Here is a 72,089-nt window from a genome sequence, read left to right as displayed (position 1 = left end):
ACTATCATTCTTGCTGTCCAAGTTAGGAGTTTCCACTGATGTTCCTTCTCCTAACTTGAGGGGGGATGTTAGTCAAGATAAGAATGGTTGACTGTATGCCATGTGTATGCTGATGTGGCATAATAGTCTTTCCCACCAAAAAAAGTGTGTTAGTAGGCTCTCAAATAGTTCAGTAGTTTTGTGAGAGAGAATAGCTCTCATTTTTCCTGTATCTTCAAACACTGTAAATTGAGACTTCATTTTCTCTCTGTAGGATAAAAACAAGAACTTCATCTTTGAGCTTAATGAATGTGCAATGTTCTTCTTCTTCAATATATTTATGTGTTGATGTTGCTGCAGTTGTATGATTTCTAACAAAGCTTAGCCCAAGGATTGCAAAGAGAGAGAGAGAGAGAAAAAAAGAGAGAGAGAGATAGAGAGAGAGAGATGGGGGGAGAGAGATGGGGGGAGAGTGAGAGAAAGTTGGGTTCATCGGAGAGGGGTTGGGAAGAGAAAGTCGGGATGAGAATGAGAGATGTTGTGTTTATTTTTGGATTTTGATTTTAGTTTTTAGCTTTATGCTTTTAATTTTAGTGGGGGAGTGTTGATTTGGGCTAAAATTTGTGTAAGGGGGAAATATTTTGTGAATGGGGAAAACATATTTGACTTAAAATTGATGGGGGAATGAAAGAGTTGGGCGCATGTTTTTTTAGAGCATATATTAGACATCAGTTGTATTAGAAAGTGATGTCTGAATAGCCATACACATTGGTTTTATTTGGAGCGATGTTGAAAGTACGGTTTTACATCAGTGGCACAAGAAACTGATGTCTAATGGGCGATGTCTATTAACAAATGTCTAGTAGTGAGAGTTGGAGTAGAAACAGGTACCTCATGCATTGTGTCAGCAGTTATTCTACAACCAAGATGAGTGTATCCAGGTGGCAGCTTCATGTAAATGACATCAGAAAGCTCACCGTAAAGAAATGCATTGCTTACATCCATTTGACATGTATACCACTTCTGCATTGGTGCTACTACTAATAATGTTCTCACAATAGTGAGTTTTACTACTGGTGTAAAAGTCTCAGCATAGTCCACCCCATATTGTTGTTTGTTACCAAGGATCACAAGTCTTGATTTGTATTTATCTACCTTCCCATCTGGCAGAAACTTGGTTTTGAAGAGCCACTTGCATCCAATGGCATGTTTGTTTGGAGGTAAGGCAGTCAACTCCCAAGTATCATTTAATTCAAGGGCATCAAGCTCTGCATTCATTGCAGCTCTCCAGTGAGCATATATTGAATAGCTACTTTGAAGTTAGTTGGATCATGAGTACTAGTAATGGATGCCATAAAGCAGTGGAATTGAGGTTCAACCATAGTAGTGGCTAGGTTGGGTATGGAGTTGATCTGATTAGGAAGAACAAAGTCTTGCATCCAAGCAGGTGGCCTGATAGGTCGGGTAGATTTTCTGATGACAGGTGGTGTGGGAGAAAGGGAAGCAGTTGTTTGTGTATTAGGATCAGGTGTACCAGGTGTGTCTGAATCATCATCAGAGTCACTAGAGAAGCTGGTAGTATAAGTGATGTGGTTTCAGTTGGAATCCAGTCATCATCTATTACAACTAGATTAGGTGGAGTGAAAGATGGTGGAATTGTACTCATATAAGTAGCAGCAGCATCCTTATGAAAGGGTGTGTAGTTGTTTAGGATAGGTGTTGGAAGTCTGTTTATGATGTGAACTGAAGTCATCACACAAGCTCCCCATAAGTTAAGAGGAAGACCAGCATGAAACCTCAGTGATCTGGCTATTTCAAAGATGTGTCTGTGTTTCCTCTCAGCCCTAGCATTTTGTTGGGGCCTGTATAAACAAGAACTTTGGTGCAAAATACCATTATCCGAAAAAAATTGTTTGGAAACACTATCATCAAATTCTAAAGCATTTTCAGATCTCAAGAATTTGATGATTTTATTGAAGTGATTCTTAGCATAGTATAAGAAAGATTTCAGATTAACAAGGGTGTCAAATTTATGTTGCAAGAGATAGATCCATGTGTATCTAGTGCAGTCATCTATAATAGTGAGAAAAAACCTATACTTGCCATTATATGGGACTTTGTATGGTCACCAAAAATCAATGTGGATCAATTCAAAAGACATAGAGGCATGAGAATGACTTTCAGAGAAAGAAAACTTGGCAAATTTAGACATAGGGCAAGTTATGCAGATTTGAGATTTTTCAAGAGTGAATGGCTTAACATAAGGTATATGTTTAAGTTTACCTAGTGATGCATGACCAACTCTACGATGCCAAAGAGCCAATTGATGAGATACAGGAGAAGAGTTGGAAGATGTACCAGTAGTGATGTTCATGACTGCAGAGTTGGCATATGCAGGGAGAGAAGCAAACTTTGTTGTGTCCAAGTAATACAACCCATTCTTAGCCATGCCAATTTCCTTTATCTGTTTAGTAGTGTTATCAACAATATGGCAGTGAGTGGAGAAGAATTGAACTTCACAATTGACATCCTTGCTTAGCCTTTGCACAGAGAGAAGGTTGTACTTGAAGTGTGGCACACACAACACCTTCTTGAGCACAAGATCAGGAGTAAGACACACAGTTCCAGAATGGGTGAGGACAGTAGTATCACCAGTAGGCAAATTGATCTTCTATACTTCAGAAAGGCACTTGGGATTTATAAGATTCGAAAGATGAGGGGTCATATGATCTGATGCCCCTGAATCAATTATCCATTATGTAGAAATTCATATAGTTGCAGTGTTTGTGATCATCCCAAAAAAATGATGATCAATTTCTTCATCTGCTTCAGTATCTCTCATAGCTCCAGTTTGAAGTTGGAGCATGAGCCTTACTAATTGGTCAAGCTGCTGAGGTGTAAAAAGAATTCAGGAGTTGGTGAACTAGATACATAATCAGTTGTGAAGTGAGCATTGGAAGCCATTTTTGGTGTAGGGTATGACTTATTTGAAGGTGTCCACCTGGTGTTAGAGAAAGGTTTAGCTCTAGAGGGTGTAAATTTAGGGTTTCGAGGGTGACACAGAGGGAAGCCTATAACTTGCCAGCATTTATCTTTGGTGTGACATTTACCACCACAAACAACACATTGCAGAGACCTATCAGATTGAGACTGAACTTTGCTGTACATAGCCAGCAGGTCTGCACAAGGTTGGTGTGTGCTGAGCAGTGCTCTTTGAGCTTCCTCTTGCTCAAGAGTAGCACAAGCAGTTTCAAAAGTAGGTAGTGGGTTACACATAAATAAATTGCTCCTCTGAGTATTAAACACCTCATTTAGACCGTTAAGAAACTGAAATAGTCTTGATTCCTCTTTTTGTGTGTTTATATTTTCTAAAAGCTTAATAACATCAGTTTGTGGGTTTGCAACATGGGGAAGCATGTTCATAGAGTCTAATTCCTCCAATATAGTTTTCATAGAGGTATAACATTCAGTGATGGACTGGGTGTTCTATCTTAAAGCATAAAGATCTTTACACGGCTTGTATTTTCTGGACCCATTGGACAAAGCAAATCTTTTTTCTAAATTAATCCAAATATCTTGTGCAGAAGTCATATACATAATAGATTTCCTGATGGTTGAAAAGACATTACCAGTGAGCCATGCCATGCCCATGTTATTGCAAGTATCCCATAACTCTGCCTTAGAAGGATCATCGGTGGGAAAGGGTATTGTGCCATTAACAAACCCAAGTTTTCATTTAGAGGACAGGTTGATCTCCATGGATCGTTTCCACGCCCTATAGTTTGGGCTCCCTTGCAGCTTATCCACTTGAATTGAGCTTGCATTGTCTGATAGATGTATAAACAAAGGGTTCACCATGTCTTGGTAGGTGATACGATTTGCAACCATATTAAGGAAGATAAAAAAATGAGAGATGAGAATGAAGGAGGGTAGAGAGGAGAAAAGAGGCTCAGACAACAAACAACAAACAGATTGAGAGTAAGAAAAGAGATTTGGAGGAGGGTGTTAAAAAAGATAGATTTAGAGGGACCTAAGAAGAATTAAAGGACTTTGTTATTCAAGGCTCTGAAACCATGTAGACAATGTCAAACTGAGTTATAAATGATATTAACACATCAAGATTCAAGAACCAGGACAAAATATAAGAGACAAGAAATGGGGAAGGAGAAAATATTATTTCACTTGTCCTGACCATGATATGATCAATCTTATCCTTATAACACCTAGCATATAGGTATCAGATAAAAGGTATTAAACAATTATCTAATAATCTCAAAATAAGACCAATCTAGAAATGCATATGGTCTCGTACACAGCTGAATAGATAGCAAACTACAGTTGGAAATGAAAAGAAATAATCAGAGCCAATTTCTTTAATATCCTGTTTTCGAACTCGTGTAAACAAGAACAATAAACGAATCCTATTGGAATGAAATCTAATCCTGACTAGCAATTGCTTGCTAAAACTAAATATAACTACTTTGTATAACAAAGTTGAGCAGGAACACATGTATTGTTTGAATTCGTGTTAAAGATATCAATTTATATTCTAGAATTGAATTTGGTACAGTGACTTGAGAATTTAAAATATTTTTTATGGAATTTATTCGAATACATGAGGCATTGTAGCTAATCCCTATGTCATTTGACATAGTACATGTAAAATTATTGGTGAATCAAACATTTACTTTGTAAAAATGAAATTAAATGCTCTTATATCTCGTAATATTTAAGTAATTATAAAAAATTAATGAAAAATATTTATAGAATTAATCGCTAGAAAGTATTTATTTACAAATTCTTTATAAATTAAAAGAATTGATTAATTCTTGATAATATAAATGTCCGGTCAATATAATATTTATACAAAACTTAATTTTATTTTTACGGGGGAGTGGTCTTTTCATAAAATTGCTAGAATTTTTATTATATAAGTGATATTTTATTATAGCCGCTTAAATTTTTGAATGACATTATTAAAAAAATATTTTTATGATGAACTTTGGAAAATCCAGGACCAAAATTGGTGTCCGGAAATGTTTAAAGTTTGTCTTATTTATTGAAATTGTTTTATAAATTAAAGTCAATTATACTACCTAAATTTGTTTTTATCAATATTAATAACATGAATATGTATTTGAAAATCAATTCTGTCTTGGTATATGTTTACATTGCATTAAGTTTTTCAATAATTTTTATTAGACGAAAAATGATTTAATAATATAAGATAAAATTAGAGTATTCTTATTATATTTCTAGGTATTTTACTAATTCTATAATGATAAAAATAATAAAAAACTAAATGTAAATGTAAATTTGTATTAATTCAAATTAAATTAATATATTTATTCAGCAATAATTTATATGTTATATGATGTCAAATTCACACAAGTATTTTATATCAATTCAAAGAAAGCTATTTTAATTTATGTAAAAAACATGTCAGTTACACATTATAACCGTTGCATGCTAAATTGTGAAGAAGACACGTAGTTTTCTGCATGAAATTTTAACAAGACACGTAGGTTTTTTAAGTTTTACACTGTATTACATGTTAAATTATGAACAAGACACGTAAGTTTTTAAATTTTACACGTATATTACGTGTTATTTCATGTAGGGTCCATATTTTTTATTTAAGAAACACATACCTTCCTTGTTCTTTCAAAAAATATATACAGCTTTCATGGTCTAGTTTCAGATGATACGTAACTTTTAATGGTCTAGTTTCTTTATGCACAAATTGTCAGGTATGTTTATAGATCGAGAAACACTTACATGGTCATGTAGTAATACTGATATTTGCTAAATTTCTATGTTATTTAGAAGATCATACTTTGATATGTAGTAAAACCTTCAAATTTTTTTTTGGTGGTTGTGCTTAATGTGTGATGAGTTAATTATTCCTACTCTGCCTGAATGCTAACAAGTTTCCCAGTGAAGCTCTTTTCAATTTCAAAGCCCGATTTGTAACAAGTTTCAAATTTTATGCAACACTTCTTACAATTTAACAAATAAACGTCTGATATATTTATAATTGAAAGAAAAAAGAGATTGTGTACTGAAGTTTCATATAATTTATGATGTGACAGGAGATACAAGTGAGAACTTAGGAACTTGATTAATCATGGATGAATCTGAGGAGATCCCGCAACAAGAAAACATAAGTTCTGGAAGTGCAGATCAAATGGCCAATGTTCCACCCCCCTTTACTGATACACCTGATGCTGTAGCTACCAACGTTAGTGTTCCAGTGATTTCGACAATGCAACCTCCACCTGTCTCCTCGTCTGATCAGCATCAGCTGGCAAATCAAGAAGCTCAAGCTCAGCATCTGCAATATGTACGAGAACGGCTTAGGCAATATTGGGCTAACCAAATGCAAGAAATGAAACCAGAAGATTTTAAGACGCATAGCCTCCCAATCTCTCCGATAAAAAGGATAATGAAAGCCGATAAAGATGTTAAAATGATAGCAAAGGAGACTGCAGCTGTGTTTGCTAAAGCTTGCGAGATGTTTATACTTGATTTGACTTCACAGGCTTGGATCAACACTGAAGCAGATGGAAGAAGGATAGTTCAAAACAAAGATCTTGCTGCAGCAATTAGTAAGACAGATCTGTATGATTTTCTCGAAGACGTGATTCCAAGAGATCAGTTAAAGGAACAAATCTCCAAGGCCACAAACTCAAGGCAACAAGTTGCTCAACAGCATGGAGTTGGATCATCAAACGCTGGAGGTCAGCAACCTCCAGCTTTTATGCCTTTGTATCAGTCAGGACCACAGAACCAGCAATCCTTTGTGCTCGGGCCTCACGCTCAGTATCAGCAGAACCAGCAGCCATCTACACCTTGGCCTCAGGCTCAGTACCAGCAGATTCAACAGCAGCAGCCATCCACACCTTGGCCTCAGGCTCAGTACCAGCAGATTCAACAGCAGCCATCTATGCCTTGGCCTCAGACTCCGTCTCAGCAGAACCATCAGCCATCCACACCTTGGCATCAGGCTCAGTACCAGCAGATTCAGCAACAGCTATCTATGCCTTGGCCTCAGACTCCGTCTCAGCAGAACCATCAGCAACCATTTATGCCTTGGCTTCAGGATGAGGATGAGATAATCCCGGACCAGGAGGATACACTGCAAGCGTTTCTGTCTTCGCCTCAGGATGAGGATGTGTTAATCCCGGACCAGGAGAATCCAGGGCAAGCGTTTCCTTCTTCCCCTCAGGATGAGCTGCTCCCGGACCAGCATCTAAACAATAATTAATAAACGATAATTAATAATGTCAGGACTTAATATGGAATAATAAATCTACTTTGCGTGGGAAAGTAGAGTTAGACAGAAACTGTGTTCCTAATATGGTTGGAGTTGTTTAAGTTCATATGTTATTCCCTGCAATTTCCTTTGTTGTCATCTGTACTGTTACCATTGTGTAACTTGTATTTGTACCGTTACATCAGTAAAACGTCAAATTCTGTCGTTCATCTTCTTTTATGGGATAATATTTTACAAAACTGAAATTATTTTTAAAAAATTAATGTCAGTTTTTCTTTAGAAACTGCAAAAGTGATGCAACAATACAGCCCTTTGTGTTCCACGTAGTTCACAAGAGCGCTCCACGTATGTGTATACGTGGAGGCGTAAAACAAGTTTGAGTGACACGTGCTACTCATGCAGCTACTATTTATTTCTTGCTCTCTTCTCCTCCATCTTCAGAACTTGAACTCACTTCCCTTCATTTATCTTCCAGTGTTTCTTTGTTACTGGTATACTTTTCTATTTCTTCTCTTTTCTTTAAACAATATCTTTAAATTGACTTTGAATTTGTTAACTATAGTAGTTTGAATTGTATCTAGGGTCTATTTATGATGTATGTGTACTTTACTTGATTCCATTTTATGTGCATATGCTCAAAAATTGACGAGAGATCCATATCAGACCAGACAGGATCTCCCGTAAACTCGACTCGACTCGACTCGTTGCGGCTGTGTTAATGTTAATATGGTTGCGTTAACGTTTAACGTGTGTTGATTAATGTTTTTATACTTGTGACAATACTCATTATTATCTCAATCTTGACAACAGTTTTAAGGCTTCACTATGGACCAATCGGAACAAAGTCAGGAACAGCAGCATCAGCATGTCAGTAACGGTGCTGGTCAAATCTCCGATGGTACCCTCGCATATGCTCAGGCACCCTTTGTACCTACCAGCTCTCTTAATAATATTCCGGTCTCAATGCCCACTTGTCCTCGAGGAGCATTTCCATCTCAACACCAGCTCGCGGATGCTCAGCGTTTACAACAACAGCAGCAGCGGATCAAATCATTCTGGGACGAGCAAATGAAAGAAGCTGAGCAAGCAACTGACTTCAAGAACCATGTGCTCCCTCTTGCACGTATCAAGAAAATAATGAAAGCTGACGAAGATGTGAGAATGATATCCTCTGAGGCTCCTGTGGTATTCGCAAAGGCATGTGAAATGTTCATCTCGGAGCTAACTATGCGTGCTTGGATGCACACTGAGGAGAGCAAAAGGAAAACACTGCAGAAGAATGATGTTGCTGCTGCAATATCTGGAAACGAGACATTTGATTTTCTTGTTGATATTTTGCCAAGAGATGAGGTGAGAGATGAATCTCATGGTTCAGCTAGTGAGCCCGTTCCGTATTACTATCAGCAACAAAATCAGATGCAGCAGCTTCCACAGCCTGTGGATTTCGTGCCTTGGCCTCAGCAGCAGCAGCAGAACCAGCAGCAGCAGCAGCAGCAGCAGCAGCAGCAGCAGCAGCAACAGAACCAGCAGCAGAATCAGGGTAACAATATTGACAGGTTTTGAGGGGAATTTGCTGCAGCAGCATCACACATGAAGAGTTATCTTTAGAATTGAGTAATGTGTGCTAGAGGAAGGCCGTTTACAGTGTTAGAGAAAGGCCATTTACCAGCTGGTCCAGTGCTTTCTCATCTAGAACATCTAGTATACCCTTTTACTTTTTAATTCTTATAATATCAAATATTAATTAAATCATTTCGACTTTTAATAGGACTTGTTTTCAATAACATTGAAGAATCCATGTGGTAGGTGTGCCAGATGTTGTTCAATAACATTGAAGATCTAAGGAGCTTATATTACCAATTACACATTGCCAAAAACTGAGTCATTACAATTAGATGCAGAACTCATTTGTTTGTTGTATGCATTTGTATTTTGAAGTAATAGTGAAAGAGTTTGGAATGAAATGAATCCTTCTTTTGATAAATTTGAACACTATATGTGTACTTTCATATTCTAGAGCATAAATCAGTTGTTTGTGTACCAAAAAGAAGTTTAAAATAATTTTGATCGCCTGTTCAAGTTGGAAACCTTAAACCTAGTGAACTTACTGGGGCTGATATCAAGCATAATTCATGTAATCTGATATCATTAATAGATATTGGAAGGTATACTTGCATGTCATTGGAAATATACATTCGGAGAGCACGGTTGGACATCTCAAGTGGTTATGAGTTTATCCTCTGTGTCGTCCTAGATCCTGGGTTAGATCCTCGTTCACCCCGAAATTTTTTGAGAACAGATACTCATTTATAAGGTTATAAGCCGTGATTGTCAAAAAAAAATATATACATTCTAAAAGCACAATGGAAGGGACATCATCACTGAGCAAAACTTTTCAGAATTTCCGATCCAATAACTTAATGGTGAAAAGGCATGCCATTACAAGGATACCCAGTGCATTTAGCGTCCTCATCATTAGGTCCAGCAAGGGACCCGATGAACGCAGCATTACCCTTATTTCATATGAAAGGACTGTTTCTGAGGTAGTAGATAGCAAGTAGACACTTGATGACAACTGCATCTAATTACAAAATCATATGTTAGTACCTCCAAGACGATCACAGGCATGGAATAACTCAATGTTAGTTATTCTATCCATTTTGGGTTAAATATCAAAGTAGTCACTGAAGTCAATGTCATATATCACTTCCTTCACTAATCTTAACGGGGTATCATTTTGATCACTAAAGTCACATAAATATCAAATAGATAACTTTAAAAATGCGATTATAAAGTAAATATTATCATCTGTTATGTTCTACACATTTTTCTTCAACGCTACTATAACCAAATGAAAAGTTGTGAACTCTAGTATTTTAGATAATATATTTAGATTTTAAAAAAATTATTTACTATTTATTTTAAATTTTTATAGTTATTTTATCTTACTTAATTAAAAATAAATAGTAAATAAAAGTTTTAAAATCTAGATATATTATCTAAAATACTAGAGTTATCTATTTATATAATATTTATTTTTTCGTCACATTTTTGGAGTTATCTATTTGATAATTATACGACTTTAGTGATCAAAATGATACCCCGTTAAGATCAGTGAAGGAATTGATATATCACTTTCACTTCAGTGACTAATTTGAAATTTAACCCTATCGATTTTTTAGGTTTAGTCATCTGACTGCTCTTTTTCCGGAAAAAAATGACTTCGTCTATCAGCAGAATCTGTTTATCTTAGTCAGGACAAATCTTTGCAATGACTTGGCCAAATCTCTCCAAGACTGTATTCAGATGAGTAAAGCTTTTTGATCTGATGTAAGAAGGTAAGGACAATCACTTCGACAACAACAACCAGACCACATTTTACAGATTCCTCAAGAAAGTTGGAAAATGACTATGTATAACATTGAAAAATTAACCATAAAATTCGGTATCTATTGCAAAAACCATTTACGGGAAGCAAGAACAGATGGATCCTGCTCTTCTATAGAAAATAGGTGCATCTGCTGAATGGTGAGCTCGCATGTTCTCTATCTGTACAAGTGCTTCTTTATATTTCTTATTGACAAATAAGACTGCCACGGATGATTGTGTTGTAAGTCACATTGTCTAGCAAACAACTGCTAACTTCCATTTTCAAAATAATTCATTTGCTTCCTCATAAAACCCTTCCTCACAAAGTCCTCTGATCAGTACATTGTGTATTACAACATCGGGCTGCACACCTTTTTGTTCATCAAAAATATTTCTGGCCTCGTCAAGCTTTTTATTCTTGCAGAGACCATCAATGAGGATAGTATAAATTTGAATATCATGAATTATACCGAAATATACCATGTATAAGGGTGTTGTAGTATGTACTTCAGGTTTCAGACCTGCTGCAGGCATTTTTTGAAAGAGCTCGATAGCTTTGTCTACTTTCTGACTCTTACAATAGCCATTCATTAAAAAGATGAAGGTATAACAATTTGGCGCTATCCAGTAAATTGAACAAAATCCATCCATCAGTAAATTGTAGGTCACAACATCAGGAAATACACCTATCCGAATCATTGTTTTTATTTCAACCACCTGCTCTGCATCATTTGGCATCCGCACTTTGCAGTATGTATCAACCAATATACTGTAGGTATAAATATCAGCGAGATTTTCCTAATTACTATCTCACTTAATAATCGCTCAGTATCATCCTCCCATCGACTCAAGTTACAAACATCTTGTATTAACAGGTTATAGGTTCTAACATTTGGTATATGAGGCCTAAAGCTTGATCGACTAAAGCATGATCAACTAGGCCGTCTTTGCACAAAGAATCAATAACCATGTTATAAGTTACCGTATCAGGTTTACAACCTTTCTTCTCCATATTTCTACATAACTTAACAGCCCTAATACTATTTAAAGTTTTGCAGAGACCGTCGATAATAATTTTCCCGCCAGTCTGAGCTCTCATACCATCTCAAGAAATCGATCACTCTAAACCCTAAAAGGTCTAGGATTACATTTAGCGGACAAGCGAGAATGTGAATGAAATGTAGGACAATAAACACTATATTACCTAGTGCAGCTGAAGAATGTGGTAAAAATAGAAGAGAGAATGTAGTAAAAATAGTTAAAACTCTTCTCATTGTATTTTTCAAGCCTCGTGTGTAGACAATGTCAAACTGAGTTATAGATGATATTAACACATCAAGATTCAAGAACCAGGAGAAAATATGAGAGACAAGGAATAGGGAAGGAGAAAATATTATTTCACTTGTCCTGACCATGATATGATCAATCTTATCCTTATAACACCTCGCACATAGGTATCAGACAAAAGGTATTAAATAGTTATCTAACAACTTCAAAATAAGACAAATCTAGAAATGCATATGGTCCCCTACACTGCTGAATAAATAGCAAACTACAGTTGCATATGAAAAGAAATAATAAGAGCCAATTTCTTCAATGCTCCCCCTCAAGCTGAGGACGCATTCTGCAGAGTGTATCACAGCTTGCCACCATGGTGAAGGTGAGCTTTTACGGGAAGAATTTTAGTGAGGATATCTGCTACTTGATCACCAGATGGTGTGTATGCAGTTGTGATCATTCCTTCCTTCGATTACTCCCTGACATAGTGGCAATCAATGTCCACATGTTTTGTTTTTTCATGATTTATTGTATTAGCTGCTATTGCAAGAGCATCTTTATTGTCACATTTGAGCACAATTGGTGGAAGATGTGTAATCCAAGGTCTTTTAAAAGAGAAGAGAGCCACTTGGCTTCACAGGTGGTCAATGCCATAGACCTGTATTCAGCTTCCATGAGACTGGTGACTAACCTAAAAAAATGCAATATCCAGAAGTAGATCTCCTAGTGACAGGACAACTTGCCCAATCACTGTCACAATATGCAGTTAATTGAGCAGAAGAGCTAGAGGCTAGCAGAATCCCTTGAGATGGTGTACCAATTAGATATCTAAGGAGTCTCTTTGCAGCTTGAAGATGAGTAGTAGTAGGCTGGTGCATGTACTGAGATAGGAGTTGAACTAAGAAGGTAATGTCTGGCCTGGTAATGGTCAGATAGAGAAGCTTGCCTAGAAGCCTTTGATAAACAGTAGGATCAGTAAGCATGTCCCCCTTTGCAGGTGTCAATTTCATATTAATATCCATCGGGAGTTGCAAAGGTTTTTTTCCAGTCATACCAAACTCGGCAATGATATCATTAGTATACTTTTTTTGACACAAGAATATACCATCTGCAGTCCTTGAGATCTCAATGCCAAGAAAATACCTGAGATCCCCCAAGTCTTTCATATGAAAGTTCTGAGCTAACATGGTTTTGAGCTTAGAGATAGTGTCCATACTGTTGCCACAAATGAGGAGATCATCCACATATACAAGAATCACAGTGATAGTGCTTGCAGAATGAATAAAAAACAGACTATGATCATGGTTGGACTGATTATATCCCTTATTGAGCAGTGTAGAGGATAATTTTCCAAACCACAATCTTGGTGCTTGCTTAAGGCCATATAAGGATTTTTTTAACTTGCAGACAAGACACTACTAGAAAACCTTCAATAGACATCGGCTAAAAACCGATGTTAAAGGTTTTCCTGACCAATGTCTATGCGGGTGTAGAGAAAGGTACCCCATATCACATCGGTTGTGGACTGATGTCTGAAAACTACATTAAAACATTTTCTATATAGCTTTCATATGATCTAATTATAAACTGTGACATTTAATTTACAAGATAAAAATTAGCATTAACATCATTTTTAAACATTAAACTGATGTCAAAGTTACATTTTTACATCGCCTGTAAATGAAAACCGATGTTAGAGGTTTGATTAGACATCGGTTCCTTAACTAGATCTGATATATTTGGGACCAGTAACATCAGTTTTCGGAAAATTTATATCTCAGCTGATGTCTATTGACTATACATTATCCTCTCCTAATTGTATTAAATGCACCAAAAAATACCAAATGCTAAATTTAAAACATATTCCAAAATAAAAATCTACCAAAAAAATAAAGACAAGACTAAATCGAAATCGTAATTTTTTTTTATTATTATCAAACCTCCAGCAATCCAACAAACTCCTTAAGTTGTCAAATATAGAGACTATCTACGTACATTATCTAATCCATCCAATTGGCCAACTATACTCATCATATCTAAACTAGATAGTAAAACTATAAAACAAAGTCAAAACTAAACATTTTACGGAACACTACAAAAAGACCAACACCTCCTAGAAAAAGACCAACACCTCCTAAGCAGATGTGACAAGAATATTTTTATGTGAAGTACTTCCATAGAGCTTTATTACAGCATATGTAGTCATGTATAGTCAGAGTCTGGTAAGCTGCAAAATATGCAACAGGTCTGCCAGAAGCTTCGATGTATATAGCCAAGAGTCTCCGTACAAACATCAAGATCCTTGCTATCGTAGGATTTTCGAATCTTGCGGGACCCCTGTGAACATTTAACGGAAATAGAAAACATTAGTTACAAAATTATGCTACTAATACTAAAAAGGTACTTAATAACGATACAAAAAATAGAGGAAAAACAAATCAAACTCCAGTACATAAAATACATAATTTATTTAGTACAGATATCACAAATAATTACACAAGAAAAAAAGGTATCCTGATGCCAATATCTAGCCGGTTCTTTTGGAAAGCCTATATTCCTATGGTCCTTAGGCTTGAGGTACTCAGATGGGGACTACAAGACAACAAAAGGCAAACTAAAGATACAGCTTAAGCTTTATCTGACAACCAGTGATATCCAATCACTAAACAGAATTGTATGAGCAACAAGAGAACTGCAAGATATCTAGGAAGATATCTAGGAAATACTGAAACCAAAACCCAAGAGTGACCGGGAAGATATCTAGGAAATACTGAGTCCAGGATATGGAAGATATTCGTGCATTACATCTCAGAATGTATCATTCTTGACAAGTTGCTAGAAAATTAAGGTAAATTATACCTCTCTCAATGAAAATATCTGTCAAAGTTCCATCTGCGTATTCTCGGAGTTCCTGTTTGCTTAATGTACTATTTATATCTTTATCAAGGGTGAAGAACAAATCTGTAAAACTAATATAAAGAATATAAGAAAAAGAAGTACTAAGATAAAAGTATTTATTAGAACATAATTTAGTCAAACGATGGAGCAATTCACGAAGAGAAATATGATGTCCAACATCACCCAGCTTTGTGATTTTAAAACAACAATATAATGTAAAGTTGCACAAATAATTTCTTCTCGTGCACTCCCTGTAAGACTTAAGATGCCTGAAGAAGTTGAATATTTCCTCTCTCCCTGCAGATAGTAGTTAAATCTAAGATTGTTGTTTCAGTTTGTAGACATATTAAGGTTATGTAAATAAACTTGCCCTACATGTAAAGGAACACGGAAAAGAATCAGACCTTTAGAGCTGTCTGCTTTCGTAGAATATCATTCGACTTGAACATAAAGGTCGCAACCCAGATTGTAAGAAGGAAGCCTACGACACATTTGAATAATATCGAAACCAATAGATTATTGAAACAATTATGTATATACGCAACAAATAAATTTTTGGTTGTGAAGACTTATTGGTGTAAGAAACATGTGAAACTCAATGGTGTCATTCTGAGAATATATATGTCAATAAAATGGCATACGAGAGTACAAGACCAATCATAATTGACATTATGAATTGGTTTAAACAGGAACTACGAATTCAAATCACAAGACTAGCTATAGCAAATCAAGGAACCACCGTCTTAAAGAAAGAAATGATTCAATCTCAACATTAGGCATTGAGGTAATCACTTAATGACACTAGTAATTGTCCGAGAACAATATATAACTTATCATAATACAGAAAAAAAATAATTCAAGGGGTACATTTGATGAACCGATCTTAGATAGAAATATTATGAGAAACATCAAAATCACTGAAGTATATAACTAGTTGGTTCACCACGAACAAAATCACATGTATATATGAAGACACTCATTACTAAATTAAACAGGTGCGTTATGGGAATCGAACTCACGATATTTCATTCACCTATACAACCTCATACCACTACACCATAATGTCACATGTGTTTTTTATCATACAGGCAATATGTAAGTCTACTAAATGAATATTATATTTAACTTTAAAGATAGTTACTTGAATTCCGTAAAAGAAAAGATAGTTACTTGAATTTTTGTACAGTTAATTTTAAAAAATAAAATTCTGGATAAAAAATTGGACATAGTACATAAATGAATTATTATCTTATTTATTAATCTTTTGTTAGTTTGAAAATGTATCTCATATATTTTTAACATATTTATTTATATAAAAAAATTAAAATGTACATATATAAGTTTTAAAGATAATATTGAAAATAGAATCACTTATATATAAATAATCTATAATGGTATTACATATTTAGATGAGTTCGAATTATAATGAGTCAAAGCATTTTATTTTATTCCAATTTGAAATTAGAACTTGGCCCATTCTTCAAAAAATACTCGAAATTTGACTACATGACCCGGCCGAAAAACATCGTCACATTCTACTTTTAGTAATTTTATATTACAAGTTCGGCGAGAATATCTTACCAATAATATGAATTTTTTTAATATCTCATATTAATATAAATTAATGTGTTTGAGGTGTTTATTAGATCAAGTCAATTGATTATTTATAATAAAATTACTAACTTCACTGGTAGCGCATTATTATTTTTGGGACTTGTCCCGATTTTAAAAATATTCAAAATTTGATATGCGATCTCAGGATATTTTTTAAAACTACGATGATATATTAAATCGATTTATTTTTCATTTTTCACTTTTAAAAAACTAGCTTTTTAAAAAGAATTCTTCTAGATAAATAATATTCATTGATCAAGATAATATTGTACAAATATTTTGAATTATTCAAATAAAAGTTATATCTATACTATATTATAACATTTGATTCAATACATTTTATACTATTTAAAGAAAAATATATATTGTTCAATAATAAGAATGAATTAACCTGTTCAACTGATATTTATAAAATTTTATCAAATTGAAAAATATTTAATTTTAGGAGAATAGTATACAATGTTATCAAATTATTATATGAAGAAATATTAGAATAGTAATGAAAGGAACTTAAAAATGGTTTAAATAACGATATAATTATAATTTTTCCTTCGAATCCTTGAAAAAAAATCATGAATATCAATAATAAGTCTTTATAATATATAATTTATTTTTATGTTACAACCATGATTGATACTTAGTTGCGTAAAAACTAGATATAGATTGTTTGTCAGTGATAATATGAATACCATGTATAAATTATTGCAATTTATTTATTACATAATTTTAATTTTTGAATAATTATAAATGCATATTATTTAAGTAGTCATTTGTTTCACTAGATGTTAATAGTGATTATACATGTACATAAATCAGATATTTAGCATATAAATAATTGAAGTCATCGTAATTTACTAAGAAATGTAACATACTACAATTTACATGCTGACACACAAACACATAACTTAATGTTACTTTGGTAACCGTAGTGTAAATAAAAAACTAACATTTTTCTATGCAGACATACGTTGAATTTCAAAAACTAACCATTTTCATTAAAATCAACTTTTATATTAACAATAATGTAAATTTTACATTATTATATATTATGATTGCAAGTCATCCTCACTTCAATTATGCATTTTTTTATCATAGGTAACCCGCAGCCGCTACCCTTAACCAAGGTAAACCGCATTTAAGAGACAGGCTCTGACTCATGAGGCATAATAATAAATTCTCCTCCCGTGGGATTCGAACCTGTGACCAAGAGAATAGTTATCCCTCTTTAACCAACTGAGCCAATCCTTTGGGCACATTTTTTATTTTTTTAAATTGAGTAAGTTAATTGTAAGTTAGTAGTGAACTCAGTAATAATATCGACCAGTAGACATAGTTTATTTAAATAAAATTCAAAATTTTTGGTAACTCTGTATTCAACATAAATGTTATTTTTTAACTTTTTATTTGTAAACATACTAACGACATTCTACAGATTAAGTATAATCGTTTCGTTTTAAACGTACACTGACTACCCTATTTATATTCATTCATTAAATACAAATTATACAACACAAACAAGAATATATATATATACTGTTTAATGAGTTATATTTGAAATGTTGTGTAATTTGGTATTGTCTTTTATGGAAATAATACGCATTGATAAACAATCAACTTGTATTTGATATACATTAGACATTGTACAACATTTACAAATAATAAAATAATTAAGAACATTATAATTAGATGATGCATAAAAAAAATTTAGAAAATGACCCGTGTCTCGCACGGGTTATTATACTAGTTATAGTAATACCGCAACTGAATCTTATATTATTCAACAACTAATAACTATTCAGTTAAACCTAGACATGGGTAAAAATAAGAAAGGTTTGAAGATCATATACTCTTTTTTGATGTTGTAAAGTCCATTTGCTGCCTATAGGGACTAGTATCACACTGCCTATAGGGTAGTTTAAATACTAGTATCACACTGCCTACTCAACAATAATAAGAAGTTGAGTTCTGGATTCTAACATTACCTATACATATAATACCTAATTTATACAATCAAGCAGATTCATATAAATTTTAAACATAAATAACACTTTAATAAACAAAATCTACACAAATAAATTAAAATTAACAATAAAATAATTACCAGTTGGAGCTTTCGAGCAAACGAATCTTTATTCGTCTACTACCTGTATCAAAAGTAAGAAAAAAATAAGTCAAAAAATCCTCAATCGGGATTCAAAGATAATTAGGGTTTACATTCTTACTCAATTCACTTTAAACAAAGCATTACCCACTTCAAGTCAAACAAAGCGTCGGAGTTGAGAGCTCCGAGATTCAATTGAGTTTCGAAATTCAATTGAGTTTCAAATAACTTCAGTTGAATTTAAAGCTTGTTAGTCAAGATAAGAATGGTTGACTGTATGCCATGTGTATGCTGATGTGGCATAACAGTATTTCCCGCCAAAAAAGTTTGTTAGTAGGCTCTCATATAGTTCAGTAGTTTTTTGAGAGAGAATAGCTTCTTCAAACACTGTAAATTGAGACTTCATTTTCTCTCTATAGGATAAAAACAACAACTTCATCTTTGAGCTTAATGAATGTGCAGTGTTCTTCTTCTTCAATATATTTATGTGTTGATGTTGTTGCAGTTGTATGATTTCTAACATGGTATCAGAGCTAGTTCTCATGTTTTTCTCTTTTTCCGCAAAGATTTGAGTCTTCAAAATGATCATTACTGGATCTGAAGGTGTGTGCATCAGGTCTGCGTCTGAAGACTGAAAGGTGTTTGATGAAAGGTGTCTGAGAGTTGTAATTGATCTCTACAATCTGTAGGTCTCATTATTACTATATGATTTGATGGATTGATGCTCTCTAGTAGTTATTGCTCAAGAACAGTGATCGAATATTGATGATTGAGCAGTTTTCTATTGATTAATTGCAAACTGTGTGCTAAATATGTCGATGAATGCTTCGTACTCGTCTGCTATAATAGGATCTACATCTATGCCTGCTGTATTTGACTGTAATCATCCATTTTACTTGCATCCATCTGATAATCCTGGAATGCAACTTGTTACAGTTGTGTTATCTGAAAGTAATTACAATCACTGGAAAAGGTCTATGAGTATTGCACTTTCATCTAAACTGAAACTTGGATTTGTAGACGGTTCATATGCTAAACCTGCTTCTAGTTCACCATTAACAGTCCATTGGTTAAGATGTAACAATATGATTAATGCATGTCATGCTGATGTCAACTCAACTTCTGCAGTTTCTGTTGCAGTTCCTTCAAATTTTAGTGCTCAGATATCACATATTGATATATGGCATGCCAGACTTGGCCATCCTTCTTTACAAGTTATGCAAATTATACCAGTGTCTCTCTCAAGTAAAGTTCTTGATGTTTGTGACAACTGTCAATTTGCATAACAGTCTCGAACTAGCTTCCCTGACAGCAATCATGTTAGTGAGAACCTGTTTGATCTGATTCATGGTGACTTGTGGGGGCCCTATAGGATTCCAACACATGGAACTTGTAAATGGTTTCTTACTCTGGTTGAAGATAAATCAAGAAGTACTTGGGTTTATTTGTTACCAGACAAGACCTCTGTATTTGCTGTTCTGAAAGAATTTGTTGCTCTTGTTCAGAATCAGTTTGAGACAACAATAAAAACGTTTCGAACAGATAATGGTACAGAGTTCTTTAACACCTCTGTTAACAATTTTCTTCAGAATTTGGGGATTATTCATCAAGCCAGTTGTGCATATACACCACAACAAAATGGCTTGGTGGAAAGAAAGCACCGACATCTGTTAGATTGTGCAAGAGCATTAAGGTTTCATGCTAATCTACCAATCACATTATGGGGTGATTGTGTGCTGACCAGCATATCTTATCAACAAATTTCCAACAAAGGTACTTCAAGGAAAAAGTCCTTTTCAGGTGCTTTTTAATACTCTTCCAGATTACACTACTCTAAAGGTGTTTGGATCTCTGTGTTATGCAACTATTGTGCCACATCCTGCTGATAAATTTGCAACCAGGTCCATCAAGGGCATATTCCTTGGCTATCCTTTTGCAAAGAAAGGTTAGATTCTGAATCTAGAAAACAAGCGTATGTTTTTTTCCAGAGATGTCAAGTTTATAGAGACTGTGTTTCCATTTAGAAACATATCAGTTCAGACACCTCATTCTATGTTTCCAGCACATACTATGTACATTGATGATGATCCTCTTTCTGCTTCTGTTCTTAATCAGTCAGATGTGTATTCTGAGATTGTCACTTCTGAAGATTCCCAGTTAGAATTTGACTCTACTGATACTCCAATTTCAAGTTCTGAGTCTACTACTTCTCAAGCTTCTTCAGGTGATGCAAGTGATCCACCTTGTCCTGTTAACAGGCCTGTCAGACACAGGAAATTACCAACCAAGTTTGAGGATTTTGTTGACATTCCAAGACATTTGGTGTCTACTGTTAGTACTGAGCAGTATCTGCAAATTGTTGAACCTCAGTTTTACAAACAGGCAGTTCGGATACCTGAGTGGTGTGAGGCCATGAATGTGGAGTTAGCTGCTCTTGAAGCTAATCACATATGGGAGGTTGTTCCACTTCCTGCTACTAAGAAAGTTGTGGGCTGTAAGTGGCTCTACAAAGTTAAATACCTGGCCAATGGCAAGATTGACATATTTAAAGCTAGGTTAGTAGCCAAAGGTTTCACTCAAACAGCAAATATGGATTATTTTGAAACCTTTGCACCTGTAGCCAAGATGACTTCATTCAGAGTGTTATTGGCTTTGGCTGCTATGTATTCTTCGAAGATCACACAACTTGATGTCACTAATGCCTTTCTTCATGGCATCTTGGATGAGGAGGTATACATGACATGTCCAGATGGCTATACCATTCCTACTCATATCTTACAACAATTTCCAAATCAAAAATTGGTATGTAAACTGCTTTAGTCTTTGTATGGACTTAAACAAGCTCCAAAACATTGGTTTATTGCTATTTCTGCAGCATTACTTTCTTTTGGATTTATGCAAACTTCTGGAGATCCAGGTCTGTTTGTGTACAAACAAGGAAACTCACTTCTGTATCTGCTCATCTATGTGGATGATATGCTTATGACTGGAAATGACTCTGTGTTAATATCTCAAGTAACTGAATTTCTCAATTCTCATTTCAAGATCAAAGATTTAGGTGACTTACATTTCTTTCTTGGTATTCAAGTTACTAGAACCTCAGCTGGTATCTTCATGAATCAATCCAAGTATGTGTTGGATATTTTGACAAGCTTTTCTGAGCTCAAGTCAAAAACTTCTCTTGTTCCAATAGAACAACATCATGAGCTGCTTCATGAATCTGACAGTCCTCTGTTGTCTGATGTTACAGCCTATAGAAGGCTGGTGGGTAAACTAATATATCTTACCATATCCAGACCCGACTTGTCCTATGGGGTACATGTTCTAGCTCAATTTATACATAAACCTCAGTCCATTCACTGGCATGCTACACTAAAGCTGGTTATGTATCTTAATCACACAACTTCACAGGGCTTATTTTACAAATCTCACACTAATCCCGTACTCAAAGCTTTCTGTGATGCTGATTGGGGAGGGTGTCAAGTTATACGTTAGTCCTTAACTGGATACTGTCTCACATTGGGGGATACACTGGTTTCCTGGAAATGTAAGAAGCAACATGTTGTTTCTCGGTCTTCTGCTGAGGCAGAATATAGAAGCATGGCTGATGTCACTTGTGAAATTACTTGGTTGGTGTTCTTGCTCACTGAACTTCATGTGTCTAATATTACTCAAGTGCCTTTGTTTTGTGACAATCAATCTGCTTTGTACATTGCTTCAAATCCTGTTTTTCATGAGCGCACAAAGCATATTGAGATTGATTGTCATCTTGTTTGGCAAAAGCTCAAGCATGGTCTTATCTCTCCTCAGCATGTGTCTACTTTGAATCAGCCTGCAGACTTGTTTACTAAGGCTGTATCTTCAGCTCAACTATCGTTCTTGTTGTCCAAGTTAGGAGTTTCCACTGATGTTCCTTCTCCTAACTTGAGGGGGGATGTTAGTCAAGATAAGAATGGTTGACTGTATGCCATGTGTATGCTGATGTGGCATAACAGTCTTTCCCACCAAAAAAAGTTTGTTAGTAGGCTCTCATATAGTTCAGTAGTTTTGTGAGAGAGAATAGCTCTCAGTTTTCCTGTATCTTCAAACACTGTAAATTGAGACTTCATTTTCTCTCTGTAGGATAAAAACAAGAACTTCATCTTTGAGCTTAATGAATGTCCAATGTTCTTCTTCTTCAATATATTTATGTGTTGATGTTGCTGCAGTTGTATGATTTCTAACAAAGCTTAGCCCAAGGATTGCAGAGAGAGAGAGAGAGAGAGAGAGAAAGAGAGAGATGGGGGGAGAGAGATGGGGGGAGAGTGAGAGAAAGTTAGGTTCATCGGAGAGGGGCTGGGAAGAGAAAGTCGGGATGAGAATGAGAGATGTTGTGTTTATTTTTGGATTTTGATTTTAGTTTTTAGCTTTATGCTTTTAATTTTAGTGGGGGAGTGTTGATTTGGGCTAAAATTTGTGTAAGGGGGAAATATTTAGTGAATGGGGAAAACATATTTGACTTAAAATAGATGGGGGAATGAAAGAGTTGGGCGCATGTTTTTTTAGAGCATATACATCAGTTGTATTAGAAAGTGATGTCTGAATAGCCATACACATTGGTTTTATTTGGAGCGATGTTGAAAGTACGGTTTTACATCAGTGGCACAAGAAACTGATGTCTAATGGGCGATGTCTATTAACAAATGTCTAGTAGTGAGAGTTGGAGTAGAAACAGGTACCTGATGCATTGTGTCAGCAGTTATTCTACAACCAAGATGAGTGTATCCAGGTGGCAGCTTCATGTAAATGACATCAGAAAGCTCACCGTAAAGAAATGCATTGCTTACATCCATTTGACATGTATACCACTTCTGCATTGCTGCTACTACTAATAATGTTCTCACAACAGTGAGTTTTACTACTGGTGTAAAAGTCTCAGCATAGTCCACCCCATATTGTTGTTTGTTACCAAGGATCACAAGTCTTGATTTGTATTTATCTACCTTCCCATCTGGCAGAAAGTTGGTTTTGAAGAGCCACTTGCATCTAATGGCATGTTTGTTTGGAGGTAAGGCAGTCAACTCCCAAGTATCATTTAATTCAAGGGCATCAAGCTCTGCATTCATTGCAGCTCTCCAGTGAGCATATATTGAATAGCTACTTTGAAGTTAGTTGGATCATGAGTACTAGTAATGGATGCCATAAAGCAATGGAATTGAGGTTCAACCATAGTAGTGGCTAGGTTGGGTATGGAGTTGATCTGATTAGGAAGAACAAAGTCTTGCATCCAAGCAGGTGGCCTGGTAGGTCGGGTAGATTTTCTGATGAAAGGTGGTGTGGGAGAAAGGGAAGCAGTTGTTTGTGTATTAGGATCAGGTGTACCAGGTGTGTCTGAATCATCATCAGAGTCACTAGAGAAGCTGGTAGTATAAGTGATGTGGTTTCAGTTGGAATCCAGTCATCATCTATTACAACTAGATTAGGTGGAGTGAAAGATGGTGGAATTGTACTCATATAAGTAGCAACAGCATCTTTATGAAAGGGTGTGTAGTTGTTTAGGATAGGTGTTGGAAGTCTGTTTATGATGTGAACTGAAGTCATCACACAAGCTCCCCATAAGTTAAGAGGAAGACCAGCATGAAACCTCAGTGATCTGGCTATTTCAAAGATGTGTCTGTGTTTCCTCTCAGCCCTAGCATTTTGTTGGGGCCTGTATAAACAAGAACTTTGGTGCAAAATGCCATTATCCGAAAAAAATTGTTTGGAAACACTATCATCAAATTCTAAAGCATTTTCAGATCTCAAGAATTTGATGATTTTATTGAAGTGATTCTTAGCATAGTATAAGAAAGATTTCAGATTAACAAGGGTGTCAAATTTATGTTGCAAGAGATAGATCCATGTGTATCTAGTGCAGTCATCTATAATAGTGAGAAAAAACCTATACTTGCCATTATATGGGACTTTGTATGGTCACCAAAAATCAATGTGGATCAATTCAAAAGACATAGAGGCATGAGAATGACTTTCAGAGAAAGAAAACTTGGCAAATTTAGACATAGGGCAAGTTATGCAGATTTGAGATTTTTCAACAGTGAATGGCTTAACACAAGGTATATGTTTAAGTTTACCTAGTGATGCATGACCAACTCTATGATGCCAAAGAGCCAATTGATGAGATACAGGAGAAGAGTTGGAAGATGTACCAGTAGTGATGTTCATGACTGCAGAGTTGGCATATGCAGGGAGAGAAGCAGACTTTGTTGTGTCCAAGTAATACAACCCATTCTTAGCCATGCCAATTTCCATTATCTGTTTAGTAGTGTTGTCAACAATATGGCAGTGAGTGGAGAAGAATTGAACTTCACAATTGACATCCTTGCTTAGCCTTTGCACAGAGAGAAGGTTGTACTTGAAGTGTGGCACACACAACACCTTCTTGAGCACAAGATCAGGAGTAAGACACACAGTTCCAGAATGGGTGAGGACAGTAGTATCACCAGTAGGCAAATTGATCTTCTATACTTCAGAAAGGCACTTGGGATTTATAAGATTCGAAAGATGAGGGGTCATATGAGCTGATGCCCCTGAATCAATTATCCATTATGTAGAAATTCCTATAGTTGCAGTGTTTGTGATCATCCCAAAAAAATGATGATCAATTTCTTCATCTGCTTCAGTATCTCTCATAGCTCCAGTTTGAAGTTGGAGCATGAGCCTTACTAATTGGTCAAGCTGCTGAGGTGTAAAAAGAAGTCCAGGAGTTGGTGAACTAGATACATAATCAGTTGTGAAGTGAGCATTGGAAGCCATTTTTGGTGTGGGGTATGACTTATTTGAAGGTGTCCACCTGGTGTTAGAGAAAGGTTTAGCTCTAGAGGGTGTAAATTTAGGGTTTCGAGGGTGACACAGAGGGAAGCCTATAACTTGCCAGCATTTATCTTTGGTGTGACATTTACCACCACAAACAACACATTGCAGAGACCTATCAGATTGAGACTGAACTTTGTTGTACATAGCCAGCAGGTCTGCACAAGGTTGGTGTGTGCTGAGCAGTGCTCTTGGAGCTTCCTCTTGCTCAAGAGTAGCACAAGCAGTTTCAAAAGTAGGTAGTGGGTTACACATAAATAAATTGCTCCTCTGAGTATTAAACACCTCATTTAGACCGTTAAGAAACTGAAATAGTCTTGATTCCTCTTTTTGTGTGTTTATATTTTCTAAAAGCTTAATAACATCAGTTTGTGGGTTTGCAACATGGGGAAGCATGTTCATAGAGTCTAATTCCTCCCATATAGTTTTCATAGAGGTATAACATTCAGTGATGGACTGGGTGTTCTATCTTAAAGCATAAAGATCTTTACACGGCTTGTATTTTCTGGACCCATTGGACAAAGCAAATCTTTTTTCTAAATTAATCCAAATATCTTGTGCAGAAGTCATATACATAATAGATTGCCTGATGGTTGAAAAGACATTACCAGTGAGCCATGCCATGCCCATGTTATTGCAAGTATCCCATAACTCTGCTTTAGAAGGATCGTCGGTGGGAAAGGGTACTGTGCCATTAACAAACCCAAGTTTTCATTTAGAGGACAGGTTGATCTCCATGGATCGTTTCCACACCCTCTAGTTTGGGCTCCCTTGCAACTTATCCACTTGGATTGAGCTTGCATTGTCTGATAGATGTATAAACAAAGGGTTCACCATGTCTTGGTAGGTGATACGATTTGCAACCATATTAAGGGAGATAAAAAAATGAGAGATGAGAATGAAGGAGGGTAGAGAGGAGAAAAGAGGCTCAGACAACAAACAACAAACAGATTGAGAGTAAGAAAAGAGATTTGGAGGAGGGTGTTAAAAAAGATAGATTTAGAGGGACCTAAGAAGAATTAAAGGACTTTGTTATTCAAGGCTCTGAAACCATGTAGACAATGTCAAACTAAGTTATAAATGATATTAACACATCAAGATTCAAGAACCAGGACAAAATATAAGAGACAAGAAATGGGGAAGGAGAAAATATTATTTCACTTGTCCTGACCATGATATGATCAATCTTATTCTTATAACACCTAGCACATAGGTATCAGATAAAAGGTATTAAACAGTTATCTAATAATCTCAAAATAAGACCAATCTGGAAATGTATATGGTCCCGTACACAGCTGAATAGATAGCAAACTACAGTTGGAAATGAAAAGAAATAATCAGAGCCAATTTCTTTAATATCCTGCTTTCGAACTCGTGTAAACAAGAACAATAAACGAATCCTAGTGGGATAAAATCTAATCCTGACTAGCAATTGCTTGCTAAAACTAAATATAACTACTTTGTATAACAAAGTTGAGCAGGAACACATGTATTGTTTGAATTCGTGTTAAGATATCAATTTATATACTAGAATTGAATTTGGTACAGTGACTTGAGAATTTAAAATATTTTTTATGGAATTTATTCGAATACATGAGGCATTGTAGCTAATCCCTATGTCATTTGACATAGTACATGTAAAATTATTGGTGAATCAAACATTTACTTTGTAAAAATGAAATTAAATGCTCTTATATCTCGTAATATTTAAGTAATTATAAAAAATTAATGAAAAATATTTATAGAATTAATCGCTAGAAAGTATTTATTTACAAATTCTTTATAAATTAAAAGAATTGATTAATTCTTGATAATATAAATGTCCGGTCAATATAATATTTATACAAAACTTAATTTTATTTTTACGGGGGAGTGGTCTTTTCATAAAATTGCTAGAATTTTTATTATATAAGTGATATTTTATTATAGCCGCTTAAATTTTTGAATGACATTATTAAAAAAATATTTTTATGATGAACTTTGGAAAATCCAGGACCAAAATTGGTGTCCGGAAATGTTTAAAGTTTGTCTTATTTATTGAAATTGTTTTATAAATTAAAGTCAATTATACTACCTAAATTTGTTTTTATCAATATTAATAACATGAATATGTATTTGAAAATCAATTCTGTCTTGGTATATGTTTACATTGCATTAAGTTTTTCAATAATTTTTATTAGACGAAAAATGATTTAATAATATAAGATAAAATTAGAGTATTCTTATTATATTTCTAGGTATTTTACTAATTCTATAATGATAAAAATAATAAAAAACTAAATGTAAATGTAAATTTGTATTAATTCAAATTAAATTAATATATTTATTAAGCAATAATTTATATGTTATATGATGTCAAATTCACACAAGTATTTTATATCAATTCAAAGAAAGCTATTTTAATTTATGTAAAAAACATGTCAGTTACACATTATAACCATTGCATGCTAAATTGTGAAGAAGACACGTAGTTTTCTGCATGAAATTTTAACAAGACACGTAGGTTTTTTAAGTTTTACACTGTATTACATGTTAAATTATGAACAAGACACGTAAGTTTTTAAATTTTACACGTATATTACGTGTTATTTCATGTAGGGTCCATATTTTTTATTTAAAAAACACATACCTTCCTTGTTCTTTCAAAAAATATATACAGCTTTCATGGTCTAGTTTCAGATGATACGTAACTTTTAATGGTCTAGTTTCTTTATGCACAAATTGTCAGGTATGTTTATAGATCGAGAAACACTTACATGGTCATGTAGTAATACTGATATTTGCTAAATTTCTATGTTATTTAGAAGATCATACTTTGATATGTAGTAAAACCTTCAAATTTTTTTTTGGTGGTTGTGCTTAATGTGTGATGAGTTAATTATTACTACTCTGCCTGAATGCTAACAAGTTTCCCAGTGAAGCTCTTTTCAATTTCAAAGCCCGATTTGTAACAAGTTTCAAATTTTATGCAACACTTCTTACAATTTAACAAATAAACGTCTGATATATTTATAATTGAAAGAAAAAAGAGATTGTGTACTGAAGTTTCGTATAATTTATGATGTGACAGGAGATACAAGTGAGAACTTAGGAACTTGATTAATCATGGATGAATCTGAGGAGATCCCGCAACAAGAAAACATAAGTTCTGGAAGTGCAGATCAAATGGCCAATGTTCCACCCCCCTTTACTGATACACCTGATGCTGTAGCTACCAACGTTAGTGTTCCAGTGATTTCGACAATGCAACCTCCACCTGTCTCCTCGTCTGATCAGCATCAGCTGGCAAATCAAGAAGCTCAAGCTCAGCATCTGCAATATGTACGAGAACGGCTTAGGCAATATTGGGCTAACCAAATGCAAGAAATGAAACCAGAAGATTTTAAGACGCATAGCCTCCCAATCTCTCCGATAAAAAGGATAATGAAAGCCGATAAAGATGTTAAAATGATAGCGAAGGAGACTGCAGCTGTGTTTGCTAAAGCTTGCGAGATGTTTATACTTGATTTGACTTCACAGGCTTGGATCAACACTGAAGCAGATGGAAGAAGGTTAGTTCAAAACAAAGATCTTGCTGCAGCAATTAGTAAGACAGATCTGTATGATTTTCTCGAAGACGTGATTCCAAGAGATCAGTTAAAGGAACAAATTTCCAAGGCCACAAACTCAAGGCAACAAGTTGCTCAACAGCATGGAGTTGGATCATCAAACGCTGGAGGTCAGCAACCTCCAGCTTTTATGCCTTTGTATCAGTCAGGACCACAGAACCAGCAATCCTTTGTGCTCGGGCCTCACGCTCAGTATCAGCAGAACCAGCAGCCATCTACACCTTGGCCTCAGGCTCAGTACCAGCAGATTCAACAGCAGCAGCCATCCACACCTTGGCCTCAGGCTCAGTACCAGCAGATTCAACAGCAGCCATCTATGCCTTGGCCTCAGACTCCGTCTCAGCAGAACCATCAGCCATCCACACCTTGGCATCAGGCTCAGTACCAGCAGATTCAGCAACAGCTATCTATGCCTTGGCCTCAGACTCCGTCTCAGCAGAACCATCAACAACCATTTATGCCTTGGCTTCAGGATGAGGATGAGATAATCCCGGACCAGGAGGATACACTGCAAGCGTTTCTGTCTTCGCCTCAGGATGAGGATGTGTTAATCCCGGACCAGGAGAATCCAGGGCAAGCGTTTCCTTCTTCCCCTCAGGATGAGCTGCTCCCGGACCAGCATCTAAACAATAATTAATAAACGATAATTAATAATGTCAGGACTTAATATGGAATAATAAATCTACTTTGCGTGGGAAAGTAGAGTTAGACAGAAACTGTGTTCCTAATATGGTTGGAGTTGTTTAAGTTCATATGTTATTCCCTGCAATTTCCTTTGTTGTCATCTGTACTGTTACCATTGTGTAACTTGTATTTGTACCGTTACATCAGTAAAACGTCAAATTCTGTCGTTCATCTTCTTTTATGGGATAATATTTTACAAAACTGAAATTATTTTTAAAAAATTAATGTCAGTTTTTCTTTAGAAACTGCAAAAGTGATGCAACAATACAGCCCTTTGTGTTCCACGTAGTTCACAAGAGCGCTCCACGTATGTGTATACGTGGAGGCGTAAAACAAGTTTGAGTGACACGTGCTACTCATGCAGCTACTATTTATTTCTTGCTCTCTTCTCCTCCATCTTCAGAACTTGAACTCACTTCCCTTCATTTATCTTCCAGTGTTTCTTTGTTACTGGTATACTTTTCTATTTCTTCTCTTTTCTTTGAACAATATCTTTAAATTGACTTTGAATTTGTTAACTATAGTAGTTTGAATTGTATCTAGGGTCTATTTATGATGTATGTGTACTTTACTTGATTCCATTTTATGTGCATATGCTCAAAAATTGACGAGAGATCCATATCAGACCAGACAGGATCTCCCGTAAACTCGACTCGACTCGACTCGTTGCGGCTGTGTTAATGTTAATATGGTTGAGTTAACGTTTAACGTGTGTTGATTAATGTTTTTATACTTGTGACAATACTCATTATTATCTCAATCTTGACAACAGTTTTAAGGCTTCACTATGGACCAATCGGAACAAAGTCAGGAACAGCAGCATCAGCATGTCAGTAACGGTGCTGGTCAAATCTCCGATGGTACCCTCGCATATGCTCAGGCACCCTTTGTACCTACCAGCTCTCTTAATAATATTCCGGTCTCAATGCCCACTTGTCCTCGAGGAGCATTTCCATCTCAACACCAGCTCGCGGATGCTCAGCGTTTACAACAACAGCAGCAGCGGATCAAATCATTCTGGGACGAGCAAATGAAAGAAGCTGAGCAAGCAACTGACTTCAAGAACCATGTGCTCCCTCTTGCACGTATCAAGAAAATAATGAAAGCTGACGAAGATGTGAGAATGATATCCTCTGAGGCTCCTGTGGTATTCGCAAAGGCATGTGAAATGTTCATCTCGGAGCTAACTATGCGTGCTTGGATGCACACTGAGGAGAGCAAAAGGAAAACACTGCAGAAGAATGATGTTGCTGCTGCAATATCTGGAAACGAGACATTTGATTTTCTTGTTGATATTTTGCCAAGAGATGAGGTGAGAGATGAATCTCATGGTTCAGCTAGTGAGCCCGTTCCGTATTACTATCAGCAACAAAATCAGATGCAGCAGCTTCCACAGCCTGCGGATTTCGTGCCTTGGCCTCAGCAGCAGCAGCAGAACCAGCAGCAGCAGCAGCAGCAGAACCAGCAGCAGCAGCAACAGAACCAGCAGCAGAATCAGGGTAACAATATTGACAGGTTTTGAGGGGAATTTGCTGCAGCAGCATCACACATGAAGAGTTATCTTTAGAATTGAGTAATGTGTGCTAGAGGAAGGCCGTTTACAGTGTTAGAGAAAGGCCATTTACCAGCTGGTCCAGTGCTTTCTCATCTAGAACATCTAGTATACCCTTTTACTTTTTAATTCTTATAATATCAAATATTAATTAAATCATTTCGACTTTTAATAGGACATGTTTTCAATAACATTGAAGAATCCATGTGGTAGGTGTGCCAGATGTTGTTCAATAACATTGAAGATCTAAGGAGCTTATATTACCAATTACACATTGCCAAAAACTGAGTCATTACAATTAGATGCAGAACTCATTTGTTTGTTGTATGCATTTGTATTTTGAAGTAATAGTGAAAGAGTTTGGAATGAAATGAATCCTTCTTTTGATAAATTTGAACACTATATGTGTACTTTCATATTCTAGAGCATAAATCAGTTGTTTGTGTACCAAAAAGAAGTTTAAAATAATTTTGATCGCCTGTTCAAGTTGGAAACCTTAAACCTAGTGAACTTACTGGGGCTGATATCAAGCATAATTCATGTAATCTGATATCATTAATAGATATTGGAAGGTATACTTGCATGTCATCGGAAATATACATTCGGAGAGCACGGTTGGACATCTCAAGTGGTTATGAGTTTATCCTCTGTCGTCCTAGATCCTGGGTTAGATCCTCGTTCACCCCGAAATTTTTTGAGAACAGATACTCATTTATAAGGTTATAAGCCGTGATTGTCAAAAAAAAATATATACATTCTAAAAGCACAATGGAAGGGACATCATCACTGAGCAAAACTTTTCAGATTTTCCGATCCAATAACTTAATGGTGAAAAGGCATGCCATTACAAGGATACCCAGTGCATTTAGCGTCCTCATCATTAGGTCCAGCAAGGGACCCGATGAACGCAGCATTACCCTTATTTCATATGAAAGGACTGTTTCTGAGGTAGTAGATAGCAAGTAGACACGTGATGACAACTGCATTAAATATCAAGTAGGTCACTTACTGCGTCCAAATGTTTCAAGTGAGTCACTGGTTACAAAACTGACTCAAATGAGTCACTTATTTAAAAATTTATATCAAAAATATCACTCTATCGTTAGTCGAAATTCTTAAAAATATTATATATTGAGTTTCCCACATTTTTTGTGAATGATCTAACATCCAAATAAAAGGTTACGAGTTCTACTAATTTAGATAATATTTTTAAATTTTTAAAATTTTATCAACTATTTATTTTTAATTTTTTGATTATTTTATTTGATTTAAATAAAAATAAATAGTAAATAAATTTTAAAAAAATTAAAAATATTATCTAAAATACTAGAACTCAGAATCTTTCATTTGTATGTAATATCATTCATAAAAAATGTGTCAAAATCAATATATAATATTTTTAAGGATTTCGACTAACAATAGAGTGATATTTTTGATACAAATTTTCAAATGAGTGATTTATTTGAGTCAGTTTTGTAACCAGTGACTCACTTGATACATTTGGACGCAGTAAGTGATTTACTTGATATTTAACCCAATTACAAAATCATATGTTAGTACCTCCAAGACGATCACAGGCATGGAATAACTCAATGTTAGTTATTCTATCCATTTTGGGTTAAATATCAAAGTAGTCACTGAAGTGAAGGCCATATATCACTTCCTTCACTAATTTTAACGGGGTATCATTTTGATCACTAAAGTCACATAAATATCAAATAGATAACTCTAAAAATGCGATTATAAAGTAAATATTATCATCTGTTATGTTCTACACATTTTTCTTCAACGCTACTATAACCAAATGAAAAGTTGTGAACTCTAATATTTTAGATAATATATCTAGATTTAAAAAAAATTATTTACTATTTATTTTAAATTTTTATAGTTATTTTATCTTACTTAATTAAAATACTAGATATATTATCTAAAATACTAGAGTTCATAACTTTTCATTTGATTATAGTAGCGTTAAAGAAAAATGTGTAGAACTTAACAAAAGATAATATTTATTTTTTCGTCACATTTTTGGAGTTATCTATTTGATAATTATACGACTTTAGTGATCAAAATGATACCCCGTTAAGATCAGTGAAGGAATTGATATATCACTTTCACTTCAATGACCAATTTGATATTTAACTCTATCGATTTTTTAGGTTTAGTCATCTGACTGCTCTTTTTCCGGAAAAAATGACTTCGTCTATCAGCAGAATCTGTTTATCTTAGTCAGGACAAATCTTTGCAATGACTTGGCCAAATCTCTCCAAGACTGTATTCAGATGAGTAAAGCTTTTTGATCTAATGTAAGAAGGTAAGGACAATCACTTCGACAACAACCAGACCACATTTTACAGATTCCTCAAGAAAGTTGGAAAATGACTATGTATAACATAGAAAAATTAACCATAAAATTCGGTATCTATTGCAAAAACCATTTACAGGAAGCAAGAACAGATGGATCCTGCTCTTCTATAGAAAATAGATGCATCTGCTGAATGGTGAGCTCGCATGTTCTCTATCTGTACAAGTGCTTCTTTATATTTCTTATTGACAAATAAGACTGCCACGGATGATTGTGTTGTAAGTCACATCGTCTAGCAAACAACTGCTAACTTCCATTTTCAAAATAATTCATTTGCTTCCTCATAAAACCCTTCCTCACAAAGTCCTCTGATCAGTACATTGTGTATTACAACATCGGGCTGCACACCTTTTTGTTCATCAAAAATATTTCTGGCCTCGTCAAGCTTTTTATTCTTGCAGAGACCATCAATGAGGATAGTATAAATTTGAATATCATGAATTATACCGAAATATACCATGTATAAGGGTGTTGTAGTATGTACTTCAGGTTTCAGACCTGCTGCAGGCATTTTTTGAAAGAGCTCGATAGCTTTGTCTACTTTCTGACTCTTACAATAGCCATTCATTAAAAAGATGAAGGTATAACAATTTGGCGCTATCCAGTAAATTGAACAAAATCCATCCACCAGTAAATTGTAGGTCACAACATCAGGAAATACACCTATCCGAATCATTGTTTTTATTTCAACCACCTGCTCTGCATCATTTGGCATCCGCACTTTGCAGTATGTATCAACCAATATACTGTAGGTATAAATATCAGCGAGATTTTCCTAATTACTATCTCACTTAATAATCGCTCAGTATCATCCTCCCATCGACTCAAGTTACAAACATCTTGTATTAACAGGTTATAGGTTATAGGTTCTAACAATTGGTATATGAGGCCTAAAGCTTGATCGACTAAAGCATGATCAACTAGGCCGTCTTTGCACAAAGAATCAATAACCATGTTATAAGTTACCGTATCAGGTTTACAACCTTTCTTCTCCATATTTCTACATAACTTAACAGCCCTAATACTATTTAAAGTTTTACAGAGACCGTCGATAATATTTTTCCCGCCAGTCTGAGCTCTCATACCATCTCAAGAAATCGATCACTCTAAACCCTAAAAGGTCTAGGATTACGTTTAGTGGACAAGCGAGAATGTGAATGAAATGTAGGGCAATAAACACTATATTACCTAGTGCAGCTGAAGAATGTGGTAAAAATAGAAGAGAGAATGTAGTAAAAATAGTTAAAACTCTTCTCATTGTATTTTTCAAGCCTCGTGTGTAGACAATGTCAAACTGAGTTATAGATGATATTAACACATCAAGATTCAAGAACCAGGAGAAAATATGAGAGACAAGGAATAGGGAAGGAGAAAATATTATTTCACTTGTCCTGACCATGATATGATCAATCTTATCCTTATAACACCTCGCACATAGGTATCAGACAAAAGGTATTAAATAGTTATCTAACAACTTCAAAATAAGACAAATCTAGAAATGCATATGGTCCCCTACACAGCTGAATAAATAGCAAACTACAGTTGCATATGAAAAGAAATAATAAGAACCAATTTCTTCAATACTCCCCCTCAAGCTGAGGATGCATTCTGCAGAGTGTATCACAGCTTGCCACCGTGGTGAAGGTGAGCTTTTACGGGAAGAATTTTAGTGAGGATATCTGCTACTTGATCACCAGATGGTGTGTATGCAGTTGTGATCATTCCTTCCTTCGATTACTCCCTGACATAGTGGCAATCAATGTCCACATGTTTTGTTTTTTCATGCTTTATTGTATTAGCTGCTATTGCAAGAGCATCTTTATTGTCACATTTGAGCACAATTGGTGGAAGATGTGTAATCCAAGGTCTTTTAAAAGAGAAGAGAGCCACTTGACTTCACAGGTGGTCAATGCCATAGACCTGTATTCAGCTTCCATGAGACTGGTGACTAACCTAAAAAAATGCAATATCCAGAAGTAGATCTCCTAGTGACAGGACAACTTGCCCAATCACTGTCACAATATGCAGTTAATTGAGCAGAAGAGCTAGAGGCTAGCAGAATCCCTTGAGATGGTGTACCAATTAGATATCTAAGGAGTCTTTTTGCAGCTTGAAGATGAGTAGTAGTAGGCTGGTGCATGTACTGGGATAGGAGTTGAACTGAGAAGGTAATGTCTGGCCTGGTAATGGTCAGATAGATAAGCTTGCCTAGAAGCCTTTGATAAACAGTAAGATCAGTAAGCATGTCCCCCTTTGCAGGTGTCAATTTCATATGAATATCCATTGGGAGTTGCAAAGGTTTTTTTCCAGTCATACCAAACTCAGCAATGATATCATTAGTATACTTTTTTTGACACAAGAATATACCATCTGCAGTCCTTGAGATCTCAATGCCAAGAAAATATCTGAGATCCCCCAAGTCTTTCATATGAAAGTTCTGAGCTAACATGGTTTTGAGCTCAGAGATAGTGTCCATACTGTTGCCACAAATGAGGAGATCATCCACATATACAAGAATCACAGTGATAGTGCTTGCAGAATGAATAAAAAACAGACTATGATCATGGTTGGACTGATTATATCCCTTATTGAGCAGTGTAGAGGATAATTTTCCAAACCACAATCTTGGTGCTTGCTTAAGGCCATATAAGGATTTTTTTAACTTGCAGACAAGACACTACTAGAAAACCTTCAATAGACATCGGCTAAAAACCGATGTTGTCAATGCGGGTGTAGAGAATGGTTCCCCCATATGACATCGGTTGTGGACTGATGTCTGGTAACAGCTTTAACATCGGTTCCAAATAGAAACCCGATGTCTATTCTCTATTTGTTAACAAAAACTACATTAAAACATTTTCTATATAGCTTTAATATGATCTAATTATAAACTGTGACATTTAATTTAAAAGATAAAAATTAGCATTAACATCATTTTTAAACATTAAACTGATGTCAAAGTTACATTTTTACATCGCCTGTAATTGAAAATCGATGTTAGAGGTTTGATTAGACATCGGTTCCTTAACTAGATCTGATATATTTGGGACCAGTAACATCAGTTTTCAAAAAATTTATATCTCAACTGATGTCTATTGACTATACATTATCCTCTCCTAATTGTATTAAATGCACCAAAAATTACCAAATGCTAAATTTAAAACATATTCCAAAACAAAAATCTACCAAAAAAATAAAGACAAGACTAAATCGAAATCGTAATTTTTTTTTCATTATCAAACCTCCAGCAATCCAACAAACTCCTTAAGTTGTCAAATATAGAGACTATCTACGTACATTATCTAATCCATCCAATTGGCCAACTATACTCATCATATCTAAACTAGATAGTAAAATTATAAAACAAAGTCAAAACTAAACATTTTACGGAACACTACAAAAAGACCAACACCTCCTAGAAAAAGACCAACACCTCCTAAGCAGATGTGACAAGAATATTTTTATGTGAAGTACTTCCATAGAGCTTTATTACAGCATATGTAGTCATGTATAGTCAGAGTCTGGTAAGCTGCAAAATATGCAACAGGTCTGCCGGAAGCTTCGATGTATATAGCCAAGAGTCTCCGTACAAATATCAAGATCCTTGCTATCGTAGGATTTTCGAATCTTGCTGGACCACTGTGAACATTTAACGGAAATAGAAAACATTAGTTAAAAAATTATGCTACTAAAACTAAAAAGGTACTTAATAACGATACAAAAAATAGAGGAAAAAAAGGTATCCTGATGCCAATATCTAGCCGGTTCTTTTGAAAAGCCTATATTCCTATGGTCCTTAGGCCTGAGGTACTCAGATGGGGACTACAAGACAACAAAAGGCAAACTAAGAACAAATCTGTAAAACTAATATAAAGAATATAAGAAAAAGAAGTACTAAGATAAAAGTATTTATTAGAACATAATTTAGTCAAACGATGGAGCAATTCACGAAGAGAAATATGATGTCCAACATCACCCAGCTTTGTGATTTTAAAACAACAATATAATGTAAAGTTACACAAATAATTTCTCCTCGTGCATTCCCTGTAAGACTTAAGATGCCTGAAGAAGTTGAATATTTCCTCTCTCCCTGCAGATAGTAGTTAAATCTAAGATTGTTGTTTCAGTTTGTAGACATATTAAGGTTATGTAAATAAACTTGCCCTACATGTAAAGGAACACGGAAAAGAATCAGACCTTTGGAGCTGTCTGCTTTCGTAGAATATCATTCGACTTGAACATAAAGGCCGCAACCCAGATTGTAAGAAGGAAGCCTACGACACATTTGAATAATATCGAAACCAATAGATTATTGAAACAATTATGTATATACGCAACAAATAAATTTTTGGTTGTGAAGACTTATTGGTGTAAGAAACATGTGAAACTCAATGGTGTCATTCTGAGAATATATATGTCAATAAAATGGCATACGAGAGTACAAGACCAATCATAATTGACATTATGAATTGGTTTAAACAGGAACTACGAATTCAAATCACAAGACTAGCTATAGCAAGTCAAGGAACCACCATCTTAAAGAAAGAAATGATTCACTCTCAACATTAGGCATTGAGGTAATCACTTAATGACACTAGTAATTGTCCGAGAACAATATATAACTTATCATAATATAGAAAAAAAGAATTCAAGGGGTACATTTGATGAACCGATCTTAGATAGAAATATTAAGAATATATATTCTAAGAACCAGAACTTATCATAATGGGTAACTTCGTTTTTCATGAGAAACATCAAAATCACTGAAATATATAACTAGTTGGTTCACCACGAACAAAATCACATCTATACATTACCTTTTTACCTTTTGATATGTTTCCTCCTACCAATCTCCACCATCTGCATTTTCGGTCTGAGCTGTGGAGTCCAGAGAAGCTACAAGTTGGTAATAAAAATATATCAACATTTTTAATCATTCTGGGCTCTAGAATGACATCATTTGTAAAACAATTTTATGCATATAAGTGATTCTTTCTAGTATGATAAAGGAAACAATATGAAGACACTCATTGAACTTGTTAACACATCAACTATTACAGTTAAGTTATCAACTCATCTAAAATCTTAAGTTATTATAGTAATACCGCAACTGAATCTTATATTATTCAACAACTAATAACTATTCAGTTAAACCTAGACATGGATAAAAATAAGAAAGGTTTGAAGGTCATATACTCTTTTTTGATGTTGTAAAGTCCATTTGCTGCCTATAGGGACTAGTATCACACTGCCTATAGGGTACTTTAAATACTAGTATCACACTGCCTACTCAGCAATAATAGGAAGTTTAGTTCTGGATTCTAACACTACCTATACATATAATACCTAATTTATACAATCAAGCAGATTCATATAAATTTTAAACATAAATAAAACTTTAATAAACAAAATCTACACAAATAAATTAAAATTAACAATAAAATAATTACCAGTTGGAGCTTTCGAGCAAACGAGTCTTTATTCGTCTACTACCTGTATCAAAAGTAAGAAAAAAATAAGTCAAAAAATCCTCAATCGGGATTCAAAGATAATTAGGGTTTACTTTCTTACTCAATTCACTTTAAACAAAGCATTACCCACTTCAAGTCAAACAAAGCGTCGGAGTTGAGAGCCCCGAGATTCAATTGAGTTTCAAAATTCAATTGAGTTTCAAATAACTTCAGTTGAATTTTAAGCTTGTTAGTCAAGATAAGAATGGTTGACTGTATGCCATGTGTATGCTGATGTGGCATAACAGTCTTTCCCACCAAAAAAGTTTGTTAGTAGGCTTTCATATAGTTCAGTAGTTTTGTGAGAGAGAATAGCTCTTATTTTTCTTGTATCTTCAAACACTGTAAATTGAGACTTCATTTTCTCTCTATAGGATAAAAACAACAACTTCATCTTTGAGCTTAATGAATGTGCAGTGTTCTTCTTCTTCAATATATTTCTGTGTTGATGTTGCTGCAGTTGTATGATTTCTAACATGGTATCAGAGCCAGTTCTCATGTTTTTCTCTTTTTCCGCAAAGATTTGAGTCTTCAAAATGATCATTACTGGATCTGAAGGTGTGTGCATCAGGTCTGCGTCTGAAGACTGAAAGGTGTTTGATGAAAGGTGTCTGAGATTTGTAATTGGTCTCTACAATCTGTAAGTCTCATTAATACTATAGGATTTGATGTATTGATGATCTCTAGTAGTTATTGCTCAAGAACAGTGATAGAATATTGATAATTGAGCAGTTTTCTATTGATTAATTGCAAACTGTGTGCTAAATATGTCGACGAATGCTTCGTACTCGTCTGCTATAATAGGATCTACATCTAAGCCTGCTGTAGTTGACTGTAATCGTCCGTTTTACTTGCATCCATCTGATAATCCTGGAATGCAACTTGTTACAGTTGTGTTATCTGAAAGTAATTACAATCACTGGAAAAGGTCTATGAGTATTGCACTTTCATCTAAACTGAAACTTGGATTTGTAGACGGTTCATATGCTAAACCTGCTTCTAATTCACCATTAACAGTCCATTGGTTAAGATGTAACAATATGATTAATGCATGTCATGCTGATGTCAACTCAACTTCTGCAGTTTCTGTTGTAGTTCCTTCAAATTTTAGTGCTCAGATATCACATATTGATATGTGGCATGCCAGACTTGGCCATCCTTCTTTACAAGTTATGCAAATGTTACCAGTGTCTCTCTCAAGTAAAGTTCTTGATGTTCGTGACAGCTGTCAATTTGCAAAACAGTCTCGAACTAGCTTCCCTGACAGCAATCATGTTAATGAGAACCTGTTTGATCTGGTTCATGGTGACTTGTGGGGGCCCTATAGGATTCCAACACATGGAACTTGTAAATGGTTTCTTACTCTGGTTGAAGATAAATCAAGAAGTACTTGGGTTTATTTGTTACTAGATAAGACCTCTGTATTTGTTATTCTAAAAGAATTTGTTACTCTCGTTCAGAATCAGTTTGAGACAACAATAAAAACGTTTCGAACAGATAATGGTACAGAGTTCTTTAACACCTCTGTTAACAATTTTCTTCAGAATTTGGGGATTATTCATCAAGCCAGTTGTGCATATACACCACAACAAAATGGCTTGGTGGAAAGAAAGCACCGGCATATGTTAGATTGTGCAAGAGCATTAAGGTTTCATGCTAATCTACCAATCACATTCTGGGGTGATTGTGTGCTGACAGCAGCATATCTTATCAACAGAACTCCAACAAAGGTACTTTAAGGAAAAAGTCCTTTTCAGGTGCTTTTTAATACTCTTCCAGATTACACTACTCTAAAGGTGTTTGGATCTCTGTGTTATGCAACTATTGTGCCACATCCTGCTGATAAATTTGCAACCAGGTCCATCAAGGGCGTATATCTTGGCTATCCTTTTGCAAAGAAAGGTTATAAGATTCTGAATCTAGAAACCAAGCGTGTGTTTATTTCCAGAGATGTCAAGTTTATAGAAACTGTGTTTCCATTTAGAAACATATCAGTTCAGACACCTCATTCTATGTTTCCAGAACATACTATGTACATTGATGATGATCCTCTTTCTGCTTCTGTTCTTAATCAGTCAGATGTGTATTCTAAGATTGTCACTTCTGAAGATTCCCAGTTAGAATTTGACTCTACTGATACTCCAATTTCAAGTTCTGAGTCTACTACTTCTCAAGCTTCTTCAGGTGATGCAAGTGATCCACCTTGTCCTGTTAACAGACCTGTTAGACACAGGAAATTACCAACCAAGTTTGAGGATTTTGTTGACATTCCAAGACATTTGGTGTCTACTGTTAATACTGAGCAGTATCTGCAAATTGTTGAACCTCAGTTTTACAAACAGGTAGTTCGGATACCTGAGTGGTGTGAGGCCATGAATGTGGAGTTAGCTGCTCTTGAAGCTAATCACACATGGGAGGTTGTTCCACTTCCTGCTACTAAGAAAGTTGTGGGCTGTAAGTGGCTCTACAAAGTTAAATACTTGGCCAATGTCAAGATTGACAGATTTAAAGCTAGGTTAGTAGCCATAGGTTTCACTCAAACAACAAATATGGATTATTTTGAAACCTTTGCACCTGTAGCCAAGATGACTTCATTCAGAGTGTTATTGGCTTTGACTGCTACGTATTCTTGGAAGATCACACAACTTGATGTCACTAATGCCTTTCTTCATGGCATCCTGGATGAGGAGGTATACATGACATGTCCAGATGGCTATACCATTCCTACTCATATATTACAACAATTTCCAAATCAAAAATTGGTATGTAAACTGCTTAAGTCTTTGTATGGACTTAAACAAGCTCCAAGACAGTAGTTTATTGCTCTTTCTGCAGCATTACTTTCTTTTGGATTTATGCAAACTTCTGGAGATCCAAGTCTGTTTGTGTACAAACAAGGAAACTCACTTCTGTATCTGCTCATCTATGTGGATGATATGCTTATGACTGGAAATGACTCTGTGTTAATGTCTCAAGTAACTGAATTTCTCAATTCTCATTTCAAGATCAAAGATTTAGGTGACTTACATTTCTTTCTAGGTATTCAAGTTACTAGAACCTCAGCTGGTATCTTCATGAATCAATCCAAGTATGTGTTGGATATTTTGACAAGCTTTTCTGAGGTCAAGTCAAAAACTTCCCTTGTTCCAATAGAACAACATCATGAGCTGCTTCATGAATCTGACAGTCCTCTGTTGTCTGATGTTACAGCCTATAGAAGGCTGGTGGGTAAACTAATATATCTTACCATATCCAGACCCGACTTGTCCTATGGGGTACATGTTCTAGCTCAATTTATGCATAAAACTCAGTCCATTCACTGGCATGCTGCACTAAAGCTGGTTAGGTATCTTAATCACACTACTTCACAGGGCTTATTTTAAAAATCTCACACTAATCCTGTACTCAAAGCTTTCTGTGATGCTAATTGGGGAGGGTGTCAAGTTACACGTCAGTCCTTAACTGGATACTGTCTCACATTGGGGGATACACTGGTTTCCTGGAAATGTAAGAAGCAACATGTTGTTTCTCGGTCTTCTGCTGAGGCAGAATATAGAAGCATGGCTGATGTCACTTGTGAAATTACTTGGTTGGTGTCCTTGCTCACTGAACTTCATGTGTCTAATATTACTCCAGTGCCTTTGTTTTATGACAATCAATCTGCTTTGTACATTGCTTCAAATCCTGTTTTTCATGAGCGCACAAAGCATATTGAGATTGATTGTCATCTTGTTCGGTAAAAGCTCAAGCATGGTCTTATCTCTCCTCAGCATGTGTCTACTTTGAATCAGCCTGCAGACTTGTTTACTAAGGCTGTATCTTCAGCTCAACTATCATTCTTGTTGTCCAAGTTAGGAGTTTCCACTGGTGTTCCTTCTCCTAAATTGAGGGGGGATGTTAGTCAAGATAAGAATGGTTGACTGTATGCCATGTGTATGCTGATGTGGCATAACAGTCTTTCCCGCCAAAAAAAGTTTGTTAGTAGGCTCTCATATAGTTCAGTAGTTTTGTGAGAGAGAATAGCTCTCATTTTTCCTGTATCTTCAAACACTGTAAATTGAGACTTCATTTTCTCTCTGTAGGATAATAATAACAACTTCATCTTTGAGCTTAATGAATGTGCAGTGTTCTTCTTCTTCAATATATTTCTGTGTTGATGTTGCTGCAGTTGTATGATTTCTAACAAAGCTTAGCCCAAGGATTGCAAAAAGAGAGAGAGAGAGAAAGAGAGAGAGAGATAGAGAGAGAGAGAGAGATGGGGGGAGAGAGATGAGGGGAGAGAGATGGGGGGAGAGTGAGAGAAAGTTGGGTTCATCGGAGAGGGGCTGGGAAGAGAAAGTCGGGATGAGAATGAGAGATGTTATGTTTATTTTTGGATTTTGATTTTAGTTTTAAGCTTTATGCTTTTAATTTTAGTGGGGGAGTGTCGATTTGGGCTAAAATTTGTGTAAGCGGGGAAATATTTAGTGAATGGGGAAAACATATTTGACTTAAAATAGATGGGGGAATGAAAGAGTTGGGCGCATGTTTTTTAGAGCATATATTAGACATCAGTTGTATTAGAAAGTGATGTCTGAATAGCCATACACATTGGTTTTATTTGGAGCGATGTTGAAAGTACGGTTTTACATCAGTGGCACAAGAAACTGATGTCTAATGGGCGATGTCTATTAACAAATGTCTAGTAGTGAGAGTTGGAGTAGAAACAGGTACCTGATGCATTGTGTCATGTGGCGCCCTCCAAACCCGGGTCAGAAGTTTGGGGTCCACACACACACCTTATTTATAACCTGCTTATAACAATAATAAAGATAATAATAATATATGCAGTGACCCTACTTACCAACCACCACGGACCGCAACAGGTTAAAGTATGCACACAAGCCAAACACACTAATATATTACAAACCGTTCAAATCCCAATCATTCAAACTCAAACTGAGTATTAAACTTTATTACAACTTTTACAAACTTAAATTATCCCAAAAGAAGCCTACTAGCTCAGCTTCCTCAACCTGAACCCCTAGCTCTCGCAATGGACTGGGGGTCCTCATTACCAACTGGTTCCTTTTTAACTGAAAAGAATATACACAACATTGCACAAATGAGCTAACTAGATCAGCAAGTCACAATGACAAAACTGAGAATAATGATCATCAGGTGAATATGATTATGATATCAAGTGAACAATGGATTATGATTTAGAATTGGATATTATACTTTTAATTTAAAAACCAAGGTTAGGCTGCTGATCAGTCACGCACTAACCCCGAGCAAGGCACACATCATTGCTCTAGTTACTAGATCCAAGGCGCACATTGGCCTAACTTGACCATTAATATGGTCGGACCACAAATCTGGTCCACAATTTTATAAAAACAATCCAATTCTAACATAATAACAGAATATGCAATAATAAACAATAACCAGAATCAATAACAACAATAAGTGTTTAACAATGAAAGGGTTTCAATCCTCGTAAGGATCAATAAGGCAATTTAAAAGCTTGGATGCTGGGTAATGAAAGAATTGGATAACAAGGGAATCAATATTTCAGGGTTTCAAAGATTTGGGCTTTCAAAGCATAGGATGCCATGATTGAGTATACAAGTAATTCAGTTCAGTGTTTGGGATTTTGTTTGCATGTATTTGTAGAGTAGTATCGTATGCTTGAGATTCGTGTTTGGGTACACAACAATCAATGGTCTAGAAAGAATAAGGTACATGGCTCAAGAACAATAACTGGAATCAGGGTTTGGGTTTCAGTGCTTCAAAGCACTTGCAATATCAACAAGACTATCAAGTACAACAATATCTCGAGAAAGATCAGAACACTTGCCTGGTATTAGCTTACTACACTACACTCGCTTCCAATCACAACCGTCTTACTTCTCAACTATCTGTTTCCCTTTCCTACGTCTTGCCTCTTCTGCTTACATATCATAAGCATCTATCAATAATCGACTCATATAATTCTATTCAACACATACCTCTATCTACCCTTCGTTTTACCCAAATCCGATTAACGGATTGAAAGTTACGCAATAATCAGTGAACATCGAATATATAAACCGACAATCAACCAACATATCACATATAACACATAATACGTCACATAATCAATGACATATCATTTATAAAGACATTTCGGGTCATAAATAGGCTTTCTGGTATTTAAAATGATTTTTAAAACATTTTTCGGAATTAAAACGGGTCGTTGGATCAATTTCGGGTTAATAAACAGGGTTCGGTTGGCCAATTCTGGCTCCGAAATAATTTTAGAATAATTATCGAGCCTTGGAAATGATTTAAAATAATATTTTAAAGCTCGAAACTATATTTTCGGAATTTTTAAATCATTTTTAAATAATTAAATCTAATTAAATAATTAACTAAAATCAATTAATAATTAATTAAATCATTTAATCAATTAATTTTCGAATTAATTGATCAATAAATCAATTAAAAATTAACTAAAATTAATTAACTAATTAATTCAGATTTATTTGTGAATTAAAAATAATTTTTGGAATTAAAATAATAATTTTTAGAATTTTCAGAAATTAAAAATGAATTTTTATAATAAAAATAAATAGGAAATATGATTTTTAAACATTTTTAAAACATGAATCCAATTTTTGCAAAGTCTGGAAACTTCAGGGACCTAACTGTATCGTCCCCAAAAGTTCAGGGACCAAACTGCAAATTTTATAGTCCAGTCGCCGGAAAATGTCGGGGGTGGCCGGAGAACTCGACTCCGGCATCCTCCCACCACCACAAGCTCCAGATCAATACTACACAACACCAGGAATCTATATCTGAAATCAAAATTCATCAATAACCCCAGACTTGGCCGGAAATTGGCTAAGAACATCGCCGGTTTCCGGCGAACATCGGAAAACTTCAAAATACAACTCCCTTCGATTCACTAATCCTCCGTTAACGAGCTATATACCAATCGATTGCAAATTTCATAAGGAACACAACCCACTATAAATCAACAGCTAATAACCCCTGAATCAAAAAACCCCCAAATTTCAATTGAAAACATTCATACGGGTTATAAACCCTAATTTTAAAATCGAAAATCAAACTCAAATTTGAACATGTTATTGAACTCCAAATCAGACGTATAATATACCAAAATCATCAGGAAAACAAGCTCTACAACATGCAATCATCAAATCATACAAACAATCATCCGAACAAAAATTCATATTTTTCATAAAAATAATTCGAAAATAAATGAATTTTTAGAAATTAAACCTTTGATTCTGCAGGTGTATGGGTTACAGATTCTGATAGAGCTTCTCAAGACCTTCAAATCCAGTACTCGAGCTTTTCAAACAAAGATCAATAACACCTTCAAAAGTTGGTTTGATTCTTGAAACAGGTTATGAATATAGGATTTTTCTCTGTAAAATTATATATTTATCTGTCTGCAAATGATTTTGATACGAAATAAAATACGGTAAAAGGCTATTTATATTTACGGAAAATTAGTATCCCGTTGGATCATTCCGGATATAAAATGGTACGTTTATTTATAAAAACTGATCCAAACGGTATCGGTTTTCGGGATAATTATCTAAATCAGTACAATTTGTACTGCGGTCTTGGTCTCAGCACCTAGTTACACGTACTACGAAGTGATAATTGGGATAGTTTAATAAAAAGCTCCTGCTTATCGAAAATACGGGATTTATTGATTTACCGAAACGAATATTGTATCGAAAACGTTGCGCCGGGACCCGCGCAGGACAAACCGTACACCGGATCGAAAAAGTCGAAACATGGAATATGCTCGGAATATTACAATTAGGTTAGAAAGGAGTTCTCGGAAGAGTTTCGGGTTCCAAAAACGTAACAACGGGTGACATCGGTTGGTTCCCGTTTTTATAAAATAGATTTTAATTACACGGAAAAAGATTTTAGAAATTTCATATGATTCTTATAAATCCATAAATTAACATAAAAATAATTAGGAAGATATGACAATTATTTATATTTTATTTTGGACATATAAAAATTAAAATACTCAATTAACATTATTTTTGAATATCCAAGTACAGATAACACTTAACAATTAACTCACAAAATAGATACTGAACACACATAATAATTATTTAATAGCAAAAATAATTACACGATATATCCCGGATATTACATCCTTCCCCCCTTAAAAGGATTCTGTCCTCAGAATCTCCTAAGAAAACAAATGAGGGTACTTTTCTTTCATATCACTTTCTAACTCCCAGGTTGACTCTTCAACCTTTGGGTTTCTCCACAATACTCTTACTAACTTTACCACTTTATTTCTCAATACTTTCTCTCTTTCCTCTAGAATCTCTATCGGACTCTCTACATATGATAAATCTGCCTGAAGCTCTATTGGCTCATATTCTATTACATGCCTGGAGTCTGGATTATATTTCTTGAGCATCGATACGTGAAAAACATTGTGAATGTGCTCCATGTGCGGAGGTAACGCCAATTCGTAAGCTACTTTGCCAACGCGCTTTAGGATTTCAAAAGGTCCGACATATCTTGGGCTTAGCTTCCCTTTCTTCCCAAACCTCGTTAGTCCTTTCCACGGTGATACTTTCAATAATACCAAGCTTCCTTCTTCAAATTCCATGTCTTTCCTTGACTGGTCTGCATATTTCCTCTGACGATCTTGTGCGGCTATTAATCTTTTCTGGATAAGTTCAACAACTTTCTTTGTTTGCTGCACCAATTCAGGTCCAAGTATTTTGCGTTCTCCTACTTCATCCCAATGCACTGGAGATCTGCATTTGCGTCCATAAAGGGCTTCATAGGGTGGCATCCCAATACTGGCATGATAACTGTTGTTATAAGCAAACTCTACCGGAGGTAAATGCTCATCCCAACTTCCTTTAAAATCAATAGCACAAACACGCAACATGTCCTCGATTGTCTGGATCGTTCTTTCACTTTGGCCATCTGTCTGGGGGTGATATGCCGTACTCATATTCAGTCTTGTTGCCAAAAATTCTTGAAAACTCTTCCAGAATCTTGAATTAAACCTTGGATCTCGATCAGATACAATAGACACAGGAACTCCATGACAAACTACGATCTCTTTCAAGTACATATGGACTAACTTGTCGAGCGAAAATCTCTCATTTATAGGCAGAAAATGAGCCGACTTGGTAAGTCTATCCACTATAACCCAAATGGCATCATGATTAGCCCTTTTCCTTGGTAATCCAACTATGAAATCCATGGTAATATGTTCCCACTTCCACTCTGGAATCTCCAATGGCTGTAGCAATCCGCTTGGTCTCTGATGTTCTGCTTTAACCCTCTGACAGGTATAATATTTGCTAACCCATTCCGCAATTTCCCTCTTCATATCTGGCCACCAATAATTCTCCTTTAAATCCCTGTACATTTTGGTACTTCCTGGATGGATGGAATATCTTGAACTATGCGCTTCTTGTAAAATTTCATTCTTTAACTCCGTCACCAGTGGAATCCAGATTCTAGATGAAAATCTCAAAATGCCTTGATCATCCTTCTGCGTGCATAATTCTTCACCTACCAAACTATTTATATCTTGATCCATTACATCTTCCTGACATTTCTTTATTTTCTCCAACAACTCCGGCTGGAAAGTCATGTTGTACACTTTCGCTTCCTCAGGTTTGCAAACTCTAATTTCCAATTCCAATTTCTGAAATTCCTTATATATATCTTCAGGTACTGATAACATATTCAACCTTTCCTTCCGACTTAATGCGTCTGTCACAACGTTCGCTTTACCAGGATGATAATTAATCGAGCAATCATAGTCTTTGATCAACTCTAACCATCTCCTTTGCCTCATATTAAGTTCCTTTTGTGTGAATATGTACTTTAAGCTTTTGTGATCCGTGAAAATCTCGCACTTTTCTCCATACAAATAATGTCTCCAAATCTTCAAAGCAAATACTATGGCTGCTAATTCCAAATCATGAGTAGGGTACTTCTGTTCATGTGGTTTCAATTACCTTGACGCATACGCAATCACCTTGTCGTTTTGCATAAGAACACATCCTAATCCTTTGTAAGAAGCATCGCTATAAATTACGAAATTCCCTTGATCGTCTGGAAGTGACAAAACAGGTGCCGTGATTAATCTCCGCTTCAATTCCTGAAAACTTTCTTCGCACTTGTCGTTCCATATAAACTTTTCATTCTTTCGTGTAAGCTTTGTCAATGGTGTTGCAATCCTTGAGAAATTCTGAACGAATCATCGATAATATCCTGCCAATCCCAAGAAACTTCTTACCTCAGTGGGTGTTCTCGGTCTCTCCCAATTCGTAATTGCCTCGATCTTTGCCGGGTCCACTTTGATCCCTTCGTTACTGATTATGTGTCCTAAGAACTGAACTTCCTGTAGCCAAAACTCACACTTCGAGAATTTAGCATATAACTTCTTTTTCCTTAAAATCTCCAAAATCATTCTCACATGTTCTGCATGATCTTCTTCCATCTTTGAATAGATTAAAATATCGTCTATAAACACAATAACAAACTTATCCAAATACTCCTTGAAAATTCTGTTCATCAGGTCCATAAACGCTGCCGGGGCATTGGTCAATCCAAAAGACATCACTAAAAACTCGTAATGTCCATACCTTGTTCTGAAAGCTGTCTTTGGTATATCTTCTGGCTTGATCTTCAGTTGATGATATCCCGATCTTAAATCAATTTTGGAGAAGTACTTGGCTCCCTTTAACTGGTCAAACAGATCATCGATTCTGGGTAACGGATACTTGTTCTTGATTGTCAGCTTGTTGAGCTCCCTATAGTCGATGCACAGTCTCATGCTTCCATCTTTCTTCTTGACAAATAATACCGGGGCTCCCCACGGGGATACGCTGGGTCTGATTACTCCTTTCTCTAACAATTCCTGCAATTGCTTTGCTAGCTCTTTCATCTCAACAGGCGCCATTCTGTACGGGGCCTTGGATACTGGTTTTGTTCCAGGTGCTAAGTCAATCGCAAATTCAATTTCTCTATCTGGAGGAAGTCCTGGCAATTCGTCGGGAAATACGTCTAGAAATTCATTCACTACTGGAATATCCTCAAGTTTTGCTGACTCCTGACTTCTGTCGATCACATATGCTACGAAATGCTCACATCCTTGTCGTTGTAACTTCTTGGCTTGAATCATCGTTAAGAACTTCTTTACTTGTTTCTGACCTTTGAACGTTACTATTCTTTCGTCTGGCGTTTTCACCATTACTTTCTTATTTTGACAATCTATCTGAGCATCATGCTTAGATAACCAATCCATCCCTAATATAACGTCAAATTCTCCTAACTTAAATGGTATCAAATCTACACAAAATTTACTACCAGAGATCTCAATCTCACAATTCCCACAAACTTGGTTAACAGTTACACGTTCTTGATTTGCTAATTCCACAGTCATTATTTCATTTTAATACCCAACTGGACAATTTAACTTACTAACAAAATCTTGTGAAACAAACGATCGAGTTGCTCCCGAATCTATTAACACTTTGGCACATAAAGAATTCACATTAAGCGTACCTGCCACGACATCTGTATCCTGGATAGCATCCTTCACTGACATGTCGAAAACTCTAGCCCTTGGAGTCTCATTTACTGCTGGGGTAGATCCCATAATCCTTAATGCATTACTGACTGGGACTGGTGTCTTGCAATCCCTGGCCATATGTCCTGGCTTCCTACATTTAAAGCATGTAAATCCAATGACTGGAACCTTCACTGCTGGATTACGGATAGGCTGATCCTTATTTGCTGGCTCTCTTGCTGGCTGATTTCGGCACTCCCTCGAATAGTGTCCTTTCTGGTTGCATTTAAAACATACCACATTCAACTTGTTACAAACTCCTCCATGCTTCTTTCCACATACTTGACAATCTGGAAAAGTTAATCTCAACTGATTCGGCTGATTCACATTAGCTGGACGGTTGCCCTGGCCTCCGTCTCCTGCATTTTGTCTTTTGAAATTAAAATTTCTCCCTGACTGAAACTTGCCCTTCTTAAAATTTGGAAACTTCCCTGTTTGTGACTGACCCTCACTTCTCTCAACTTTCCTTTTCTTGCTTTCCTTTTCCTTCTGGAACATCTCACTTTCTGTCTCTGCGATCATAGCCTTCTGTACTACTCCTGCATAGGTATCCAATTCAAAAATGGCTACCTTCCCTCTGATCCATGGTTTCAAACCTTGCTGGAATCTTTTAGCTTTCTTCCTATCAGTATCCACATACGACGGTACATACCTTGACAATTCCTCAAACTTACCCTCATAATCTGTTACCGACATGTTTCCTTGCTTTAATTCTAAAAACTTCAGCTCCATTTGATCCTGAACAAACTGAGGAAAATACTTTTCTAAAAACAATTCCTTAAACCTTTCCCAAGTAATAACATCTGTGCCTTCCAATGTCTTCACCATTTCCCACCAATAGGTGGCCTCATTCTTCAGATAGTAACTTGCAAACTCAACCTTCTGTAATATCCGGGATATAACGTGTAATTATTTTTACTATTAAATAATTAATATGTGTATTCAGTATCTATTCTGTGAGTTAATTGTTAAGTGATATATGTACTTGAATATTCAAAAATAATATTAATTGAGTATTTTAATTTTTATATGTTCAAAATAAAATATAGATAATTGTTATATCTTCCTAATTATTTTTATGTTGATTTATAGATTTATAAGAATCAAATGAAATTTTTAAAATCTTTTTCCGGGTAATTAAAATCTATTTTATAAAAACGGGAACCAACCGACGTCAACCGTTGTTACGTTTTTGGAACCCGAAACTCTACCGAGAACTCCTTCCTAACCTAATTGTAATACTCCGAGCATTTTCCATGTTTCGACTTTTTCGATCCGGCGTGCGGTTTGTCCTGCGCGGGTCCCGGCACAACATTTTCGATACAATATTCGTTTCGGTAAATTAATAAAACCCGTATTTTCGATAAACGGGAGCTTTTTATTAAACTATCCCAATTATCACTTCGTAGTACGTGTAACTGGGTGCTGAGACCAAGACCGCAATACAAATTGTACTGATTTGGATAACTATCCCGAAAACCGATACCGTTTGGATCAGTTTTTATAAATAACTGTACCATTTTATATCCGGAATGATCCAACGGGATACTAATTTTCCGTAATTATAAATAGCCTTTTACCGTATTTTATTTCGTATCAAAATCATTTGCAGACAGATAAATATATAATTTTACAGAGAAAAATCATATATTCATAAACCTTTCTGAGAATCAAACCACAAATTGAAGGCGTTAGTGAAATCCGTTTGAAAAGTTGGAGTAACCGATTTGAAGGTCTCAAGGAGTACTATCAGATTCTAGGCTTGGTTTCACTGCAGAATCAAAGGTTGAATTTCTAAAAATTTAATTATTTTCGAATTTATTTTATTAAAAATATGAATTTTTGTTCGGATGATTGTTTGTATGATTTGATGATTGCATGTTGTAGAGCTTGTTTTCCTGATGATTTTCATATGTCATACGTCTGATTTGGAGTTCAATAACATGTTCAAATTTGAGTTTGATTTTCGAATTTTAAAATTAGGGTTTATAACCCGTATGAATGTTCTTAATTGAAATTTGGGGGTTTCTTGTTCTGTGATAGATTGATGTTGTGATATAGTGGATTGTGTTCTCTGTGAAATTAGCAATCCAGTCGTATAAGTTTCATGAACCAACGAGGTCTGTAGAGAAGGGAGTTGTGTTTTGAAGTTTTCCGATGTTCGCCGGAAACTGGAAAATTTCACGGCCAAATTCCGGCCAACTCAGGGATTGTTAGGTTGTTTTGATTGCATGGTTGTGTTCCTGGTGTTGTGTAGATGTGATCTGGAGCTTGTGGCAAGGTGAGGAGGCCGGAATCGTGTTCTCCGGCCACCCCTGTATTTTCCGGCGACTGACTGTAAAAATTGCAGTTTGGTCCCTGAAGTTTTGGGGACGATGCAGTTTGGTCCCTGTAGTTTCCAGACTTTGCAAAAATAGGATTCCTGTTTTAAAAATGTTTAAAAATCATATTTCCCATTTATTTTTATTATAAAAATTCGTTTTTAATTTCTAAAAATTCTAAAAATTATTATTTTAATTCCGAAAATTATTTTTAATTCACAAATAAATCTGAATTAATTATTTAATTAATTTCAGTTAATTTTTAATTGATTAATTAGTCAATTAGTTCGAAAATTAATTGATTTAATTAATTATTAATTGATTTTTAATTAATTATTTAATTAGATTTAATTATTAAAAATGATTTAAAAATTCTGAAAAATAGTTTCGAGCTTTAAAATATTATTCTAAATTATTTTCAAGGCTCGATAATTATTCTAAAATTGTTTCGGAGCCAGAATTGGCCAACCGAACCCTGTTTATTAACCCGAAATTGATCCAACGACCCGTTTTAATTCCGAAAAATGTTTTAAAAATTATTTTAAAATACCAGAAAGCCTATTTATGACCGAGACCTCTTTATAAATGATATGTCTTTGATTACGTGATGTATTATATGTTATACGTGACTGGGTGTTTGACTATCAGTCTATATACTCGACATTTACTTGGTTATTGCATAGATTTCAATCCGTTAATCGGATTTGGGTAAAACAAAGGGTAGATAGAAGTGTGCGTTGAATAGAATCTTGTGAGTCGATAATTGATAGATGCTTATGATATGTGAGCAGAAGAGGCAAGGCGTAGGAAAGGGAAACAGATAGTTGAGGAGTAAGACGATTGTGATTGGAAGCGAGTGCAGTGTAGTAAGCTAATACCAGGCAAGTGTTCTGAACTTTCTCGAGATATTGTAATTCTTGATAGTCTTGTTGACATTGCAAGTGCTTGAAGCACGGAAACCGAAACCCTGATTTCAGTTATTGTCCTTGAGCCATGAACCATATTCTTTCTAAACCATTGATTATTGTAAACCCAAACTCGAACCTTAAATATACGATACTATTACATAAATACATGCAAACAAAATCCCAAACACTGAACTGAATTACTTGTACATTCAACCACTGTATCCTATGCTTTGAGAGCCCAAATCTTTGCAACCCTGAAATATTGATTCTTTTGTTATCCAATTCTTTCATTACCCAGCATTCAAGCTCTTAAACTACTTTATTGATCCTTACAAAGATTGAAACCCTTTCATTATTAAACACTCATTGTTGTTAATGATTCTGGTTATTGTTTATTATTGCATATTCTGTTATTATGTTAGAATTGGATTGTTTTTATAAAATTGTGGACCAGATTCGTGGTCAGACCATATAATGGTCAAGTTAGGCCAATGTGTGCCTTGGATCCAGTAGTTAGAGCAATGATGTGTGCCTTGCTCGGGGTTAGTGCGTGACTGATCAGCAGCCTAACCTTGGTTTTTAAATTAAAAGTATATTATCCAATTCTAAATCATAATCCAATATTCACTTGATATCATAATCATAGTCACCTGATGATCATTATTCTCAGTTTTGTTATTGTGACTTGCTGAGCTAGTTAGCTCATTTGTGCGATGTTGTTTATATTCTTTCCAGTTAAAAAGGAACCAGTTGGTAGCGAGGATCCCCAGTCCAGCGCGAGAGCTAGGGGTTCAGGTTGAGGAAGTTGAGCTAGTAGACTTCTTTTGGAATAATTTAAGTTTGTAAAAGTTTGTAATAATGTTTGATACTCAGTGTGAGTTTGAAATAGTTGGGATTTGAACGGTTTGTAATATATTAGTGTGTTGGCTTGTGTGCATACTTTAACCTGTTGCGGTCCGTGGTGGTTGATAAGTAGGGTCACTGCATATATTATTATTATCTTTATCTTGGTTATAAGCAGGATATAATTAAGGTGTGTGTGTGTGGACCCCAAACTTCTGACCCGGGTTTGGAGGGCGCCACACCTTCTGTTCTTCCTTTACTTTCACTAAGGCAAATGCCTTCTCTATTTCCTTTAACCAAACATTTGCTTCAATTGGCTCTAAGGAACCCTTAAATTCTGGTGGGTTTACTGCCTGAAAAGTTTTAAAAGTTACATGGGGGTTGGTCTGTCTTTGTTGTTGTTGTGCCAGGTGAATTGTTTGTTGGGCCAAGATTTGAAGAATCTGGGCTATTGCTGGGTCCATGGGTCCTGGGTTCACATTCGGGTTTGTATCATCTTGGTTGTTATTGTTGTTGGTTTCTTCATTCTGGGTGTTGGTGCGGGTATTTCTTCGGGGAGGCATTTTCTGTAAAGAATCAATCAACTTATTTAGCTTTTGAATCAATCTTTTACATAAAAGAATAGTTTTGCAACACAGAAATATTTCTTTTTGAAAACAGTTGTAACTAAATAAATTGCATGCTTCTTTACAGAATATAAACAGTTATGGAAAATAGGGCACATGGTATCACAGGGTATAACTGGTGCAATAAATAAGGTAAGGTAAAACAGGTGCAATAAAGTAAATGACAGTGTTGGAAAGGAAAAAAAAGTACTGATATATATAGATCAAAAGTTTTAGGTAGTATAAGCGTAAAGACGCTTCGGAAGTAAAAGCAAAAAGGGCACAACAACCTACTCACGAGTCAGCATAGCTAGTCTATAAATACAACTCAAAAGTCTACTGATACACACTACACACTACTGTACATACTACATAACCATAACAACACTGCTCAGAATCTCCATATCTGAATCTCTAACTCAGCTCCAAGGAAACTCTGGTCCTGCCAGCCTCTCAAAGTCCTCCATCACCTCAGTAGCCCAGCCCATCAGTGCATCAGGGCCTCTGCCAGGTAGTATAGCTCCATGTAGCCTAGCCTCAAGAACCCTCCGTGTCACATGAATCTCCTCTCGAAGCTCCCTCACACCACTCCCCATCTCTCTGGTACGCATAATATGTAGTAACTCCTGAATCTGACCCTGAAGGAAACGCTGCTCCATAAGGCAAGCCTCAAACAGATGATATGGGACAGGATAGGAAGAGAACTGGAAAGGTACTCCTGTAACTGAATGACTAGTAAAGCCTGAATCAACAGGTGGGGGTCCTCTGACAGGTGGCCTCATGCCTGGATGTGGAATAGCCTGCAGTGGTACGGGCTGCAACACAGGTGGAGGTAGTATAGCCAATGCTGGTGGAATAACAGGACGTGGATCCGAAGACGGCACTCCAACTGAAGGCTCTGAGTGATCAGCTGATACGGGAATAGAAGAGTCGGCCATCACTGCTATCTGAAATCATATCGCAATATAAGAATCTCGTACCATAACGCGAACTATACTAATACCTGATATACCGAAGCACTCAACCTCTCGATGTTCTATTTTTGTATTCTTACTTCTAATCCTAACCCTCTACCCATTCCCGTCAACCTAGGCTTGTGTCAGTGACTTATAACCTGTAGCTCTGATACCAAACCTGTGGCGCCCTCCAAACCCGGGTCAGAAGTTTGGGGTCCACACACACACCTTATTTATAACCTGCTTATAACAATAATAAAGATAATAATAATATATGCGGTGACCCTACTTACCAACCACCACGGACCGCAACAGGTTAAAGTATGCACACAAGCCAAACACACTAATATATTACAAACCGTTCAAATCCCAATCATTCAAACTCAAACTGAGTATTAAACTTTATTACAACTTTTACAAACTTAAATTATGCCAAAAGAAGCCTACTAGCTCAGCTTCCTCAACCTGAACCCCTAGCTCTCGCGCTGGACTGGGGATCCTCATTACCAATTGGTTCCTTTTTAACTGAAAAGAATATACACAACATTGTACAAATGAGCTAACTAGCTCAGCAAGTCACAATGACAAAACTGAGAATACTGATCATCAGGTGAATATGATTATGATATCAAGTGAACAATGGATTATGATTTAGAATTGGATATTATACTTTAAATTTAAAAACCAAGGTTAGGCTGCTGATCAGTCACGCACTAACCCCGAGCAAGGCACACAGCATTGCTCTAACTACTGGATCCAAGGCACACATTGGCCTAACTTGACCATTAATATGGTCGGACCACGAATCTGGTCCACAATTTTATAAAAACAATCCAATTCTAACATAATAACAGAATATGCAATAATAAACAATAACCAGAATCAATAACAACAATAAGTGTTTAATAATGAAAGGGTTTCAATCCTTGTAAGGATCAATAAGGCAATTTAAAAGCTTGGATGCTGGGTAATGAAAGAATTGGATAACAAGGGAATCAATATTTCAGGGTTTCAAAGATTTGGGCTTTCAAAGCATAGGATGCCATGATTGAGTATACAAGTAATTCAGTTCAGTGTTTGGGATTTTGTTTGTATGTATTTGTAGAGTAGTATCGTATGCTTGAGATTCGTGTTTGGGTACACAACAATCAATGGTCTAGAAAGAATAAGGTTCATGGCTCAAGAACAATAACTGGAATCAGGGTTTGGGTTTCAGTGCTTCAAAGCACTTGCAATATCAACAAGACTATCAAGTACTACAATATCTCGAGAAAGATCAGAATACTTGCCTGGTATTAGCTTACTACACTGCACTCGCTTCCAATCACAACCGTCTTACTTCTCAACTATCTGTTTCCCTTTCCTACGTCTTGCCTCTTCTGCTCACATATCATAAGCATCTATCAATAATCGACTCATAGAATTCTATTCAACACATACCTCTATCTACCCTTCGTTTTACCCAAATCCGATTAACGGATTGAAAGTTACGCAATAATCAGTGAACATCGAATATATAAACCGACAGTCAACCAACATATCACATATAACACATAATACGTCACATAATCAATGACATATCATTTATAAAGACATTTCGGGTCATAAATAGGCTTTCTGGTATTTAAAATGATTTTTAAAACATTTTTCGGAATTAAAACGGGTCGTTGGATCAATTTTGGGTTAATAAACAGGGTTCGGTTGGCCAATTCTGGCTTCGAAATAGTTTTAGAATAATTATCGAGCCTTGGAAATAATTTAAAAAAATATTTTAAAGTTCGAAACTATTTTTTCGGAATTTTTAAATCATTTTTAAATAATTAAATCTAATTAAATAATTAATTAAAATCAATTAATAATTAATTAAATCAATTAATCAATTAATTTTCGAATTAATTGACCAATTAATCAATTAAAAATTAACTAAAATTAATTAACTAATTAATTCAGATTTATTTGTGAATTAAAAATAATTTTTGGAATTAAAATAATAATTTTTAGAATTTTCAGAAATTAAAAATAAATTTTTATATTAAAAATAAATAGGAAATATGATTTTTTAACATTTTTAAAGCAGGAATCCAATTTTTGCAAAGTCTGGAAACTTTAGGGACCTAACTGTATCGTCCCCAAAAGTTCAGGGACCAAACTGCAAATTTTACAGTCCAGTCGCCGGAAAATGTCGGGGGTGGCCGGAGAACTCGACTCCGGCATCCTCCCGCCACCACAAGCTCCAGATCAATACTATACAACACCAGGAATCTATATCTGAAATCAAAATTCATCAATAACCCCAGACTTGGCCGGAAATTGGCCAAGAACATCGCCGGTTTCCAGCGAACATCGGAAAACTTCAAAATACAACTCCCTTCGATTCACTAATCCTCTGTTAACGAGCTATATACCAATCGATTGCAAATTTCATAAGGAACACAACCCACTATAAATCAACAGCTAATAACCCCTGAATCAAAAACCCCCAAATTTCAATTGAAAACATTCATACGGGTTATAAACCCTAATTTTAAAATTCGAAAATCAAACTCAAATTTGAACATGTTATTGAACTACAAATCAGACGTATAATATACCCAAATCATCAGGAAAACAAGCTCTACAACATGCAATCATCAAATCATACAAACAATCATCCGAACAAAAATTCATATTTTTCATAAAAATAATTCGAAAATAAATAAATTTTCAGAAATTAAACCTTTGATTCTGCAGGTGTATGGGTTACAGATTCTGATAGAGCTTCTCAAGACCTTCAAATCCAGTACTCGAGCTTTTCAAACAAAGATCAATAACACCTTCAAAAGTTGGTTTGATTCTTGAAACAGGTTATGAATATTGGATTTTTCTCTGTAAAATTATATATTTATCTGTCTGCAAATGATTTTGATACGAAATAAAATACGGTAAAAGGCTATTTATATTTACGGAAAATTAGTATCCCGTTGGATCATTTCAGATATAAAATGGTACGTTTATTTATAAAAACTGATCCAAACGGTATCGGTTTTCGGGATAATTATCCAAATCAGTACAATTTGTACTGCGGTCTTGGTCTCAGCGCCTATTTACACGTACTACGAAGTGATAATTGGGATAGTTTAATAAAAAGCTCTTGTTTATCGAAAATACGGGATTTATTGATTTACCGAAATGAATATTGTATCGAAAACGTTGCGCCGGGACCCGCGCAGACCAAACCGTACACCGGATCGAAAAAGTCGAAACATGGAATATGCTCGGAATATTACAATTAGGTTAGGAAGGAGTTCTCGGAAGAGTTTCGGGTTCCAAAAACGTAACAACGGGTGACGTCGGTTGGTTCCCGTTTTTAAAAATAGATTTTAATTACCTGAAAAAAGATTTTAGAAATTTCATATGATTCTTATAAATCCATAAATTAACATAAAAATAATTAGGAAGATATGACAATTATTTATATTTTATTTTGGACATATAAAAATTAAAATACTCAATTAATATTATTTTTGAATATCCAAGTACAGATAACACTTAACAATTAACTCACAGAATAGATACTGAACACACATAATAATTATTTAATAGCAAAAATAATTACACGATATATCCCGAATATTACATGTCAGCAGTTATTCTACAACTAAGATGAGTGTATCCAGGTGGCAGCTTCATGTAAATGACATCAGAAAGCTCACCGTAAAGAAATGCATTGCTTACATCCATTTGACATGTATACCACTTCTGCATTGCTGCTACTACTAATAATGTTCTCACAATAGTGAGTTTTACTACTGGTGTAAAAGTCTCAGCATAGTCCACCCCATATTGTTGTTTGTTACCAAGGATCACAAGTCTTGATTTGTATTTATCTACCTTCCCATCTGGCAGAAACTTGGTTTTGAAGAGACACTTGCATCCAATGGCATGTTTGTTTGGAGGTAAGGCAGTCAACTCCCAAGTATCATTTAATTCAAGGGCATCAAGCTCTGCATTCATTGCAGCTCTCCAGTGAGCATATTGAATAGCTACTTTGAAGTTAGTTGGATCATGAGTACTAGTAATGGATGCCATAAAGCAATGGAATTGAGGTTCAACCATAGTAGTGGCTAGGTTGGGTATGGAGTTGATATGATTAGGAAGAACAAAGTCTTGCATCCAAGCAGGTGGCCTGGTAGGTCGGGTAGATTTTCTGATGACAGGTTGAGTGGGAGAAAGGGAAGCAGTTATTTGTGTATTAGGATCAGGTGTACCAGGTGTGTCTGAATCATCATCAGAGTCACTAGAGAAGCTGGTAGTATAAGTGATGTGGTTTTAGTTGGAATCCAGTCATCATCTATTACAACTAGATTAGGTGGAGCGAAAGATGGTGGAATTGTACTCATATAAGTAGCAGCAGCATCTTTATGAAAGGGAAAGATGTTTTCTTGAAAAATAACATCCTTTGAGATAAATTCAGTGTTTGTAAGAAGATTTAAGAGCTTGTAACCCTTTTTTAGAGGTGGGTATCCAATGAAGACACATGGTACACCCCTGTGAGAAAATTTTTCATTGGGAAGTCTGTTTCTTCATATAATTATAGGTAGGTGTTTCTTCATGAAGTTTCTCATAGGGTGTGTAGTTGTTAGGATAGGTGTTGGAAGTCTGTTTATGATGTGAACTGAAGTCATCACACAAGCTCCCCATAAGTTAAAAGGAAGACCAGCATGAAACCTCAGTGATCTTGCTATTTCAAGGATGTGTCTGTGTTTCCTCTCAGCCCTAGCATTTTGCTGAGGCCTATATAAACCAGAAATTTGGTGCAAAATGCCATTATCCGAAAAAAATTGTTTGGAAACACTATCATCAAATTCTAGAGCATTGTTAGATCTCAAGAATTTGATGATTTTATTGAAGTGATTCTTAGCATAGTATAAGAAAGATTTCAGATTAACAAGGGTGTCAAATTTATGTTGCAAGAGATAGATCCATGTGTATCTAGTGCAGTCATCTATAATAGTGAGAAAAAACATATACTTGCTATTATATGGGACTTTGTATGGTCACCAAAAATCATTATGGATCAATTCAAAAGACATAGAGGCATGAGAATGACTTTCAGAGAAAGGAAACTTGGCAAATTTAGACATAGGGCAAGTTATGCAGATTTGAGATTTTTCAAGAGTGAATGGCTTAACACAAGGTATATGTTTAAGTTTACCTAGTTATGCATGACCAACTCTATGATGCCAAAGAGCCAACTGATGAGATACATGAGAAGAGTTGGAAGATGTACCAGTAGTGATGTTCATGACTGCAGAGTTGGCATATGCAGGGAGAGAAGCAGACTTTGTTGTGTCCAAGTAATACAACCCATTCTTAGTCATGTCAATTGCCTTTATCTGCTTAGTAGTGTTATCAACAATATGGAAGTGAGTGGAGAATAATTAAGCTTCACAATTGATATCATTGCTTAGCCTTTACACAGAGAGAAGGTTGTACTTGAAGTGTGGCACAAACAACACCTTCTTGAGCACAAGATCAGGAGTAAGACACACAGTTCCAGAATGGGTGAGGACAGTAGTATCACCAGTAGGCAAATTGATCTTCTGTACTTCAGAAAGGCACTTGGGATTTATAAGATTCGAAAGATGAGGGGTCATATGATCTGATGCCCCTGAATCAATTATCCATTATGTAGAAATTCCTATAGTTGCAGTGTTTGTGATCATCCCAAAAAAATGATGATCAATTTCTTCATCTGCTTCAGTATCTCTCATAGCTCCAGTTTGAAGTTGGAGCATGAGCCTTACTAATTGGTCAAGCTGCTGAGGTGTAAAAAGAAGTCCAGGAGTTGGTGAACTAGATACATAATCAGTTGTGAAGTGAGCATTGAAAGCCATTTTTGGTGTAGGGTATGACTTATTTGAAGGTGTCCACCTGGTGTTAGAGAAAGGTTTAGCTCTAGAGGGTGTAAATTTAGGGTTTCGAGGGTGACACAGAGGGAAGCCTATACCTTGCCAGCATTTATCTTTGGTGTGACATTTACCACCATAAACAACACATTGCAGAGACCTATCAAATTGAGACTGAACTTTGTTGTACATAGCCAGCAGGTCTGTAGAAGGTTGGTGTGTGTTGAGCAGTGCTCTTTGAGCTTCCTCTTGCTCAAGAGTAGCACAAGCAGTTTCAACAGTAGGTAGTGGGTTACACATAAGTAAATTGCTCCTCTGAGTATTAAACACCTCATTTAGACCGTTAAGAAACTGAAATAGTCTTGATTCCTCTTTTTGTGTGTTTATATTTTCTAAAAGCTTAATAACATCAGTTTGTGGGTTTGCAACATGGGGAAGCATGTTCATAGAGTCTAATTCCTCCCATATAGTTTTCATAGAGGTATAACATTCAGTGATGGACTGGGTGTTCTATCTTAAAGCATAAAGATCTTTACACGGCTTGTATTTTCTGGACCCATTGGACAAAGCAAATCTTTTTTCTAAATTAATCCAAATATCTTGTGCAGAAGTCGTATACATAATAGATTGCCTCATGGTTGAAAAGACATTACCAGTGAGCCATGCCATGACCATGTTATTGCAAGTATCCCATAACTCTGCCTTAGAAGGATCATCGGTGGGAAAGGGTACTGCGCCATTAACAAACCCAAGTTTTCATTTAGAGGACAGGTTGATCTCCATGGATCGTTTCCACGCCCTATAGTTTGGGCTCCCTTGCAGCTTATCCACTTGGATTGAGCTTGCATTGTCTGATAGATGTATAAACAAAGGGTTCACCATGTCTTGGTAGGTGATACGATTTGCAACCATATTAAGGGAGATAAAAAAAATGAGAGATCAGAATGAAGGAGGGTGGAGAGGAGAAAAGAGGCTCAGACAACAAACAACAAACAGATTGAGAGTAAGAAAAGAGATTTGGAGGAGGGTGTTAAAAAAGATAGATTTAGAGGGATCTAAGAAGAATTAAAGGACTTTGTTATTCAAGGCTCTGAAACCATGTAGACAATGTCAAACTGAGTTATAAATGATATTAACACATCAAGATTCAAGAACCAGGACAAAATATAAGAGACAAGAAATGGGGAAGGAGAAAATATTATTTCACTTGTCCTGACCATGATATGATCAATCTTATTCTTATAACACCTAGCACATAGGTATCAGATAAAAGGTATTAAACAGTTATCTAATAATCTCAAAATAAGACCAATTTGGAAATGCATATGGTCCCGTACACAGCTGAATAGATAGCAAACTACAGTTGGAAATGAAAAGAAATAATCAGAGCCAATTTATTTAATATCCTGCTTTCGAACTCGTGTAAACAAGAACAATAAACGAATCCTACTGGGATGAAATCTAATCCTGACTAGCAATTGCTTGCTAAAACTAAATATAACTACTTTGTATAACAAAGTTGAGCAGGAACACATGTATTGTTTGAATTCGTGTTAAAGATATCAATTTATAAACTAGAATTGAATTTGGTACAGTGACTTGAGAATTTAAAATATTTTTTATGGAATTTATTCGAATACATGAGGCATTGTAGCTAATCCCTATGTCATTTGACATAGTACATGTAAAATTATTGGTGAATCAAACATTTACTTTGTAAAAAGGAAATTAAATGCTCTTATATCTCGTAATATTTAAGTAATTATAAAAAATTAATGAAAATATTTATAGAATTAATCGCTAGAAAGTATTTATTTACAAATTCTTTATAAATTAAAAGAATTGATTAATTCTTGATAATATAAATGTCCGGTCAAAATAATATTTATACAAAACTTAATTTTATTTTTACGGGGGAGTGGTCTTTTCATAAAAATGCTAGAATTTTTATCATATAAGTGATATTTTATTATAGCCGCTTAAATTTTTGAATGACATTATTAAAAAAATATTTTTATGATGAACTTTCGAAAATCCAGGACCAAAATTGGTGTCCGGAAATGTTTAAAGTTTGTCTTATTTATTGAAATTGTTTTATAAATTAAAGTCAATTATACTACCTAAATTTGTTTTTATCAATATTAATAACATGAATATGTATTTGAAAATCAATTCTGTCTTGGTATATGTTTACATTGCATTAAGTTTTTCAATAATTTTTATTAGACGAAAAATGATTTAATAATATAAGATAAAATTAGAGTATTCTTATTATATTTCTAGGTATTTTACTAATTCTATAATGATAAAAATAATAAAAAACTAAATGTAAATGTAAATTTGTATTAATTCAAATTAATTTAATATATTTATTGAGCTATAATTTATATGTTATATGATGTCAAATTCACACAAGTATTTTATATCAATTCAAAGAAAGCTATTTTAATTTATGTAAAAAACATGTCAGTTACACATTATAACCGTTGCATGCTAAATTGTGAAGAAGACACGTAGTTTTCTGCATGAAATTTTAAGAAGACACGTAGGTTTTTTAAGTTTTACACTGTATTACATGTTAAATTATGAACAAGACACGTAAGTTTTTAAATTTTACACGCATATTACGTGTTATTTCATGTAGGGTCCATATTTTTTATTTAAGAAACACATACCTTCCTTGTTCTTTCAAAAAATATATACAGCTTTCATGGTCTAGTTTCAGATGATAAGTAACTTTTAATGGTCTAGTTTCTTTATGCACAAATTGTCAGGTATGTTTATAGATCGAGAAACACTTACATGGTCATGTAGTAATACTGATATTTGCTAAATTTCTATGTTATTTAGAAGATCATACTTTGATATGTAGTAAAACCTTCAAAAATTTTTTTGGTGGTTGTGCTTAATGTGTGATGAGTTAATTATTCATACTCTGCCTGAATGCTAACAAGTTTCCCAGTGAAGCTCTTTTCAATTTCAAAGCCCGATTTGTAACAAGTTTCAAGTTGATGATCCGTCCATCTCACTTTTTTATGTAGAACATTTTCAAATTTTATGCAACACTTCTTACAATTTAACAAATAAACGTCTGATATATTTATAATTGAAAGAAAAAAGAGATTGTGTACTGAAGTTTCATATAATTTATAATGTGACAGGAGATACAAGTGAGAACTTAGGAACTTGATTAATCATGGATGAATCTGAGGAGATCCCGCAACAAGAAAACATAAGTACTGGAAGTGCAGATCAAATGGCCAATGTTCCACCTCCCTTTACTGATACACCTGATGCTGTAGCTACCAACGTTAGTGTTCCAGTGATTTCGACAATGCAACCTCCACCTGTCTCCTCGTCTGATCAGCATCAGCTGGCAAATCAAGAAGCTCAAGCTCAGCATCTACAATATGTACGAGAACGGCTTAGGCAATATTGGGCTAACCAAATGCAAGAAATGAAACCAGAAGATTTTAAGACGCATAGCCTCCCAATCTCTCCGATAAAAAGGATAATGAAAGCCGATAAAGATGTTAAAATGATAGCGAAGGAGACTGCAGCTGTGTTTGCTAAAGCTTGCGAGATGTTTATACTTGATTTGACTTCACAGGCTTGGATCAACACTGAAGCAGATGGAAGAAGGATAGTTCAAAACAAAGATCTTGCTGCAGCAATTAGTAAGACAGATCTGTATGATTTTCTCGAAGACGTGATTCCAAGAGATCAGTTAAAGGAACAAATTTCCAAAGCCACAAACTCAAGGCAACAAGTTGCTCAACAGCATGGAGTTGGATCATCAAACGCTGGAGGTCAGCAACCTCCAGCTTTTATGCCTTTGTATCAGTCAGGACCACAGAACCAGCAATCCTTTGTGCTCGGGCCTCACGCTCAGTATCAGCAGAACCAGCAGCCATCTACACCTTGGCCTCAGGCTCAGTACCAGCAGATTCAACAGCAGCAGCCATCCACACCTTGGCCTCAGGCTCAGTACCAGCAGATTCAACAGCAGCCATCTATGCCTTGGCCTCAGACTCCGTCTCAGCAGAACCATCAGCCATCCACACCTTGGCATCAGGCTCAGTACCAGCAGATTCAGCAACAGCTATCTATGCCTTGGCCTCAGACTCCGTCTCAGCAGAACCATCAGCAACCATTTATGCCTTGGCTTCAGGATGAGGATGAGATAATCCCGGACCAGGAGGATACACTGCAAGCGTTTCTGTCTTCGCCTCAGGATGAGGATGTGTTAATCCCGGACCAGGAGAATCCAGGGCAAGCGTTTCCTTCTTCCCCTCAGGATGAGCTGCTCCCGGACCAGCATCTAAACAATAATTAATAAACGATAATTAATAATGTCAGGACTTAATATGGAATAATAAATCTACTTTGCGTGGGAAAGTAGAGTTAGACAGAAACTGTGTTCCTAATATGGTTGGAGTTGTTTAAGTTCATATGTTATTCCCTGCAATTTCCTTTGTTGTTATCTGTACTGTTACCATCGTACCGTTACATCAGTAAAACGTCAAATTCTGTCGTTCATCTTCTTTTATGGGATAATATTTTACAAAACTGAAATTATTTTTAAAAAATTATTTTGAACACTATATGTGTACTTTCATATTCTAGAGCATAAATCAGTTGTTTGTGTACCAAAAAGAAGTTTAAAATAATTTTGATCGCCCGTTCAAGTTGGAAACCTTAAACCTAGTGAACTTACTGGGGCTGATATCAAGCATAATTCATGTAATCTGATATCATTAATAGATATTGGAAGGTATACTTGCATGTCATTGGAAATATACATTCGGAGAGCACGGTTGGACATCTCAAGTGGTTATGAGTTTATCCTCTGTCGTCCTAGATCCTGGGTTAGATCCTCGTTCACCCCGAAATTTTTTGAGAACAGATACTCATTTATAAGGTTATAAGCCGTGATTGTCAAAAAAATATATATACATTCTAAAAGCACAATGGAAGGGACATCAAACTTTTCAGAATTTCGGATCCAATAACTTAATGGTGAAAAGGCATGCCATTACAAGGATACCCAGTGCATTTAGCGTCCTCATCATTAGGTCCAGCAAGGGACCCGATGAACGCAGCATTACCCTTATTTCATATGAAAGGACTGTTTCTGAGGTAGTAGATAGCAAGTAGACACTTGATGACAACTGCATCTAATTACAAAATCATATGTTAGTACCTCCAAGACGATCACAGGCATGGAATAACTCAATGTTAGTTATTCTATCCATTTTGGGTTAAATATCAAAGTAGTCACTGAAGTGAAGGCCATATATCACTTTCTTCACTAATCTTAACGGGGTATCATTTTGATCACTAAAGTCACATAAATATCAAATAGATAACTCTAAAAATGCGATTATAAAGTAAATATTATCATCTGTTATGTTCTACACATTTTTCTTCAACGCTACTATAACCAAATGAAAAGTTGTGAACTCTAGTATTTTAGATAATATATCTAGATTTTAAAAAAATTATTTACTATTTATTTTAAATTTTTATAGTTATTTTATCTTACTTAATTAAAAATAAATAGTAAATAAAAGTTTTAAAATCTAGATATATTATCTAAAATACTAGAGTTCATAACTTTTCATTTGATTATAGTAGCGTTAAAGAAAAATGTGTAGAACTTAACAAAAGATAATATTTATTTTTTCGTCACATTTTTGGAGTTATCTATTTGATAATTATACGACTTTAGTGATCAAAATGATACCCCGTTAAGATCAGTGAAGGAATTGATATATCACTTTCACTTCAGTGACCAATTTGATATTTAACCCTATCGATTTTTTAGGTTTAGTCATCTGACTGCTCTTTTTCCGGAAAAAATGACTTCGTCTATCAGCAGAATCTGTTTATCTTAGTCAGGACAAATCTTTGCAATGACTTGGCCAAATCTCTCCAAGACTGTATTCAGATGAGTAAAGCTTTTTGATCTAATGTAAGAAGGTAAGGACAATCACTTCGACAACAACCAGACCACATTTTACAGATTCCTCAAGAAAGTTGGAAAATGACTATGTATAACATAGAAAAATTAACCATAAAATTCGGTATCTATTGCAAAAACCATTTACAGGAAGCAAGAACAGATGGATCCTGCTCTTCTATAGAAAATAGGTGCATCTGCTGAATGGTGAGCTCGCATGTTCTCTATCTGTACAAGTGCTTCTTTATATTTCTTATTGACAAATAAGACTGCCACGGATGATTGTGTTGTAAGTCACATCGTCTAGCAAACAACTGCTAACTTCCATTTTCAAAATAATTCATTTGCTTCCTCATAAAACCCTTCCTCACAAAGTCCTCTGATCAGTACATTGTGTATTACAACATCGGGCTGCACACCTTTTTGTTCATCAAAAATATTTCTGGCCTTGTCAAGCTTTTTATTCTTGCAGAGACCATCAATGAGGATAGTATAAATTTGAATATCATGAATTATACCGAAATATACCATGTATAAGGGTGTTGTAGTATGTACTTCAGGTTTCAGACCTGCTGCAGGCATTTTTTGAAAGAGCTCGATAGCTTTGTCTACCTTCTGACTCTTACAATAGCCATTCATTAAAAAGATGAAGGTATAACAATTTGGCGCTATCCAGTAAATTGAACAAAATCCATCCATCAGTAAATTGTAGGTCACAACATCAGGAAATACACCTATCCGAATCATTGTTTTTATTTCAACCACCTGCTCTGCATCATTTGGCATCTGCACTTTGCAGTATGTATCAACCAATATACTGTAGGTATAAATATCAGCGAGATTTTCCTAATTACTATCTCACTTAATAATCACTCAGTATCATCCTCCCATCGACTCAAGTTACAAACATCTTGTATTAACAGGTTATAGGTTATAGGTTCTAACATTTGGTATATGAGGCCTAAAGCTTGATCGACTAAAGCATGATCAACTAGGCCGTCTTTGCACAAAGAATCAATAACCATGTTATAAGTTACCGTATCAGGTTTACAACCTTTCTTCTCCATATTTCTACATAACTTAACAGCCCTAATACTATTTAAAGTTTTGCAGAGACCGTCGATAATAATTTTCCCGCCAGTCTGAGCTCTCATACCATCTCAAGAAATCGATCACTCTAAACCCTAAAAGGTCTAGGATTACATTTAGTGGACAAGCGAGAATGTGAATGAAATGTAGGACAATAAACACTATATTACCTAGTGCAGCTGAAGAATGTGGTAAAAATAGAAGAGAGAATGTAGTAAAAATAGTTAAAACTCTTCTCATTGTATTTTTCAAGCCTCGTGTGTAGACAATGTCAAACTGAGTTATAGATGATATTAACACATCAAGATTCAAGAACCAGGAGAAAATATGAGAGACAAGGAATAGGGAAGGAGAAAATATTATTTCACTTGTCCTGACCATGATATGATCAATCTTATCCTTATAACACCTCGCACATAGGTATCAGACAAAAGGTATTAAATAGTTATCTAACAACTTCAAAATAAGACAAATCTAGAAATGCATATGGTCCCCTACACTGCTGAATAAATAGCAAACTACAGTTGCATATGAAAAGAAATAATAAGAGCCAATTTCTTCAATACTCCCCCTCAAGCTGAGGACGCATTCTGCAGAGTGTATCACAGCTTGCCACCATGGTGAAGGTGAGCTTTTACGGGAAGAATTTTAGTGAGGATATCTGCTACTTGATCACCAGATGGTGTGTATGCAGTTGTGATCATTCCTTCCTTCGATTACTCCCTGACATAGTGGCAATTAATGTCCACATGTTTTGTTTTTTCATGATTTATTGTATTAGCTGCTATTGCAAGAGCATCTTTATTGTCACATTTGAGCACAATTGGTGGAAGATGTGTAATCCAAGGTCTTTTAAAAGAGAAGAGAGCCACTTGGCTTCACAGGTGGTCAATGCCATAGACCTGTATTCAGCTTCCATGAGACTGGTGACTAACCTAAAAAAATGCAATATCCAGAAGTAGATCTCCTAGTGACAGGACAACTTGCCCAATCACTATCACAATATGCAGTTAATTGAGCAGAAGAGCTAGAGGCTAGCAGAATCCCTTGAGATGGTGTACCAATTAGATATCTAAGGAGTCTCTTTGCAGCTTGAAGATGAGTAGTAGTAGGCTGGTGCATGTACTGAGATAGGAGTTGAACTGAGAAGGTAATGTCTGGCCTGGTAATGGTCAGATAGAGAAGCTTGCCTAGAAGCCTTTGATAAACAGTAGGATCAGTAAGCATGTCCCCCTTTGCAGGTGTCAATTTCATATTAATATCCATCGGGAGTTGCAAAGGTTTTTTTCCAGTCATACCAAACTCAGCAATGATATCATTAGTATACTTTTTTTGACACTAGAATATACCATCTGCAGTCCTTGAGATCTCAATGCCAAGAAAATACCTGAGATCCCCCAAGTCTTTCATATGAAAGTTCTGAGCTAACATGGTTTTGAGCTTAGAGATAGTGTCCATACTGTTGCCACAAATGAGGAGATCATCCACATATACAAGAATCACAGTGATAGTGCTTGCAGAATGAATAAAAAACAGACTATGATCATGGTTGGACTGATTATATCCCTTATTGAGCAGTGTAGAGGATAATTTTCCAAACCACAATCTTGGTGCTTGCTTAAGGCCATATAAGGATTTTTTTAACTTGCAGACAAGACACTACTAGAAAACCTTCAATAGACATCGGCTAAAAACCGATGTTAAAGGTTTTCCTGACCAATGTCTATGCGGGTGTAGAGAAAGGTACCCCCATATGACATTGGTTGTGGACTGATGTCTGGTAACAGCTTTAACATCGGTTCCAAATAGAAACCCGATGTCTATTCTCTATTTGTTAACAAAAACTACATTAAAACATTTTCTATATAGCTTTAATATGATCTAATTATAAACTGTGACATTTAATTTACAAGATAAAAATTAGCATTAACATCATTTTTAAACATTAATCTGATGTCAAAATTACATTTTTACATCGCCTGTAAATGAAAACCGATGTTAGAGGTTTGATTAGACATCGGTTCCTTAACTAGATCTGATATATTTGGGACCAGTAACATCAGTTTTCGGAAAATTTATATCTCAACTGATGTCTATTGACTATACATTATCCTCTCCTAATTGTATTAAATGCACCAAAAAATACCAAATGCTAAATTTAAAACATATTCCAAAATAAAAATCTATCAAAAAAATAAAGACAAGACTAAATCGAAATCGTAATTTTTTTTATCATTATCAAACCTCCAGCAATCCAACAAACTCCTTAAGTTGTCAAATATAGAGACTATCTACGTACATTATCTAATCCATCCAATTGGCCAACTATACTCATCATATCTAAACTAGATAGTAAAATTATAAAACAAAGTCAAAACTAAACATTTTACGGAACACTACAAAAAGACCAACACCTCCTAGAAAAAGACCAACACCTCCTAAGCAGATGTGACAAGAATATTTTTATGTGAAGTACTTCCATAGAGCTTTATTACAGCATATGTAGTCATATATAGTCAGAGTCTGGTAAGCTGCAAAATATGCAACAGGTCTGCCGGAAGCTTCGATGTATATAGCCAAGAGTCTCCGTACAAACATCAAGATCCTTGCTATCGTAGGATTTTCGAATCTTGCTGGACCACCGTGAACATTTAACGGAAATAGAAAACATTAGTTAAAAAATTATGCTACTAAAACTAAAAAGGTACTTAACAACGATACAAAAAATAGAGGAAAAACAAATCAAACTCCAGTACATAAAATACATAATTTATTTAGTACAGATATCACAAATAATTACACAAG

At 35.4% G+C, this 72,089-nt stretch overlaps 7 protein-coding genes across 9 annotated transcripts; 5 read left to right on the top strand and 2 right to left on the bottom strand.

Annotated features, from left to right (window-relative positions):
- Positions 1-6,106: 6,106 nt before the first annotated feature.
- On the top strand, positions 6,107-7,469 carry LOC141691600 (uncharacterized). The gene has a single exon (XM_074496369.1). It carries the CDS (start codon positions 6,107-6,109, stop codon positions 7,244-7,246), a length of 1,140 nt encoding a protein of 379 aa, XP_074352470.1. The 3' UTR covers positions 7,247-7,469.
- A 167-nt stretch (positions 7,470-7,636) lies between these two features.
- On the top strand, positions 7,637-9,020 carry LOC141691603 (nuclear transcription factor Y subunit C-2-like). Of its 2 annotated transcripts, none has more exons than XM_074496372.1 (2): positions 7,637-7,746; positions 8,066-9,020. In XM_074496372.1, exon 2 carries the CDS (start codon positions 8,081-8,083, stop codon positions 8,816-8,818), a length of 738 nt encoding a protein of 245 aa, XP_074352473.1. In that variant the 5' UTR covers positions 7,637-7,746; positions 8,066-8,080; the 3' UTR covers positions 8,819-9,020. The 2 variants fall into 2 exon arrangements, with proteins under 2 accessions (XP_074352473.1, XP_074352474.1); XM_074496373.1 differs by lacking the exon at positions 7,637-7,746 and adding an exon at positions 7,788-7,984.
- A 19,449-nt stretch (positions 9,021-28,469) lies between these two features.
- LOC141691599 (uncharacterized) lies at positions 28,470-29,832 on the top strand. Its single transcript, XM_074496368.1, has one exon. It carries the CDS (start codon positions 28,470-28,472, stop codon positions 29,607-29,609), a length of 1,140 nt encoding a protein of 379 aa, XP_074352469.1. The 3' UTR covers positions 29,610-29,832.
- Positions 29,833-30,001: 169 nt separating this feature from the next.
- Positions 30,002-31,380, top strand: LOC141691604 (nuclear transcription factor Y subunit C-2-like). Of its 2 annotated transcripts, none has more exons than XM_074496374.1 (2): positions 30,002-30,109; positions 30,429-31,380. In XM_074496374.1, exon 2 carries the CDS (start codon positions 30,444-30,446, stop codon positions 31,176-31,178), a length of 735 nt encoding a protein of 244 aa, XP_074352475.1. In that variant the 5' UTR covers positions 30,002-30,109; positions 30,429-30,443; the 3' UTR covers positions 31,179-31,380. The 2 variants fall into 2 exon arrangements, with proteins under 2 accessions (XP_074352475.1, XP_074352476.1); XM_074496375.1 differs by lacking the exon at positions 30,002-30,109 and adding an exon at positions 30,143-30,347.
- Positions 31,381-33,832: 2,452 nt separating this feature from the next.
- LOC141692136 (pentatricopeptide repeat-containing protein At2g18520, mitochondrial-like) lies at positions 33,833-34,656 on the bottom strand. Its single transcript, XM_074496875.1, has 2 exons — positions 34,448-34,656; positions 33,833-34,319 (listed from the first exon to the last, which is right to left on the bottom strand). The coding sequence occupies exons 1-2, from the start codon at positions 34,654-34,656 to the stop codon at positions 33,833-33,835; spliced, it is 696 nt and encodes a 231-aa protein (XP_074352976.1).
- A 30,773-nt stretch (positions 34,657-65,429) lies between these two features.
- On the top strand, positions 65,430-66,569 carry LOC141689417 (uncharacterized). The gene has a single exon (XM_074493699.1). The coding sequence runs from the start codon at positions 65,430-65,432 to the stop codon at positions 66,567-66,569; it is 1,140 nt and encodes a 379-aa protein (XP_074349800.1).
- Positions 66,570-68,525: 1,956 nt separating this feature from the next.
- On the bottom strand, positions 68,526-69,349 carry LOC141692135 (pentatricopeptide repeat-containing protein At2g18520, mitochondrial-like). Its single transcript, XM_074496874.1, has 2 exons — positions 69,141-69,349; positions 68,526-69,012 (listed from the first exon to the last, which is right to left on the bottom strand). The coding sequence occupies exons 1-2, from the start codon at positions 69,347-69,349 to the stop codon at positions 68,526-68,528; spliced, it is 696 nt and encodes a 231-aa protein (XP_074352975.1).
- Between the last annotated feature and the right edge of the window lie 2,740 nt (positions 69,350-72,089).

Source organism: Apium graveolens, chromosome 10 (assembly GCF_009905375.1).
Source record: "Apium graveolens cultivar Ventura chromosome 10, ASM990537v1, whole genome shotgun sequence".
Taxonomy (NCBI): Eukaryota; Viridiplantae; Streptophyta; class Magnoliopsida; order Apiales; family Apiaceae; genus Apium; species Apium graveolens.
This window is presented reverse-complemented; position numbering and strand designations above follow the sequence as displayed.

What these genes read in the sequence shown, in the direction of transcription:
- LOC141691600 (XM_074496369.1), top strand. Translation starts at nt 6,107, where the DNA reads ATGGATGAATCTGAGGAGATCCCGCAACAAGAAAACATAAGTTCTGGA.
- LOC141691603 (XM_074496372.1), top strand. Translation starts at nt 8,081, where the DNA reads ATGGACCAATCGGAACAAAGTCAGGAACAGCAGCATCAGCATGTCAGT.
- LOC141691599 (XM_074496368.1), top strand. Translation starts at nt 28,470, where the DNA reads ATGGATGAATCTGAGGAGATCCCGCAACAAGAAAACATAAGTTCTGGA.
- LOC141691604 (XM_074496374.1), top strand. Translation starts at nt 30,444, where the DNA reads ATGGACCAATCGGAACAAAGTCAGGAACAGCAGCATCAGCATGTCAGT.
- LOC141692136 (XM_074496875.1), bottom strand. Translation starts at nt 34,656, where the DNA reads ATGAGAGCTCAGACTGGCGGGAAAAATATTATCGACGGTCTCTGTAAA. An exon ending in TTAGGCCTCATATACCAATT is followed by an intron (nt 34,320 to 34,447) that starts GTTAGAACCTAT and finishes TTATACCTACAG; the next exon opens with TATATTGGTTGATACATACT.
- LOC141689417 (XM_074493699.1), top strand. Translation starts at nt 65,430, where the DNA reads ATGGATGAATCTGAGGAGATCCCGCAACAAGAAAACATAAGTACTGGA.
- LOC141692135 (XM_074496874.1), bottom strand. Translation starts at nt 69,349, where the DNA reads ATGAGAGCTCAGACTGGCGGGAAAATTATTATCGACGGTCTCTGCAAA. An exon ending in TTAGGCCTCATATACCAAAT is followed by an intron (nt 69,013 to 69,140) that starts GTTAGAACCTAT and finishes TTATACCTACAG; the next exon opens with TATATTGGTTGATACATACT.